Below are 72089 nucleotides of genomic sequence, written 5' to 3' on the forward strand. Positions count from 1 at the left end.
TAGAATGAAAATGTGCAACTATGTGGATTACAGTGTGTAAATATGCTCAAAAAAGTTAATAATCAATATTTTATTGCTCAAAATATAAAAAAATAAACTAAAAAGTTGAAAAAAAAAATAAATAAAATTAAAAAAAAAGTGAAAAAAATTTAAGAAATTTGAAAAAAAAAGTTCAAAAAAATTGAAAAAAAAAATTAAAAAAGTTAAATAAAATTCGAAAAATAAAAAGCGGAAATAAAAATTAAAAAAAATCATCAAAAAATTAAATTTCAAAAATGAAAAAATTTAAATTTTAAAAACCTAACCTCAAAAAAAAAATTCAAAAAATTGAATTTCCTCATCGCATCAACCACAAAAAAAGCTCCAAAATCCATCAAAAAAATGCATCAATCAAGTCCACAAAGCAATCCAATCAGAACATCATTCAGCCTAAGTTTATATCTGTTCATAAATTTCCTCATGACAACCATCCAGTCACTCGATGCCAATGACTACAATGGAAATGGTAAATTAATTCGCACAAGCGGTGACATTATACTCGGCGGTATATTTCCAATGCATGAAATTTTATCATCAAATCGCGAATATCCGTGCGGTGCAATAAAGGAAGAGAAAGGAATACAGCGACTCGAGGCGATGCTTTATGCTATAGATCAAGTCAATCGTGATCAAAATTTATTGGCAAATGTCACACTTGGTACGGTTGTGATTGATTCATGCAGTAGTGATACATATGCGCTGGAACAGAGTATGGAGTTTGTCAGATACTACATGAATAAGGTAAGCAGACAGCAGCAGATGGACATTTATGGACTGACTTTGAATGCGTTTTGTGGATATTAAGGAATGAGGAATTGACGCTCGATTTCAGACTTCCGCTCGACTTTAGATTGTCGCTCGACTTCAGATTGTCGCTCGACTGTCTATTCTCGCTCGACTTTGGATTGTCGCTCGACTTTGGATTGTCGCTCGGCTTTAGATTATCGCTCGACTTTAGAATGTCGCTCGACTTTAGAATGTCGCTCGACTTTAGAATGTCGCTCGACTTTAGAGTATCGCTCGACTTTACATTGTCGCTCGACTTTCGATTGCCGCTCGACTTTGGATTGTCGCTCGACTTTGGATTGTCGCTCGACTTTCGAATATCGCTCAACTTTTGATTGCCGCTCGACTTTGGATTGTCGCTCGACTTTCGATTCTTGCTCGACTTTCGAATCTCGCTCGACTTAAGAATTTCGCTCGACTTTAGATTGCCGCTCGACTTTCGATTACCGCTCGACTTTAGATTGTCGCTCGACTTTCGATTGTCGCTCGACTTCAGAATTACGCTCAGCATGTGTCGATGCCTGAATTCTTCATCCCTTAAATTCCACACGAATGAATGATAATCCTTATGTATGAACATAAACTAGCCATAAACACAGCATCCATGAGCTTCATATACACAAAACCTTCTCATAATCCACTTCATTATCCCCTTGTGGTTTCGTAAGTGCTGCGGTTTTTGCATCCTTTTGTTGCTCACCTTAACTGAGCTTATGATTAGCATACACGTATTGTGTATCAAAATAACCACAACAGCCGCAAGTGCCCCAAAAAAAAATCATGTAGATTGACCTAATTCAAATACAAAAATAACGTAAATATATTCAAGCTCATCTTGAGCCCACTCAACCCAATCCATAAACAACAAAATTTCACATCCGTGCTGCTTCCACAAGTAAGAATCTCCATGGATCATGTCAATAGCAAAGATATAACATTGTCAAGTGGATGACTTCTAAATTTATGTTTTTTTCTTATTCTCATTCTTGTAAAATGTCGACATTGTTTGAGGGGAAAACATGCACAAAAACTTGGCTAAAAACATTCTTTTTACTTTTTAGATTTATTTTTATCCTTGCGAGAAGCACAAAAAGATGTAAATAAGAAAAAAGGAAAAAGTTTTGAGATCTATGTGACGGAAAATGTTAAATAAAATATTTTAAATATAATAACAAGTTGGAAAGTCACTTCTTAATTGACATAAGGCGCATTTGAGATTTTCATGCTCGGCTCATACTCGGCTTTCGCTCATAACTCAGCTCATTGCTCAGCTCATTGCTCAGCTCATTGCTCAGCTCATTGCTCAGCTCATTGCTCAGCTCATTGCTCAGCTCATTGCTCAGCTCATTGCTCAGCTCATTGCTCAGCTCATTGCTCAGCTCATTGCTCAGCTCATTGCTCAGCTCATTGCTCAGCTCATTGCTCAGCTCATTGCTCAGCTCATTGCTCAGCTCATTGCTCAGCTCATTGCTCAGCTCATTGCTCAGCTCATTGCTCAGCTCATTGCTCAGCTCATTGCTCAGCTCATTGCTCAGCTCATTGCTCAGCTCATTGCTCAGCTCATTGCTCAGCTCATTGCTCAGCTCATTGCTCAGCTCATTGCTCAGCTCATTGCTCAGCTCATTGCTCAGCTCATTGCTCAGCTCATTGCTCAGCTCATTGCTCAGCTCATTGCTCAGCTCATTGCTCAGCTCATTGCTCAGCTCATTGCTCAGCTCATTGCTCAGCTCATTGCTCAGCTCATTGCTCGGTCAAATTATGTTCGACGTCAGAAACGCTTGGCCTAAATGATGCTCAGCTTTAGAAACGCTCAGCGGAAATGACGCTCAGCGGAAATGACGCTCAGCCGGAATGACGCTCAGCCGGAATGACGCTCAGCCTTAAAAATCGCCAACAGACCCAAATTGACTTCCCATAAATCCCCTCAAAATCCAGCATTTTAAAAGACTTAATGTAACAATTGAAGACGATGACTCTCGAGAATTTTTTCATCTTTTATTCCAATTTCTCATCCGTCGTCTTTCCTTCACAGAAGGTTCAAGTGCTCTCCTTCCTCTGTAGTCATAAAAACCCCTTTCCTTATCGTAAATACAAATTTTATTGACTTACGACTTGAAATAGTCAGTAAAATACAGTCAAGTTGGATTTTTTTATAGTTTATGCAGTTATTCATCAATTTTGTTGGAACTTTTTAGTGCCGTTCAATGCTTTACATCCACAATTTGACACGAAGTTTTTTAAAAGACTGTAAAATTCGCACATTTTTTGGGATTTCCGTAAAGGAATGGATTGATGGGGTTGTAAAATGGATTGTTAGTTTTTTTTTGTGTGATTTGTGACTGAATTGGAAGTTTGTGACAAATTGATTTGGTTGTAAAAAACTTTATTTGAGGTACTTATGGATTGGTAGTAAAATTGAAGTAAGGTACTTTGTTGGGAATTGAATGAGTTTTTTATTGTTTAAAGCACAGCTTGATTGTTGCTTAGCTTGAATATTCGTCAACTTTACTGACAACTTGAGTTGACAACGCTTAGTCTGACTGACGCTCAGCTTGACTAAAAAAGCCTCAGTTAAGAAACGCTCAGCTTGAGAGACGCTCAGCTGGAGTGACGCTCAGATTGAGTATTGCTCAGCCTGACTGACGCTCAGCTTAAGGAACGCTCAGATCTAGAAACCCACAGCTTTGAGAAACGCTCAGCATAAGGAACGCTCCACTTCAATAAAGCTCAGCTTAAAAAACGCTCAGCTTAGCTCAAGCTTAGCTTGACTGACTCTCAGCTAGACTTGTGCTCAGCTTTAGTAACGCCCAAGTTGGGGAAACGCTCAGCTCGAATAATCCTCAGCTTGAGAAATGCTCAGCTTGAGAAACGCTCAGCTCGAGAATAGCTCAACTTTAGTAATGCTCAGCTTGAGTAACGCTCAGCTTGACTGTCGCTCAGCCTGAAAGACGCTCAGCTTTACAAAAATTCAATTTAACTGAATCTCATCTCTAGCTTGACTGACGCTCTGAATTCTCAGAAATTGACTTAATTTCAATTTTATTTTTAAAAAATTCTATCGTAATTCAAAACCCGCTCACTCGTTTGGCTTTCTTAATTCCACTTCAGCCCTTTTTGTATATCTTCAAATATACCAAAATATTCCAAAAAAAAAGAAGCTTTTATTTCTTTGACAAGAGAGGCACCAAAAATATAAAATTGTAATTTTTTGTCGAGCTCTTCAGATTATTTTTTGTGCTTGATTTGAGAATTATGAAAGAAAATTGCTTAATATTGCGTTAAATTTTGTTTTTTTTTTCGATTACGTTTGTAAATTTTTACATTTTTTTTATTTGTGCCATTTTCTATTTTAAGAACATCCAAAAAAAAAATATGAGAAATTTTAGCAATTATTTCCAACAGTTTTTCATTTATTTTTATATCGTATGCGAAGGCATGGCAATCATTGTGGGATGAAATTAGCTGATAAATTAGATATAGAGCTTCACTAGATGAATATTTGTCATGGGGATTAATTAGGTAAATTTGGCAATTAATGATTTAAATGTCAGAAGATTCTTTTTATGATTTGATTTGATTTGATTGCTTTTCATTTCAGTGGGTAAATATTTTCATTTAATTTGATGATATTGATGCTGATGATGATGATGGTGATTGAGGTATAATTTGGTTCTTGCGGATCATTAGGCTTCTTACCTTAGTTTGGCAAGCTGAGCGTCATTCAAATTTGAACTCAATTCAAGCTGAGCGTCAAAAAATCTGAGCTTCAGTCAAGCTGAACGTCAAACAAACCAAGCGTCACTCAAGCTCAGCTTTTTTCGAGCTGAGCGTTTCTGAAGCTGAGCGCTTCTCTAGCTGAGCGTTAATCTAGCTGAGCATTACTTAAGCTGAGCATTAATCAAACTGAACATTTTTTAAAGCTAAGCGTTTTTGAAGCTGAGCGTTTTTGAAGCTGAGCGTTTTTGAAGCTGAGAGTTTTTCGAGCTGAGCGTTTCCTAAGCTGAGTGTTTCTCGAACTTAGCAACAATCAACCTGATCTTCACTCAACTTAAGTGTCAGACAACTTGAACGTCAGTCAAGCTGAGCGTCAGTCAATATGTGCGCTAGTAAAGCTGAGCATCATTTGACATCTTAACTCTCAGCTAATATCGTTAAAACCTCCATTCACTTCCTCTAATTTACCTCAATTTTCCTCTCTCGAATCAATTAAAAAACTTTTCCTACTTATTTCTGATCCTAATTTCCCACCCATCCTCTTGTCATAATTACACTCATCCAAAATATCATCAAGAACTTCTTATTGTAATAAATTTTCAAGGCACACATCCAACTTCAAGCCTCTAAAAATTTATTCCATCATTAAAACAACTTACATATTTCGTCTAATTAATGAAAATTAAAACAGAAAATTTTTGATGAGCGCTGAAAAACTTTTTTGCACTTTTTTTTTAACATGCTGCGAACCCTTTTTCGTCATTTCCAGCATATTCAGCACGACGGTGGGGATTAAAAAAAATTTCAACATTGCCTTCCATTTTTGGGTCCCTTTTAATTGCTGAGCATCCCCAAAGTCGACAATAATAATTTTTTCCCTTAGTTTTGAAGCTTTTAAGTCGAATCCAGGGGTGCGCAACCTTTTTATGTCACGGCACACCTTGGTGGAAAGCCTCGACTTAAACAGCACTCGACATATGGTTCATGACACATCTAAGCATGTTGCGTCACACAGATTATCCACCACAATGTCGCGTGACACTTGTTGTCCACCACTTTGTTGTGTCACACAGGTTTTACGCCACTATTTTGTGTCACTCAGACTGTCACAATTGTGTCATGTCACACATGTTGTCCACCATTGTGTCACGTCAAACATGTTGTCTACCAATGTGTCGTGTCTTACATGTTGTCCCCCAAAGTGTCATGTCTCTCATGTCGTCCGCAACAGTGTCGCTTCAAACATGTTGCCCAACACTATGTTGCGTCACTCAGGTTGTTGTGTCGCATCACATATGTTGTCCACCTCTGCCTCAAACTTCTTAGGAATAAATTTTTTCCCAGTTCTTGCTCTTTTCATGCTCGGATAAATCCTCAAATGAAGCTCAAAAAATTCTTAACTTTTTCTGTAAATATTTTGATTTCCAGCAGTGCTGTGCTGCTTCTTTTCTCTTTACGCACGCAATTTTTATGCTTTGTTGAATTCGTAAAGGAAAAAATTTTGGAATTTTTTTTCGGAGAATTTTCTTGTTTATTTTTGATATATGTTGGATGTTCCTAAGGCTTCTGTTTATTTGGATGATGTTTTATGGATGTCATGACTGGATATTGATGGATTGAGGAAGAAGGTGCCTGAATGTTGAAACTCTGATGTGAAGGCACCTGAACCTCAAAATTTAAATGTAAATGCAATTGAACCTCAAAAACTCAATTCATCCCCAATTCCTTACTTAATTCCTCTATTCCAGCTCCATCTGCAATTCCATTCAATTCTTTAATGCATTATTAATGGATTCACAATGAACATCGAGCATATTCAGTCACTGAAATATTCACAGAATTGCAAATACATCTTCCTGCATGCTTCTTGTCTCTATGTCACTTTCCATTAATTTTATTCGACTGAATGAGCATGTAATTGAATGTAAACGGAAACATTATGTGACATTTATTTTATCATCAATTTTTTGGGGCTTGTTCTCGGTTCCTATAGACGTAGTTGTAGCTTTAAGTCAAAATTTGAAGGGAAAATTCAGGATCTTGCCTGGTTCTTACTAAAAATTGTGAATCTGGGTCACCTACCCAACTCAACCCCCATCCAACCCCACAAACTCAACTAAACACATTCACAAGCTATGCAGTACAAATTGACAATAAAATGTGCACAATTTGTGTCACATTAAGGATATAAATGAATGTGAACGGATGTACGATGCAGAACACAAAGAAAGACATGAGAAAAATTGTTGAATTGAGTCACAAAAGGAACTAGAAATGCACAAAGTGGCTATAAAATGCAGCATACAACTTAGACATAATGAGCATGATAATTGTCATTAAATGCAGTGCCTTGAGATTCAGGTGTCTTCACATTTGAGTTTTTAAGGTTCAGGTGCCTTCACACTAGTAATTCTAAAGTTCAGGTGCCTTCACATCAATTTTTTTCAAATTCAGGTGCCTTCACACTTTACTTGCAATGCTTTATGCTACAATATTCCAACCAAAATTCCCTCAATTAAAGCTCCCATCCGAAAATACCCAAAATTTGCTGACTCATCGTCAACATCAGCAACAAAATTAAAATATTTTTCATTAAAAAACTCAAAATAAATCTCAATTTACAGTTTATCATCACTCAAATTGCTGTCCAAAGAGTAAAGTTTCATTTCATTTATCCATGCATGCAGTCTCTCTCCCATCCACTGATGACGATGCCTGCAGCGCTTCATTAATGTAACATATTCAACAAAATTAAATTTTACATCATTTTATTTGGGACAGATATTAAATTTCATTGAAACAGGGCTCTTTTTTGTGATGAAAAGGATTTTCATTGGAATTAACTTTGATGAATTTGTATACAAAAAAGAGTCAAAGGAAATGACTGTAGGTGGGATGGAGGACGTGGGGGGAGGCTTAATAGAGAATTTTGTCATTTTACAGCTTTAATTTTGAGAATTTTGAGTAAATTTGCATTGAACTCTTCCAATTCGAGTTCTTTGTTATCCCTCTTTGTCCTAACTCTTCCAATTTGAGTTCTGAGTTGTTCCAGTTTGTCCTAACTCTTCCAATTTGAGTTCTGAGTTGTTCCTGTTTGTCCTAACTCTTCCAATTTGAGTTCTGAGTTGTTCCTGTTTGTCCTAACTCTTCCAATTTGAGTTCTGAGTTGTTCCTGTTTGTCCTAACTCTTCCAATTTGAGTTCTGAGTTGTTCCTGTTTGTCCTAACTCTTCCAATTTGAGTTCTGAGTTGTTCCTGTTTGTCCTAACTCTTCCAATTTGAGTTCTGAGTTGTTCCTGTTTGTCCTAACTCTTCCAATTTGAGTTCTGAGTTGTTCCTGTTTGTCCTAACTCTTCCAATTTGAGTTCTGAGTTGTTCCTGTTTGTCCTAACTCTTCCAATTTGAGTTCTGAGTTGTTCCTGTTTGTCCTAACTCTTCCAATTTGAGTTCTGAGTTGTTCCTGTTTGTCCTAACTCTTCCAATTTGAGTTCTGAGGTGTTTCTAACCTCAAAATTCATCAATAACGAAACCCATCAACTAATTAAATCTCACAAAAAAGCAAAATTATCCGAAAAATCTCTTTGATCCTTAAACAAAAGAACCGAAAAAAAGAAGGAAAATTTCATTAAGGAAAAATCAATTTTTTCTTGCCAATAATAAAAGTTTAAACACGTGCGTGATAATGAAATCAGTGAAGCACAAGGTGGCTGAAAATTTGTTGATAATAAAAACTTTTTTTTCGCACATTTTTTCCTCCATCTGCTTTTCTTAATTAATGCTAAAAATTAATTCTTATCGATAGAAAATTCGAGAAAAAAAAAAGTTTTTCATGAAAATTGCAAAAAAAAAGATGAAAAAAGTTTGTTTTCTTTTTTCGTTCACATTTACAGCGAAAAGGGAATTTTTTTTTATTTCCCATAAATAAACATTTCGCTTCTATCGACGTCTTCGGTTTCAGTTTTTTTTCCTTGTTTGCTTTCGCTTCTATTTGACATACAGACAAACTCCCTCGAGATATTTTTTGCAATTTTTATTTTATTTTCTTATTTTTTTCTCTCCTTTTTCTTATTTGTTGGGCTTTTCTCTTTTGCTGATCAGCGGGTGGTTACTTTGGTAGTTTAAAATTCAGAATTATAACCTCAAAAATTTGGAAATTCAACCTCAAAATTAAAATTCTAACCTCAAAATTCAGCAACATAACCTCAAAATTCAGAGTTATAACCTTAAAAATCTGCAAAATAACCTGAAAATTCAACACAATACTTCAAAATTGAACAATTTGACCTACATTGGAATTTTAGAACTAAAGTTTTAGAACTAATATTTTAGAACTTAATTTTTAGAACTAAAGTTTTAGAACTAAAGTTGCTTTTTAGAATTAAGCTTGCTCTTTAGAATTAAGGAACCTTTAGAACTAAGGATTCTTTAGTACTCAAGTTACTCTTTAGAACTAAAGTTTTTTTAGAACTAAAGTAATTGACCTTAATTTTGCTATAAAAATCTTCATTTTCATCACCATACAATCTCCATTCTGTTACAAATTCCTCTTTCCTTTAAAATTCATTCCTGTATTTTTCTATATTTATCATCTCTTAAGTCCTTCCCCATTCCTCCTCCCCCCACCATCACTTTCCACATTCCTACTTAATTTTCTTCCATTCAATCTTCCTCATTCATTTTTCAACAATATTTCATCTTATCCGTCTTTTAAACATTAAATTGATAGGTCTCGGGTATTGAAAGATAGACGGGAAAACTTTAATTGGAAATAAGAAGAGAAAAATTAAAGAAAATTGCTTTCGGAAAAGTGATTTTCAATAAATGAATGAAATTAAAGGAATTGATGCGCCTTGGGGATTAGTTTAAGTGATAAGTTATGGATATTTTGTGATAATTGAGGAAATTAACCTAAAAATTTGAATTGTAACCTCAAAATTGAAGAACTTAACCTCAAAATTCAGAATTCTAACCTCAAAATTGAGGATTATAACCTCAAAATTCAGGATTCTAACCTCAAAATTGAGAATTCTAACTTCAAAATTGAGGATTTTAACCTCAAAATTGAGAATTCTAACCTCAAAATTGAGAATTCTAACCTCAAAATTCAGAATTTTAACCTCAAAATTCAGGATTCTAACCTCAAAATTCAGGATTCTAACCTCAAAATTCAGGATTTTAACCTCAAAATTCAGGATTTTAACCTCAAAATTAAGGCTAATAACCTCAAAAATTAGGCTTATAACCTCAAAATTCAAGAATCTAACCTCAAAATTCTGAATCCTTGCCTAGTGTCCTTCCCAAAATTGCTAAGCATGTTTATCACAACAAATTCAGCATTTCAAGCACAAAATCATAAAAACGTAAACATTACATCACAAACAATAACCTCCTGTGGATTATAAGACACATGTCAATCATGTAATCCCATCGGATGACCAAAATTTTTCTCGGAAAAATCTTGTTTTTATGTCCACAATGTAGCCTTCCTAGAATGTAGATGAGTCTAATGAGATGTTCTTAAACCGGCATGAAAATCATCTAAAAATATTCAGGCTGTCATTTACATTTTTGTGAATTACTTCAATCGGAATCCCCGCAGATTTTCACATAATCATCAATATTCTCATTGAATATTATTGCCAATAGACATTTCCACAACGCATTTTTCATGTCAAATAATTTATGCATTAAAAAGTTTGCTTTTTATCTCAATTTTCTTTTTGTTTTGCTGGTCTTCTTTGTGGCTTGGATTTATTTTCATATTTTCTTGTCGTTCTTACTTCGTTAGCTGGATTATTGGAACATAACCTCAAAATTGAGCAACTTAACCTCAAAATTGAGCAACTTAACCTCAAAATTGAGCAACTTAACCTCAAAATTGAGCAACTTAACCTCAAAATTGAGCAACCTAGCCTCAAAATTGAGCAACATAACCTCAAAATTGAGCAACTTAACCTCAAAATTGAGCAACTTAACCTCAAAATTGAGCAACCTAACCTCAAAAATGAGCAACTTAACCTCAAAATTGAGCAACTTAACCTCAAAATTGGGAAACTTAACCTCAAAAATGAGCAACTTAACCTCAAAATTGAGCAATATAACCTCAAAATTGAGCAACCTAACCTCAAAATTGAACAACTTAACCTCAAAATTGAGCAACCTAACCTCAAATTTCCCAATCTAACCTCAAAATTCCAAAATTGCGCTTCATTCTCCCCATCCAAGTGACCTTTTCTACTTGCCGATATGCTCAGCTACCATAAAATACGTTCCATTCTTCATGATAATTTACACCAAAACCAAAATAAAAGAACAAAAAATTCCATCGATATATTTTATATTGAGCACATCCGATGAGGATTTTTTCTTAACACGAATGTGAATCTGTGCCTTAATGCCAGATGGTGGAATTGGAAACAATTCATTAATAATTTTTTTTAGTTCCTCCATGCCATGCCAAGCCATGCTGTCTGTTCAGATTCATTATTTATAAAAAAACTTTCATTCAAAATTGGACTTAGTCGTTTTGTATTTGGAATTTAATTTAACCACTATTTTGTGTACAGGATAAAGTTTATTGGACATAGACTCCAATCCGGTAATTGATTTATATTTTTGCTGGGGATTCATAACAAAAAAAAGAAAATTTGAATGAAAAATTGGAAAAAGTTTTTCCGAAGTTTTTGACATTAATTGTTGTTTAAAATTGGATTATGGAGGTAGAGGGTGATATTGGTGGATTGTTGGGTGGATGATGTAATTGGATATGGGTGGGATGGAGGGTGGGTAGCTGTTATGTAGATAAATACACCTGTGAGTTGATATTGGACAATTTAAAAGGATTATTTGAATGATTTTGGAGTTTTTTGAGGGTTTTTGACTTTTTACCCTCTCAAACCCCATCTGTTTCCACTCTAGACCCTCTGAACCCTCTCTAGACCCTCTGAACCCTCTCTAGACCCTCTGAACCTTCTCTAGACCCTCTGAACCCTCTTTATACCCTTCTGTGCCTTCTTTGGACCCTCTGAACCCTCAATAGACCATTCTATACCCCCTCTAGACCCTCTGTACCCTCTCTAGAGGGGGTGAACCCTCTTAAATCCCCTCTATCATCATCTAATGATCCTAATCTTAATGTATGAATGAAGACTGACTGAATATGCTCCACATTTTAATATAAATTACATAAATTTTAATAGAATTTGAACTAATTTTCAATTTTTTATTACTTTTTTCTTTCATGTGACAACCTTAACTCCATTGCCAACGATAAATCTCATGGATATCATCAACAAAACTCTGCAAATCTATCAACAAATCCTCAATAACCTTCAAATGTGTTAACAAATTCAAATATTCCACGTAAATCCACTGAAAATGTGTCTATAAAATTATATCAATTTACATACTAAAATGATGAAACTTAAAATGGAAATTCCAACATAACCTCAAAATAATTTTAATAAAATTTGCTAATTTTTGTGACATTGGAACTGCTAATATGGGGAATTTATGCGATATAACCTCAAAAATCTAATTAATTTTCATCAAATTATCATAATTCTTGGCAAAATCCTCAATTTTTTGGCATAATTTACAATTTCCCGCCAAAAACTCATATTTTCCCGCCAAAATCTGTAATTTTTCCGCCAAAAACACATAATTCGCGCCAAAATTTTAAACTTTCCCACCAAATTTTCATATTTTTTTGCTACAATCTCAAACATTTTATTCAAAATTTCCATTTTTCTCCAAAAAAAACATTTTTCCGCCAAAAATACAAAATTTCCGCCAAATTTTCACATTTATCCTTCACAACCTCAATTTTCCCGCCAAAATCTCAAATTTTCCCACCAAAAAATCAATTTAACCTCAATTTTCCCACCAAATTTTCACATTTTCCCACCATAACCTCAATTTTCCCGATATATTCTCAATTTTCCCTCCAAAAACTCAAATTTTCTCATCAAAATATCAAATTTCCCGCCAAAATTTCACATTTCCCTGCCATTACCTCAATTTTTCCGTCAAAAACTCAATTTTTCCACCATAACATCACTTTTCCGGCGATAACCTCAATTTTCTGACCATAACTTCAATTTTCCCGCCATATTCTTAATCATTCCCGCCAAAATTTCAATCATTTCCTCCAAAAACACATAATTCCCGCCAAAATTCAAAATTTTCCCGTTCAAATATCACATTTTTTCATCAAAATCTCCGAATTCCCGCCAAAATCCACACCAACCACCGTTGATGTCCAAAAAATACAAAAACATCAACAAAAATCTCCACAGGATGTGTCAGAATACACATGCCAGGATGGCACAGCTCCAATCTATAAACCACATAAGCCAGTTGTTGGTGTTGTCGGTGCATCATTTAGTGTCGTATCCGTTATGGTTGCCAATATATTGCGTCTATTTAAAATACCCCAAATAAGTTATGCCTCAACATCTGTTGAATTATCCGATAAGTCACGATTTGAGTATTTTAATCGTGTCGTACCGAGTGATATTGAGCAAGGTCAAGCCTTAGCTGAGATTGTATCGACATTAAAGCTCACATATGCGAGTACGGTGTGTGTTGAAGGTGAATATGGTGAAAAAGGCATAGCAAGTTTCCTTAAAGCTGCATCGGAACTTGACATTTGTGTTGCAATCAATGAGAAAATTCTTAGAAATTCAAAAGAAGAAGATTTTGATCGAATTATTGAGCGACTTTATAGTAAGAAGCAGGCACGTGCTGTTGTGATGTTTGTCGATGAGGATAATGTTAAGCGGCTGTTGCGTGCATCTATACGTGCTAATAAGACGGGACATTTTTATTGGATTGCAAGTGATTCGTGGGGTGCAAAGTCATATCCTGTACGTGATCAGGAGTATGCAGCTATAAATGCAATAACTGTGCTTCCACATCGGGTTGAGTCGCAAGGTAAGTTGAACATTCTGGGGGTTTAAGGGGTGTGAAACTATGAAACAAAAATCAACAAGGGGTGCAAAACTATGAGGAAAAAAAATCAGAAAGGGGTTTGAAACTACATTTTAAAAATCATAGGGGTGTGAAATTATTCAAAAATCAGAAAGGGATGTGAAATTACGAAAAAGTCAAAAAGGGTGTGAAAATATGAAAGAAATCAAAAGGGTGTGAAATTATGAAGCAGAATCAGAAGGGTTGTGGAACTATGAAGCAAATCAGCAAGAGGTATGAAGCTATTAAACAAAAAGGGGTGTAAAACTAATTACAAAATCAGAAAGGATGTGAAATTATTATAAAAAAATTCAGATGGGGTGTGAAACTATGAAACAAATCAGAAAGGGGTTTGAAACTATGAAACAAATCAGAAAGGGGTGTGAAAATATCGAACAAATCAGAGAGAGGTGTGAAACTATGAAATAACAAATCAGAAAGGGGTGTAAATCTATAAAATAAATCAGAATAGGGTGTGAAACTATGGAAAAAAAAAATCAAAAAAAAGGGTGTGAAACTATGAAACAAATTAGAAAAGGGTGTGAATATATAAAACAAATCAGAAAGGGACGTAAAATAATGAAGAAAAAAAATCAAAAAGGGATGTGAAACTATGGGGAAAAAATTGAAAAGGGTGTGAAACTACGGTACAAAATCAGAAGGGGTGTGAAATTTAGAGACAACTCAAAAGGGGGTGTAAAATTATGAATCAAATTAGCAAGAGATGTGAAACTATGAAGTTAAACCAGAAGGGGTGTGAAAATATGAAGTAAAATCAAAAAAGGGTGTCAAACTAATCAAAAAGTCCAAAAATGCGCTTCATACCCTCACTTTAATTGACATTTCTTACTTGATATAGACTCTAATTCTCTAATTATCACATTACAGGTTTCAACAACTACTTTTTATCCCTCAAACCCCAACTAAATCCAAATGATTGCAGCAATACAAATCAATCAAATGTCAATTGCCGTAATTTATGGTTCAATGAGTTTTGGGAGCAACGACACAAATGTAAATTCGATCCAAAGGTCATGAACGTGACAAAATGTACAGGTGATGAGAATCTACTTAATGGATATGAACAAGAAGGTCTCGTGCCATTTGTGATTGATGCTGTCTATGCATTTGCCCATTCAGTCGATGATATAATTCGATCAAAATGTGGTGATGAGAATCGTGGTAATCGTGACTGTATTATGTCATTGCTGCCAATACCCGGACCGGAAATGTTGCGATTTATAAGGAATAGTACATTTAGGAGTCCACAAGGAACTGAAATACGATTTAATGAGGATGGTGATGTATTTGGATATTATAATATATATCAGTATCAGAATCATGGTGCAAAGTATGATTATGTGCCAGTTGGCACGTGGAAGGAGAGGTAAAGTAGGGTTGTTAGTCAAGGGGTGGGCAACCTGTGTGTCACGGTCTAACCTGGTGCACCTAGGTGTGCCGCAGTGCTACATCATATGCCGCGATGCTCTTAAGTTTCCCAAAGTGCACCAAGGTGTACCTTAGTGCACCATAGTATACCCCAGTGCACCAAAGTATACTCCAGTGTACGAAAGTATACTCCATTGTACCAAAGTATACTCCAGTGTACGAAAGTATACTCCATTGTACCAAAGTATACCCCAGTGCACCAAAGTATACTCCAGTGCACCAAAGTATACCTCAGTGCACTAAAGTATACTCCAGTGTACGAAAGTATACTCCAGTGTACCAAAGTATACCCCAGTGTGCCAAAGTATACCCCAGTGCACCAAAGTGTGCCCCGGTGCACTCAAGGTCTACCCCAGTGCACCAAAGTCTACCCCAGTGCACCAAGGTCTGTCCCAGTGGGCCAAGGGGTGTGCTACAGTGTACCAAGGTGTACCCCAGTGCACCAAGGTTGCCCAAAACTGTCTCAATCCCTAAAATCCAATTAATCAACCCTCCCTAATCAATTCCAGCCTCAACCTCAATTCCAACGCCCTTAGCTGGGTCGGCGGTGAACCAAAGTCTGTCTGCAGTGAACCATGTCCAGCCGGTCATATCAGAAACTTTCAAGATCAATGTTGTTGGGTGTGTGTTAAGTGTAATATCGATGCGTACGTGCTGAACGATACCTGTAAGACATGTGATCCAGGTTGGCGACCAAATGTAAATATAACTGGATGTGATAAGATACCGGGTGAGATAATTGACTGGTTGTCACCATGGGCACTTGTACCACTTGTGTTCTCGTCAATTGGAATTTTCTTTGCATTTTTTACCACATGTGTATTTATAAGGTGAGCATTAAGGCATGACTAGTCGAGTGCTATGCTGACTTACTTTATGTCCATTTACAGATACAATAAAACTCCAGTGATAAAAGCAAGCGGTCGTGAATTATGTTATATGCTACTCATAGGCATTCTATTGTGTTATTGTATGACTTTTGTTATATTAGCACCGCCAAATATATGGTCGTGTGCATCACTCAGAGTTGGTATTGGTTTATGTTTAAGTATTTGTTATAGTGCTATTTTTATTAAGACAAATAGAATATCAAGGATATTCAATCAAGGTGTTAAGAGCATACAGAGGCCACTTTATACGTCGCCAATTAGTCAGGTTGCTATATCGAGTGGTGAGTATTGTAGTTGTATACCCCTTGACTCTTACTTACTTACTTACTTACTGACTCTTAGTAGTTTTGTACTATTGACAGTTAGTAGCTGTGTACCCCTGACAACTCTTGGTAGAGCTGTGTACCCTTGACTATTAGTAGTTGTGTACCCCTAACTCTTAGTAACTAAGTACCCCTGACACTTATTAGCTGTGTACCCCTGACAACTCTTAGTTACTGAGTACCCCTGATTTTTAGTAGTTGTGTACCCCTGACTCTTAGTAGCTGTATACCCATTGACTCTTAATAGCTGTGTACCCCTTGACTCCTAGTAGCTGTGTACCCCTGAATTCATAGTAGTTGTGTACCCCTGACTGCTAGCTTGTAGCTGTGTACCACTTGGCTATAGGTAGCTGTGAACCCCTTACAATTCTTAGTAGCTGTGTACCCCTGAATTCTTAGTAGCTGTGTACCCTTGATAACTTTTGGTAGTTGTGTACCCCTGATAACTCTTAGTAGCTGTGTACCCCTGACAACTTTTGATAGTTGTGTACCCTTGAAAACTCTTAGTAGCTATGTACCCTTTGATTATTAGAAGCTTTACAACCCTTCTACTTAGAAACTGTGTATCCCTCAATTCCAGAAGCTGTGTACCCCTAAATTCTCAAAAGTTGCGTACCCCTCAATATTAAAACCTGTGTACCCCTTTGAACCTAATCTAACTAAAAATTTCTCATTTATCTCCACAGGCATCGTCGCCATTCAACTAGCAGTATCAATTGCATGGCTAATCTACGATCCACCAGATATACGTGAAATATATCCACATCCATTAACAGCTGTATTAACATGTAAAGGCTCAGGCTATAGTCTAATGATATCACTCATCCTTATCATCTTCCTTGTGCCATTATGCACACTTTATGCATTTAAAACACGTAAAATTCCTGAAAATTTTAATGAAGCTAAATATATAGGCTTTACAATGTATTCAACATGTATTGTGTTCCTTGCATCTATTGCAATATATTTTGGTACATCAAATGACTACAAGATTCAGTCATCAAGTTTATGCATGTGTCTCAATATTAGTGCAACGGTTGTGCTTGCGTGCCTGTTCACGCCAAAAGTCTATTTGGTGCTTTTTCAGCCATACAAGAATGTCCGTCCGAGAGGCAATGGTGGACGTAGTGCAGCACCAAGTGGCAGTTCCGTTGGTGTTACCGGTAGTGGATGCGATATGGTGAGTAGCATATGGGTATGAACTATTGTTGTTGTTGTAAATTCAAAAAAAGTTCGTTAAAAAATAAAATAAATTGTTGAAAAAATTTTAATTTTTAATTTTTTGTTGCTTATTTGACGACCTAAAAATCGATAATCTTTGAGAATTCATTGTCTTGTGGATAATTGTCAGCATCGCCTTGACCCAAATATATATATCGTCATTGTTCATGGTTGTGTGAATGCTTTTTATTTTGTTGCTGTTGAGATTGTGCTCCATAAAATGGTGAATCAGTCGAGGATACTTGAGGATGTGTCGTAAATATTAGTGCGGGTACTTCATTGTTCAATAAAGGATAAGTTAGGAAGTTGACTTGAGGATTGTAGGGAGTTAAAGACGCATTTGAGAGCTGTGTTCCCCTTCTAATGGAAGCTGTGTACAAATTATTATGTAAGCTGTGTACCCATTCTCATAGAGGCTTTGCATCTCTTTTAGAAGCTCTGTACCCCTCATAGGAGCTCTGTACCCCTCAGAGAAGCTCTGTACCCCTCAGAAAAGCTCTGTACCCCTCATAGAAGCTCTGCACCCCTCATAAAAGCATTATACCCCTTATAGAAGCTCTGTACCCCACATAGAAGCTCTGTACCCCTCGTAAAAGCATTGTACCCCTCAGAAAAGCTCTGTACCCCTCATAGAAGCTCTGTACCCCTCATAAAAGCATTGTACCCCTCAGAAAAGCTCTGTACCCCTCATAGAAGCTCTGTACCCCTCAGAAAAGCTCTGTACCCCTCAGAGAAGCTCTGTACCCCTTACAATAGCTGTGTACCCCTTCTAACTCCCAACCTGACCACTTTTCAGCTCATTTTCTTGTCTAAAAGCTCCTAAAAGACCAGAAAAAAATCTCAGCAAACAATTTTTCCCGAACGGAATAAAGAAAAACTTTTGCCATAAAAAACAATTTCCATAAATTCTTTTTTCTCTTTCCATTTTTTGCGTGCTTCTTCTTTAGCCTTTCATTCATCAAATAAAAAAATTACCACAAAGAAACTCATTTTATGGAGCAGACAGTATGCATATATACTTGTGTATGAGCTTTGAATAACTTGTGATGTTGTTTTATTGGATATAAATTTAACAATTTTAAGTATTAAAAAAAAAATCAGTGGAAATAATGGATCAGGGGATGGAGAGGATGTGCTTGTTGAGTGAATGCTTTGGTGGGATTTGATTGGCTGGAAAGGATCAAAAAAAGAGTTTGGATCGAGTTAGACTTGAAGTTGAACCCCATTAGGGGTTGGTGGATGGATGGTTTGCACTTCTGGAGCTCCAATTCACCCTTGGCGGTTAGCCTCGATCAAAACCGCACACGACAAACGGTTTAAGGCATTTCGAAAACTTCCAGGTGTAAACAGGTGTGGCTGAACTAAATTTGAACAAAACTGCTATAGTTTCAATCAAATCTTGGTAGTACGGCTCACAACCGCACAAGACATGCGATTCAAAAAAATTCTGAAAACTTCCAGGTGGAAATGGGTCTTGCGTTTTTCAATTTCAACAGAGCTGTTCTAGTATGAACCCAAGTTGAAAATTTAGAACTACAAACCTAACCTCTAAATTTTTCTCAAAAACTTCCAGGTGTAAATGGGTCATGCTTTTCCCAAGTTGCCTATAATTGCTCTAATTTTCACCATAATTGACTAAACTACATCCCATAATTGCTAACCTAACCTCTGCAATTCCTCAAAATCATACTTGCATACCACTCAAACCTCCAAGTTGCATACCCCTATAAAATTCTCTATAATCCTACTTGCACAGCCCTCAACCAACTTAGTTGCACACCCCTTTTTTAATCCTCAACCACTTAACAACTCTTCCAAACTTTTTCCATACCTTTTTTCCTTAATTTATTCTTACATAAAATTCCACTTTTCCAACTAAAAAAACTAAAAAAAAATTACAATGTAAAATAAAACTCCACTCAAGCACTAAAAACACATCACACAGCACAAAAGAGAATTAAGTTTTTAATTAAAAAGAACTTTTACTGTAAAAAAAATAAAAAAAAAAAGTTTCAATTTCTCATTTTTCACATCGCAAGCATATTATGCAGCATGAAATGCAGGAGCACATCTCAGATTATTCGAATGAGTGAATAAACATGAAATGATAGAGCTTGTCGATGGTAGTAGAGCTTTCAGTCGTGTGTTGTTTGTTTTATGGAAATGGAACGAGAAGATGAGTTGGGAATGTGCTGATGTTGTGAGAATTGAGGGGAATTAAGGCGCTGTTTTGGTGGAATTTTAGGAAATGATAATTAAAAGCTGCGTAACCCTAACTGCGTAAAAGCTGCATACCCCTGCTTTCATATTGAAGCTGCGTACCTCTGAATTCATGAAGAGCTGCCTATCCCTGATTTCATGAAGAACTGTGTACCCCTGATTTTATGATGAGCTGCGTACCCCTGATTTTTATGAAGAGTTGTATACCCCTGATTTCATGAAGAGCTTTGTAGCCATGACTTCATCAAGAGCTGTGTACCCCTGATTTTTATGAAGAGCTGTGTACCCCTGATTTTCATGAAAAAGCTGTGTACCCCTGATTTTTATGAAGAGCTGTGCACCAAGATTTTCATGAAGAGCTGTGTACCCTTAATTTTCATGAAGAGCTGCGTACCCCTGACTTCATTAAGAGCTGTGTACCCCTGATTTTCATGAAAAGCTGTGTACTCCTGACTTCATGAAGAGCTGCGTACCCCTGACTTCATGAAGAGCTGCGTACCCCTTTGACTCCAAACAAAACCTCCAAATTCCTATTTATAACAACCATATCAACCCTCATACCTGCTCAAAATTCAATTAAATCCTCAAAACTTCAACAATTTAAATCCTTTTTCTATTAAATCACTAATTCAGCATTCCATACCAAAACCCAGCATACCTCCACACATACAGCATCAATATGTTGAAAGAAATCCTCTCATAATCTCATAAATCAACAGTCAGACAAGATAAAAGTGTACAAGGAACAAAAACAAGCACCTTTCAACAGCTTAACTTTCCAACCGTACCGGAAACAGACATAAAAATTCCATCCTCATCGCTTAATTCCTTGTTTGTCGTCCCAAATCATTTTCAAGTTAAAGTCCAGCACGAAGAATATTTAAATGTTAAGGAACGAGAGGAATAAAAAAAAGGCTTGCATAATTCTACGTGCTCTCCTTTTATCGTACGCTCATTTACATGCGATATAAAACATTTCATCAGTAAGAGAACCACCCTCGAGACACTTACAAACACGTAGAATGAATGATAAAGTAAAAGAAAAAAATAAATTCTTTTTTTTGATGCTTTACTTTGGGGTGTTTTGTAGATGACGTCATGTTTGAGATGAAAGACCGAAGACTGACGAAGATCGACGAACAATGACGAACAATGACGAAGATTGACGATGACTAACGAAGGCAGACCGAAGACAAACCGAAGAAAGACCGAAGACAAACCAAAGACAAAACGAAGACAAACCGAAGATAAACCGATGACAAACCGAAGACAAACCAAAGATAAACCGAAGATAAACCGATGACAAACTGAAGACAGACCGGAGACAGGCCGAAGACAACCCGAAGACAAACCGAAGACAAAACGAAGACAAAACGAAGACAAAACGAAGACAAACCGAAGATAAACCGATGACAAACTGAAGACAGACCGAAGACAAACCAAAGAAAGACCGAAGACAAACCGAAGACAAACCGAAGACAAACCGAATATTGACGAAGAATGACGAAGACTAACGAAAGTTGACTAAGACAGGCGAAGACAAACGAAGATCAACGAGGACCAACAAAGACAAACCGAAGACAAACCGAGAACAAATCGAAGATTGACGAATATTAACGAAGACTGCCGAAGACTGACCAAAGTTGGCGAAGATTGACGATGATCAACGAAAATCAACGAAAATCAACGAAAGTTAAACGAAGCAATCGAAAACAAACGAAGACGAAAGACCTCCCCAGAGCTTTTTTACAATTCTCAATTCCATTCAAAACTCTTCTTTTGTTCCCAAAAAATCCCAAACATCACACACAGATGCACCACAAATCCCCACCTCCGTACCACATTTCACTCTATTTTTCTTGTTACAGAGCCCATGATTGTCATGTAGAGAACATTAATCATTTGAAAAACTTTTTTTTTTACTTAATTCTTCTTGTTCTTTAAGTTTTTAATAGAATGTCTCACGAGAAGCTCATTTTTCTCGGTGCTGATGAACAAAGAAGAACTTTTTTCCTCTTTTTTTGTTGTTTTCTTTTCGGACCGTCGTTTTATCAAGATTTTTTATTCTCCATAATGTAGAATTGAGATGCTGTGCTGTATGGAATAGAATGTGGAATTTGGCAGTGGAATTTGATGAGGAAATGGGTAATTTGTTGTTGTATTGTCGATGGGGTTGATGACGCTGGTTGGCTTAGTTCAATGGACTGTTGTTGATATTATTTTGGATGTATTTTGAGTCTATGGAGTTTGTTGTTTATTGAAGTTGAATGGAATTTAGGGAATTTTTCACTTAAAATTGGAATTTTAATGGTTTAAGTGAAAGTGTAAGGCATACGACGTAGGAATGACCGAGAATCTGACCTCTGGTTTGCGTGAATCTAGCTTCAGAGTAGCGTGGCTCTTGCCTCAGGGAAGCGTGTTCCATGCCCCAAAGCAGCGTGACTTCTACCCCAGACAAGAGTTGCTCAAACCCTTGACCAGCGTGACTCTGACCCGAGGCTAGTATGACTCTGACTCCATATCAAATTCTATGAAATACACTATCAAGCCAGAGTCAATTCGGCCTGTCACCGCCGGTGGATTGCTAGATTGACTACTCAGATTTATGTCTATTAATCAAATCAATTCTGTCAAAATTCCTGCAAATTTTCGCACTTTTACATTGCAGAGTTCTAAAGACAATCAACATCAGAAACTAATTTACTCCAATTAAGCTCCAAAGCTCTAAGCTTCATCTCTCCAGTTTCTTTTCTCAATTTTGCTGTTAAATTCTCAATACTGCACATGTTTGACTTCACTTCTTGTGAGATTTATTTCAATTGTTTCACCAGAATTTTTAACATTTTAATTTGACAATTTCATGACATTTATGTATTTTAGTATGTATGCACCATTTGTGAGTGAATTTTTGTGAGTTTTTACTAGTCAAATAGTCAAATAATTGTAGACGATTTTGAGATTTTTATTTGCACATACACAAAGAATAATCCACAAATAATTCTTATCAATAAAAGCGGAAATTAATTAAGTGATCCAAAATCCGGCCTCATGACAGAGTCGCAGACTTAATGTCAGATTAAAATTAAATTGACATCAAGTCGGAGTCACTCCGGTTTGAGACAGATTTTTGATCACTTAATGGATTTGTGTTGATCAGGTATAATTTCTAGCATAAATATTGTTCATTAGATGACCCGTTTCCGAGTGGAACAGGCTGCGATTAGTAAACTCGACATTTGTGGAACTTGCCATAGAATGTCAAGTTAATAACTAATCATCCTGTTGCCTAATCGCAGTCTTCTCCACTCGAGATGATCATTAGTTTAGTCCAAGGGATCATCCACTAATTACGTTATCTAATTTTTAGAATAAGCACGTCTGTAATTAACCACACCTTAACTTATTCATCTTTTCATCTTTTTTATTTTTCTAATTACATGTAATGTCCATCGCCTGTCTATTTCTATGTCCACAAAATCACCTCAACTATAATCATATCTTGTAAATAACTCATCATCCACCGTGATCATCAACAAATCCTGCACGTATGACTTTAAATGCACCTTAACCACGACCATCAACTAAATTTTGTCACAAATTCATGTAAAAAATCATTAAAAAAATGTCAAAAAAATTGGAAAATTGTCAAAAAATCTGGAAAATTGTCAAAAAATTGGAAAATTGTCAAAAAAATCGGAAAATTGTCAAAAAAAAATCGGAAAATTTGTCAAAAAAACTTGGAAAATTCTCAAAAAAATTGGAAAATTTGACAAAATTTCTCAAAATAAACCGTTAAAAAATTCAAAATCTTCAAAAAACCGTTAAAAAAATTCAAAAATGTCCAAAAAAATTCATAAATTCCAAAAAACCGTTAAAAATGTCAAAAAATTCAAAAAAACGTTAAAAAAACTCAAAAAAATTTCAAAAAAATCCAAAAAAACCGTAAAAAAAAATTCAAAAACTTCAAAAACCGTTAAAAAATTTTCAAAAAAACCGATAAAAAAATCTCAGCGCCTGACAAATCGTCATCCACAACATAGCATGCGATTCTCATCAAATGCACCCACAACACCAACGACAACGACATCAATCGATGTAATTGAGGCCAATTTAAGCGGTAAACGTGGATCAACGACAGTAGCGTCACACGATCAACCCATCCAAGTCGTAGACCTCGACTCAGTCCAACATCTTAACGGCTCAACACCCATACCACATCCAAATCAGCACATCGACACCAAATCATCATCAGTTGATAAAATGCATGAAATTATGACTTCAAATAGTGACTACAATGAGTCACCGCCACTGCATGATGATGATGGAAATGTGTAAATCGAGGCTAATTGCTCACAATTGAGCGGATATATGTGGTGTCGATGGAATGATGATTCTAATGGATTTCTATAATATTAAGCACATACATACACTGAGTGAGTACCTTTTTGATTAGAAATGTTTTTTAAATTCGTGTAAATTGCAATATTGGAACTAAAAAGCTGGTCATGACTTAATATATATGCGGGTTTATTAATAGATACATTTTTATTTATATGACTAACTTGTTGTTGTTGGTGTCGGACAACGGATGTTCGTCATTAGAGATTCGGTTTAGTTTGATTTTATGATTCAAATCATTGTCATCTGTTGGATACACTTTTTGATGCTGTTTTAGATGATTTTTAGGTGATTTTAAAGTAATTCTATGGCAATTGATGCATATTATGGTCCAGTCTGTCCTGTAGAGTCGGGTATACTCGCATAGAGTCGGATAGAGTCGTGTAGAGTCGGGTAGAGTCGTGTAGAGTCGGGTAGAGTCGGGCAGAGTCGGGTAGAGTCGGGAAGAGTCGGGTAAAGTCGGGTAGATTCGTATTGAGTCGGGTAAAGTCGGGTAGAGTCGGGAAGTGTCGGGTAGAGTCGGTTTAAGTCGGGTAGAGTCGGGTAGCATCGGGTAGAGTCGGGTAGAGTCGGGTAGAGTCGGGTAGAGTCGGGTAGAGTCGGGTAGAGTCGGGTAAAGTCGGGTAGAGTCGGGTAGAGTCGGGTAGAGTCGGGTAGAGTCGGGTAGAGTCGGGTAGAGTCGGGTAAAGTCGGGTAGAGTCGGGTAGAGTCGGGTAGAGTCGGGTAAAGTCGGGTAGAGTCGGGTAGAGTCGGGTAGCATCGGGTAGAGTCGGGTAGCATCGGGTAGAGTCGGGTAGAGTCGGGTAGAGTCGGGTAGAGTCGGGTAGAGTCGGGTAGAGTCGGGTAGAGTCGGGTAGAGTCGGGTAAAGTCGGGTAGAGTCGGGTAGAGTCGGGTAGAGTCGGGTAGTGTCGGGTAGACTCGGATAGAGTCTGATATTCCGGTTTCTTTGAACCATCCTCGATTCCCATGATGACCCAGCACTTCCTTCAACATCCAAAATAAATACACAAAATCTAAAAACTATTAAATCCCCAAAATAAGAACATCAAGAACTGAACATACAAAAAAACAGACATTAATAAGTATTTCTTATCACTTTACGAGTTACAATGGACATTTTTTGTTAGTTCTGATGTCATCATAAGCTATATCTTTTCAATGGTCATTAAATCACAATTTTATTACCACATGCGATGAGAAATGGGATGTTGAGAAATTGAGTTGGAAAGGCTTAATGGGGGTGAATAGAGCGCATTTTTGGGAAATGAGAACATTTTGATTGTCATCACTGTTATCAGCATCACTGTTATTGAGTATGACAATTTAGGTATCGTATTACACAGGTTTTGCACAACTGGCTTATGAATGGTCAATTTAAGGACCACGTTAGACAGGTTTGGCACAACTGATCCAGAAAGTTCATCATTTTCGGACCGCGTTGCATAGGTTCGGCACTACTGGTCTAGGTTATGAAAATTTGGAACCGCGATACATAGGTTTTGCACTCCAGGGCTAATAAGAGACTAAATTAAGCTATTTAACCCAAATACCCTCATAGTACCTTCATATCCACCATCAAATAGCAATCATCCATCCATCCAAGACAATATGCCTCACAACATCCACAATTCCTCTCCCGTATTCATTCAAACAAGAACAAATCAAATAAAGAATCAAAAAAAGAACAAGAACATTATTGACATAACAATTGTATATCTATGCTGTGTGCCTTTATATGTGTGACGATATTATCCTGTTATCAATATCAGTCTTCATTGTCGCATCGACATTATTATGACAACAAGACAGAGAAATTGGATTTAATGACACAAGACGGAGGGTTGGGGAGAGGGGGAGGGGGTAGGACATATAAAAATAATGACGATATATCGGTTCCGATAAGGAAAAAGGAAGAAAAAAAGAATTCATGACGCACAACATTGAGAATGTTAAGGCATGAGGAGTTATATGGATGCAGGGGTGTAGCTAGGGAGGGTACATTTGGGGGGCACGGACCCCACCTTCGAAGGGTTGGAAAATTCATTTTTTTTTGTAACGGTTTTTTTAAATTCAAATTTTTTTTTTATTTTTTTTTTTAATTCAAAAAATAACGGTCATTTCTGGCTACACCTCTGCATGTATGGCATAGACTTCTTTGTGCCTTGCCTTTTCCATAAACAAAGCAATCATTGCCGGAATCTGAATTGAGAATTTCCCTTTTTTTCCGGCTGCTGCTGCTGTTGGGTTTGATTGGATATAAAGGATATACTAAAAAGATGGTCATGGATATGATAAGGAATTGGATGTCAGTTAATAAAAATGGAAAATTTGGGTTTCGTGTTTTAGTTCCGATGGGAATTTGCCTTCGGTTCCGATTATATCAAGTATAAAATTATCAAATAATATAGAAATTATGAACAAATTTTGGGGAATTGAAGCTGGAGTTGGGGGAGGCAGTTGATAGATTAAGATTGGATTTAGAAATGGAATATGAGAATTGCAAGGAGTGGGCACTTGAAATTGAAGAATATCAAGGGTTGGGCACTTTAAATTAAAAATTTCAAGGGTTGAGTACCCAAAACTTGGAATTTCAAGGAATAAACTCTCAAAATTCCAAGGGTTGGACACCCAAAAAAGTTGAGAATCTCAAGGGTTGGACACCCAAAAATTGACAATTTCAAGGGCGGATTTCCAAAAGTTAAGAATTCCTAGGGATGAGTAACCAAAATTGACAATTCCAAGGAATGGACACTTAAAACTGATAAATGTCAAGGGATGGACATCCAAAACTCGAAATTACAAGGGTTGGTCACCCAAAACTTACAATTCTAAGGCCTGCACACCAAACAGCTCAACAACATCTCCAACAATTCCTCCTACCTCAATCAATATCCATAACAGTCCCTCAGATAATTCCACAACAATCCCACCAAGCATCATAAACCAGCATACAGCATAAAAATAGATTTTCCATAAAAAAATTCAGTTCCTTCTTCCCCTTCAATTTCCACATCTTCTTTGCCTCCTTTATCATTCACATAAAAACGTGTGATAACTTTGTAATAACTTTTCGGCCGGATATTGGCAATAAAAGTGAGAGTCAAAAAGGTACAAAACTTCATGTGGAACTGACAACAAAAGAAGGAAAAGTTGATTGTATAAAAATAGATGTTATATGATTATTGGTCGGTTTGGGGATATTAAGTATATCGTGCTGTGTTATTTATATACAGGAACTCTGGACAGTGACTGATAATGAGATCATGAAGTGTTGCGGATTATTCCCATATGACATACAGTTGTTGTTGTTTTGAATGCTTTATGGTGAATGTTGAAACGGATGGAAGGGATTTTAAATGAAATTGGGGTAATTTGAGAGCTATCAACCCTTGGAATTGTTAATTTTCTGGGTGTCCATCCCTTGGAATTCTCAATTTTTGGGTGTCCAACCCTTGAAATTCTCAATTTTTATGAGTGACTAACCCCTGGATTCCTTTTGATTACTCAACACTTGGAATTCCTAATTTAATGTGTCCTACCCTTGGAATTCTTGATTTTGTGCTGGATTTTACCAATTTGGGGTTATATGTAGGAATAGAGGAAGAGCGTCCCCCAATTCTACCCCACCACATCACCAACCCCTCCAATCCACCCAATCCAACACCCCAACCATCCTCACATCCATCCATAAAAATCACAAAAGACAGCACAAAGGCACGCAATTTTTAAGCAGCAAGTCAAATCAAATTTGAGAACGAATGGATCCAATTGTGAATTCCTTTCCGTGCACATTCTTTCATGTGTCACATTTCATTGAGTTGTTTATGTTTGCATGACATAACAAGCAGTTCAGTTGAGTGTGTGCCTCGCTCAGGTGTTCCTTTATATTCAGCAAGTCTTTTGTTGTGAATCTTTTTTTGGATGTGATTGAAAAAATCAAATCAATTGGAAATGTGGATGGGGTTTGTTGTGCATGAATTGTGTGGATGTGGATGTGATGATATTTTGGCATGGATTTGGCATGGATTGTCGATCAAAGTTTAATCAATCAAATGACGTGATTTATCATCTTTTGTGTGCTTTTATTGGAATTTGAGGCTGCAGATGAGCAATTGGGGATGGGTAGAGGGAATTTGAGGAGTAGAAGGAGCAGCTGAAATGATTTAGGGACTATAATTCAAGGCTAGGCATCTTGAGCGCAGGATTCCAAGGGATGGAAATCCAAAACTGCATATTCCAAGGGTTGAATACCCAAAACTAAGAATTTGAAGAGATGGGCACAAACAAAATATTAAAAAATTCCAAGGGTTGGACAATCAAAATTTTAAAATTTCAAGGGATGATCACTCAAAAGCTGAGAATTTCAAGGGTTGGACACTCAAAAACCAAGAATCTATGCCACGATACAGCACACAGGTTGTCCACAACTGCCTTTACCATATGAATTTGAGGTTATGTCAACAATTCCTAGCTATAAATCACCACAGAAAATCAATCCACCACCAATTATATCCACACAATTTCCTCCTGCCTTATTTCATCCACAAGCACTATAAATAATTATGTTAAACGCTGTTATTTTGTGTAATTTTAGCACTTATTGTTAAAGCTTAATGGCAGTGAGTGCTAAATTATGCAATTTTCATGAATTATTTATAGTGCTTGTGGATGAAATAAGGCAGAAGGAAATTGTGTGGATATAATTGGTGGAGGATTGATTTTCTGTGTTGATTTATAGCAAAGGAACTTGTTGACATAACCTCAATTTAATATTTGTAAAAATTCCTCATTTTTTTGGCCAACCCCACAAAATTTTTTTAAAAATTCCTTAAATTTTCTATAAAACTTTTCAATTTTGATGCTGAATTCTTCAATTTTAGGTCTAGCCATATCAAATTAGAATAAAATTCCTTATTTTTGTGGCCAACCCCACGAAATTTTGGCAACATTTTTCATAACTTTTACAAATTTTCAAAAAATTTTGGAAAAAATTACTCAAGCTTTTGAGTAAAACCCATTCCAAATCTGGTGAATTTCCTCGTTTTTACGGCCAACCCCAATGAAAAATTCATCACTTTTCCGGCCAGTCCCTTTAATTTTACGAAAAATTTCTCATTTTCTTAGTCTAAAATCTTCAAATTCTGATAAATTTCCCAATTTTTTCGGCCAAACCCTCCCAATATCCATCCAGCATCCCCACAATGCTCACAAGTAGGAACACAAGCAGGAAATCACAACAAAAAATCACTTTTTTGTCATGGAAATCCTCAACTTCGTCATTTTTCATCTCATGATTGTAACCAAGGCTTTTCCGATGTCTTCAGCCTACAGCTGTTGTTCAGTCACCATGGATATGATACACAAATATAACGTAAATATCTCTCGACTCGTGTCTTGTTAGGCAACAACATTGTTTTTCCATTTTCCATTTTCCTTCTAATTTTCCTGCTAAATTAATAAATTCAATTTAAAAAAAATTATTAAAATTTAATGAAAAAATTTCACTTTTTTTTCAATTTGAGATTTTTTTGAGTATTTTGCCACTCGGAATTTTCCTTTTTGAGACTTTTTCCTTTTTCGCTGAGTTTGATTAAAAAAAAGAGAAAATTTTCTTCTTTTGAAGGGATTTGGAGGAAAATTGTCTGTGAAAATGAGATTGAAATAGATTGAATTGTGAGGAAGTGGAGTGGAGTTGGGCTGTTGACAATATAACCTCAAAATTGTCCAATTTAACCTCAAAATTCACCAAACTCACCAATTTAACCACAAAATTCACCAAATTCACCTCAATATTGTCTAATTTAACCTCAAAATTCTCCGAGTTGACTTCAAAACTCACCAAACTCACCTCAAAACTCACCAAATTCACCAAACTCACCTCGAAATTCACCAAACTCACCAACTTAACCTCAAAATTCTCTATCATAACCTCAAAACGTAAATCCACCCACAACATTGTAAATTGAATTTAAAGTTAAAATTCTTCGAAAAAAGCTAATTAAGATTTGTTAAATCAAGAATTAAATCCATTTGAATGAACAAAAAGCTCCTCAACAACATCCACAAATAGTCGTTAATTTACAACAAGCAAACAAAAAAGTTTCAATTTTGCCACAATTTTCACTGGAATTAATTTAAAATTTTCCAATGTTCCTCGTTTTTTTTTTTTTTTTTGTTCAAGCTTGAAAACATTGTTGGAAATTTTAATCAGATTTTCAGTCACAAAAATAAATAATTTTAAAATTCTTGTTAAATATTTTTGCGATGCAAATAAGGCTTCGATGAGCAATTTAGGGGTGGGGGTAAAATGTGTTTGATCATGTTTTGTAAGGTTTTTTTGGGATGTTTTTAATTAAATTTTGTTGTTGTTGTTTTTAATGATTTTTGAGGTTATGTTGAGAATTTTTGCGATATTACTTGAAATTTTGAGGTTAATATGTTGAATGTTGAGGTGAATTTGATGAATTATGAGGTGAATTTGGTGAATTTTGAGGTTAATATGGTGACTTTGGTAACTTTAAGGTGAATTTGGTGATATTTTTATAATTTTGAGGTAAAACTGGTGAGTTTTTGATGTAATTTGGTGAACTTGGTGAATATTGAGGTGACTTTGGTGAGTTTTGAGGTTAAGTTCGAAATTTGAAGGTTAGAATAACCAATTTTACTCCTGAGAGTCCAATCATCCTAAAATAGTCAAACACATGTCCATGTCATATGGCGCCAATCCAAAGTAACATCATTATTCCATCCATTCCATCCACAACCTCATAAATTGCCTTCCAAACTCCCTCAAAAGGCACAAAATTAAATAAATAAATTTTACTTTTTCTTAATTTTTTCCAACCACATCTGCCTTTCTACCTGCTCAACTCAGGAACAACAGACACAGACTCGACTTAATAGAATTAAATCTATAAAAGTTGAAGCTTATTGTCTCCAATATTGGAAATGAAAATGAAAGAAAATTTTGTGTCCATAAATAAATTTGTTTATCTGGTCATGTGTGGATTGTTGTCATAGGAACCAGCTTTGCATGATAAAAAGGAAGGGATTTTGCATACTTTTATGAATAGGATTTGTGGATGTTTTGTGAAAAATCTCATTAAGGAAAAGTTGTTGAGTTGTTTGTTTGAGTCATTATGGGTTGTTGATGTAATTTGGTTATTGGAGGTGAGGTTGGGGTGAGTTGGGATGGATATAACCTCAAAATTTAGAAGTTTAACCCCAAAATTCACCAAATTCACCTCAAATTTGGCCAAATTCACCAAATTAACCTCAAAATTTTCCTCAACATTGACCAAATTGACCTCAAAATTCAACAAATTCACCAAACTAACCTCAAAATTCATCAACTTAACCTCAAAAATTCACCAATGTAACCTCAAAAAATTCCAATAATTCTCACTTTCCACTCATAAATCATCACAATTGAGCTCAACTCCCCAAGTGAATCTCATACATGTAAAATAGTCCCAGCCATCCTCTCCCCGTCCCCTATCAGCTCAAGGCATCTCCACGTCTCCATATTCTATTATCAAGAGCACAAAAAAAAGAATTGAATATTCATGAAATGTGTTATGAATAAATCATTTTATCAGCACACACATCATAGAATATTTCAGGGATGGACAACCTGTGTGTCGCGGGACAGTCTCACATCTTCCAATGAAGTTAGACCAAAACCGCACATCGGACACGATTCATGGCAGTTTCTGAGAATTTTAAACTAGAGTGCCGCATCCCAAAGGTTGTTTACCACTGAATCACATATTGTGATGTGCTTGCTGTGCAGTATTTTCATTCATAACCAATGTAAGTGAGCTTGCCGAGGATTTTTTTTTGTCAAGTAGATTGAAAAATGAAATTCAAAATTAAAAAAACAGAAATGTGAGCTTGGCAGTCAGGCAGGCAGGCATGAGATTCTTATTAAATTTCTAAGGTGAATGTATAGTTATAAAGCATATCCATATATATGTGTGACATGTGTCCTGAATAATAAATTTTGATGAAAAAAAAAGAAGTAAATGAATATGATGAAAATCTGGTACATGACATACTTTTTTTGAGAATTGTAAAATAAATTGGGGTAGCTTTTTTGGAAGGTGGGGTAGTAGAGGGGTAAATTGTTATGAAGGTCAAATTTACAGCTATGCTTTAAAGCAGTGGTAAGCAAGCTGTGTACAATAAGCTGAGTGACCCTTAAGCCTGTTGGTTAAGCTGAGCTTTTTTGAAGCTGAGCATTAGTCCGGCTGAGCGTCACTCAAAGCTGTGCGTCAGTCCGGCTGAGCGTCAATTCATCTAAGCATCATTTCAGCTGAGTTTCTCTCAAATTGAGCATTTCAAAATTCATATTCAGGGAGAAACATTAAAGTCTTCCTAAAATATACCGCACGTGTCCTATTTTCTTTCAATTTTTCATGAAGCACAGCCTCTTAAATACTACAAATCGTCCATCTAAAAGCCATCATTATTCAATATATTCACATGATGATAAATTTTCCACTTAATAAAGCTCAATTTACCTTAATATCATCTAAATTATCTGTGGTTTCTTCTTATGCTTCATGTTTCATCCATTCCATCCATAATAATGACTATAATGTCCAATTTAATAGCTCTAAATCCATCTTATCATCCCCACAACCTTTTGATCTCTAAGCCAGGTCTCTTTATTCATTCACTTCCAAATCTAATACAAATTTTTCATATAAAAAATGAACAAAACGTGCCAAAATATACAGCACAAGTACAGCACAAAAAAGATAATCGTGTTCAGTTCAAGTTTTTTGTGTTCATTCATGAAAAACCTTTTTGTTTCCTATTTTTTTACTTCTTTAAACGTAAAAATCCATAAACTCTCATATTGTAAATTGAAAGCACACGAAGCATGAAGATGCTGATAATGAGAATTGTTCTTGGATTTTACACTGTTGTTGTTCCTCTTTTGAATGAGGAAGTGTGAAGATGTTTTGGAATATTTATTGATGATGAACGCTCAGCTTTAAATACGCTCAGCTAGAGTGACGCATAGCTTTAGTGACGCTCAGCTCGAGTAAAGCAATGGTAAATCAACACAATTGAACAGACGCTCAGCTTGAAGACGCTCATCATCAGAGACGCTCAACGTATTTTATTATTTTGAGGTTAAATAGGGAAATTTTAGTGTTAAGTTGCTCAATTTAAGCTTAAATTTTTCAATTTTAAGGTTATGATCTCAAAAATGTCCCAAAACTTTGCCAACCCCGTCAAAAGTACCCAAAAAAAGTCGAGTTTCTCATCACTTTTCCGCATCAAAAATCCGACTGAAAATTCCAATTCCTTCCAATAAGTAGGAACAACAACAACAACAGCAAAAATGTTAAACAAAGAAACTTTTGATGAAGAATTTTCTTGACAGCAACAAAAAAAGAGAACTTTGAAGGAACACAAAAAAACGACCCCAAAGGCAAAAAAGAGTCGCGAAAAAAAGGCTGAAAAAATTCTTTTTTTTTAAGAATCTTTGACAATTTTTAATGATCGTTGATGACATTTTGGGATTCTTCCTTTAAGCTTTAAGTATCTTGTTCCTTCCGTTGTACCTTATTTTGCTTATGTATAATTTTGGGACATATTCTGAAATGTTTTGGGGTTGAATTGGTGACTTAACATAAAAATTTGGGAACATAACCTCAAAATTTCCAATTTTAGGTCAAAACTGAGCAACTTAACCTACAAACTGAGCAAATTAGCCTTAAAATTTCCATTTTAACCTCAAAATCAGCTTCATATTCTCAAAATCTCAAAGATAACCTCAAAAAAATCCAATTCTAACCTCAAAATCTTCATTGAATCTGATTCAATTCCACCGTAAACATCTCAATTTCTTCCACATCCTCGCATCTTCCGGCACTTTTTGTTCCACATTTCTGATCATTTTCTTCTTATTTTGTTAAAAATTCCTCAATTTTCCTCTCTTTATTTCCATCGTTTCCTTTTTTCTTATTTTTCTCCAATTTTCCTCTGTTTTTCTCAACTTTTTCTTTGTCAATTTTCGACATTTTTTTGCTCTTTTTTTTATTGTCATTATTTCCTCGACTTCCGCAGCTTTTTTCTTCTATTGACTGAATGAAAAGTTAGAGTTTAATGTCAAAAATTAAGGATGGGGCGGGGCTGTAATGTCACTTTTATTGTGGACTATTAAACTTTGATCGACGTCGAATATTGTGTGCGTCATCTGGGCAATTTGGGGACATAACTTTAAAAATCAGGAACATAACCTTAAAATTGAGCAACTTTACCTCAAAATTAAGCAACTTAACCTCAAAAGTGAGCAACTTAACCTCAAAATTGAGCAACTTAACCTCAAAAATGAGCAATTTAACCTCAAAATTGAGCAACTTAACCTTAAAATTGAGCAACCTAACCTTAAAATTGAGCAGCATAACCTCAAAACTGAGCACCATAACCTCAAAATTGAGCAACTTAACCTCAAAATTGAGCGACTTAACCTCAAAATTGAGCAACTTAACCTCAAAAGTGAGCAACTTAACTTCAATATTGAGCAACATAACCTCAAAACTGAGCAACTTAACCTCAAAATTCAATTTTTTTAACCCCTAAAATCATCCAGCCACCCAACCTTCCTACACATCAATACTCCTTCGAACCTTTCTTGTCGTTCCTTCTTACTTATCTGTCAACATTCCAAACCATCCATAAAAAAAATTTCCCCAACATCACTTTTCCTTTCCAATTCAACAAATTCATTCACGTTTTACTGCTCACTGTTTACCGATACAGCACAAAGAAAATGTGTCCCAAAATTCCTCATTATCATCATCTTATCCACGATGGGTTAGTTGTTGTTGTTGCCTTTATTCTGTATTTCGTTACGTCATTTGCAGTGATACGGGAAAAAAAGGAACACATTTAATTTGAGTCATGACAATGAACTAGAAAAAATTAAAGAAAATGAGAATTTGGGAAATTTGCTCAATTTTGAGGTTGAGTTGCTCAATTTTGAGGATAAGTTGCTGAGTTTTGAGGTTAAGTTGCTCAATTTTGAGGTTAAGTTGCTCAATTTTGAGGTTTAGTTGCTCAATTTTGAGGGTGAGTTGCTGAATTTTGAGGGTGAGTTGCTGAATTTTGAGGTTATGTTGCTCAAATTTGAGGTTATGTTGCTCAAATTTGAGGTTATGTTGCTCAATTTTGAGGTTAAGTTGCTCAATTTTGAGGTTATGTTGCTCAATTTTGAGGTTAAGTTGCTCAATTTTGAGGTTATGTTGCTCAATTTTGAGGTTAAGTTGCTCAATTTTGAGGTTAAGTTGTTCAATTTTGAGGTTAAGTTGCTCAATTTTGAGGTTAAGTTGCTCAATTTTGAGGTTAAGTTCAGTTCAATTTTGAGGTTATGTTCCCGAATTTTGAGGTTATGTTCCCGAATTTTGAGGTTATATTTCCCCTGAATGCGCTCCATATTCGTCTCTCCCTCAGTCCATCACCCACGCCAATCCAATTTACCATCCAATTTCTGGATCACTCAAATTATATTTGACCTAAAAAACAAACTTTATCCTTAACATATTTCTGTCCCAACCAATCATATCAGTCAAGCAAAATTCTTACAAAAAAATCTAACAATCTCAGCAACTAATCCAAATTAATCTCCGAGAACACAGCAGCAACAACAAAAAAAACTGCTTAATATCCGGAAAGATATAAAAAAAAAACTTTTACAGCATGAAAGCTCAGTGAATGTCATGGTTGACAAAAAAGAGGGAAGGAAGAGACATGAACAGCAAGTATGCCTTTTTTTGGACAATTTGTTCAATTTTCTAGAGTTTTTGGGATAAAAAATCAAAAAAATTCTCAGTCGTGCGTCATATTTTGGGTAAACATTAATTGTTAAACTATTTCAAGGTAAAGCTCTATTTTACAGCCTTGCTTTCAAAATCCACGCTTTATTTTGTTATCTTAGTGTCAAGAGTCACGATTTATTTGAAGTCAATGCTTTTAAGGCGATAATTTATGTTTAAATCAATGCTTCAAAATGGAGGCGTTACTTTCAAAAGTCATGCTTTGTTTTAAATATTATTTTAAAAGCTTCGCTTTATTTTAAGTCAATTTTACAACAACGCTTTACTTTTCCGACCGCCAACCTCTTAAAGATAGCGTCTGAAGCTCTATTCTTGACTATTGATGCCTGAACTTGGCTTAAAAGTCCAGCATCATTAGAATCTGACCTTATTGTAGACATGAACAGTTAAATCAACGCTTTAAAAAGCGACAACTTTAAATAGCAATTAAAAAAATACCGCGGCAAGCTGCTAAAAAGCAAGCAAATTTAAATAAAAATTCACAAGATTCAATTGACTTTGCAGCACAAGGCACAAAAAAGCCAAAACTTTCTCATTTATCTGAGCAATTAATTCCATTAATTTGGCATGTATAATGTACACACATATAATTAAGTCAATTGACGTCGACACAAAGTGGAACTGCTGCTTATTTTTTGATATTTGAGTGCTGCAAACAGAGCTGAACATGAAAAAAGTTGAGAAAAATTTAATTTGCAGCCAGGCAAGCAAAGGTTTGTTGACGACACACGAGAGATTCATATGAAGCAGTTGACAATGTCTCCCTGCGGACATGACTTGCTAAATTGACTTTTTATGAAAATTTTCTTTTTTTTTTTGCTTTTCTTTTCAATTTTTTTACTCATTTTGTTGACTTGCTTTACATGCTGCTTGCTGTTGCTGTTTTACTTTACTTTGCATATGTTGACTCTTTCGCTTTTTATTTGGAATGGAATGGAAGTTAAATTTTAAGTTTTTTGAATGTAAATATTATTTGAGAATTTTATTTTATTTTATTTCCTTTTGACTTGACGTTGATGAGTTGTGTTGGATGCGACTGTGATACTTAAAACTGTTGATTTTTAATTTTTTGACTCATTTAATTTTTTTATGGAAAAATTTTGCAATTTTTGATGAAATAAAAAAATTAAATGATGACTTGATGAAGCTTTGATTTAATAATAAATCGTTGATTTAAAAGCTTTGCCTTAAACGTCACTCAACAAGCATTGCCTCACAAATTAAGTCATCACTTTCAGTTAATGCTTGAGAAGCTTTGCCTTAATGACAAATCGTTGCTTTAGAAGTAAAAAGAATCTTCAAAATTGATATCGTTGAAGTCTTGCCTTAAAATAAATCGACGCTTTAGATACTTTGCTTTAATAATAAATCATCGCCTAAAAAATAAATCAATGCTTAAAAAGCTGTGCTGTGAAGACAAATCGTTGCATTAAATGCTGTGATTTATAAAATAAATCGCTGATTTATAAGCTTTACCTCAAAAATAAAGTAGGAACTTTTTAAAGTTTTGTCTTAAAAATTATCAAATAATTCATTTAGGAGCTTTTCTGATAAATAAGTCAAATTTTGCGAATCTTTGCTTTAAAATTATTTCATTACTTAAAAAGCTTTGCTTCATAAAATAAATCATCGGTATTAGTCACTCTAAGTCGTTGCTTAAAATGCTTCAAAATCGACATAGTTGAAGCTTTGCTTTACAAATGAACCGGCACTTCAAAAGCTTTGCCTTAAAAAAAAAACTAAAGAAAGTTTACCATGAAATTAAATTGTCCGTTTGGAAGCTATACTTAAAAATTGAATCAGCGCTTTAGAAGCTTTACTTCAGAATTAAGTCGTGACTTACAAAAACCTTGCTTCAAAATTAAGTCGTTACTTTTAAAGCATGAGCTCAAAATTAACAGTCAATTTAGAAGCATTACCTCTCAAAATAAGTCATTGTATTCGAAGCATTGCTTTAAAACTAGTAAACCACATTCAAATAGTAAACCAGACACATGCCCCAACAGATTTCAATTACAAGCCACGATATTCACAATCAATCTTTACAGGATTAGCAATTTAAAGTCAAAAATAATTACAGCATTTAAATCAAATTGCCACATCCAAAAAACAAGCACAAAATTGAGTCAGTGTTAGTCATGACTTTATCATGTAAATGTGTCGTGTCCATATGTCTATCAATTCTATTCCTACAAACCAGCACAGCCAAAAAGAACGGAACTGCCAAACAAGAATATGGCACAAGATTCAAGTCAATAAGCTGTGAATCGGACAATAAGACAATAATTATCAAATTTTGCTATTTAAAGCCATTCTCAAGAAAAGTCGTCGCTGCAAATATTGGATTTAAATTTTTAGTTCCATTTGATAAGTTTTACATCCATTTTGTCTTTAATTATCGATACGGAAATATTTTTAGGCCTGTTTTGGACACAAAGCCACAAGAATGGTGTGGATTGATGCACAGCACAAGCATGAATCCGCTGATTAAGTTTATGTTTGATGGAATTCGATCGTCAGTTCCGACACTGTTTCATGAATGTCCATACTTTGGGGATTTGGACTTGATTAATATTACGACAGACTTTAGTAAAAGTGGAGATCATCAAATGTTTCCGGAAGGAACTTACAGGATTGTTACAATGATTATTAAGGATGATGTTCAGCGAGCTAAAATTACTGCTGATGATGAGATAAAGTCACCGAGGAGGGAGAGCTTTGGGTGAATTTTGGAGTTGACTTTGGAATGACTGGGTTGACTACATAGAACTGAGCATATCCGGACAATCCGGATTGCTGTATAATAAATAGCTTTTAAATTGAAAAATGTTATCATTGTTGCGAAAATTTGTCATCTTGGGAAAATTTAGCCAATTCAAGAAAATTTAGTAATCTTGGAAAAATACGGTCATCTTGGAAAAATTCTGTCATCTTGGTGAAATTTTGCCATCTTGTAAAAACCGGATGATCTAGAAAAAAAATTTGTTGTCTTGGGAAAATTTGATCATCTTGAGAAAATTTAGTCATCTTGGGAGAATTGTATCATATTGGAAAAATTTTGTCACCTTGGGAAAATTTGATTCTCTTAGGAAAATTGTGTGATCTTGGGAAAATTTTCTCATTTTGGAATATTTTGTTATTTTGAAATTTTTTGTCATCTTGGGAAAATTAAGTCATCTTGGAAATATTTTGTCATCTTGGAAAAATAATCATTTTGGTAAAATTGCATCCACTGGGAATAATTGAGTGATTTTATAACAACTCTGTCATCTTTGCAAAGTTTAGTCATGTTGGGAAAATTGGGTAATCTAGGAAGTATTTTGTCGACATGGGATAATTTCATGTTCCTGGAAAAATTATTTCACCCTGATCAAATTATGCCATTTTGTGAATATTTTGAATTGTTCAAAAAATTTATCATCTTGAGAAAATTTAATTATCTTGGAAAAATATTGTCATTTAGGGAAAAAATAGTCATCTTGGAAATTTTTTTATCAAGTTGAGTAAATTTTGTTATCTGATCTGTTATCTTGTTTTCTTAAATTTCTGTTAACTTGGAAAAATTCAGTCATCTAGGGAAAATTTTGTCCTCTCGGGAATGTTTTAAATTTTTAGGAAAATTCTTAGTAACATTTAGTAATTTTGTACATTAAATTATGTAATCTCGATAGAATAAAATGTATCATCTCATAAGAAAAAGTTGCATCATCTCAGGAATAATTTTGTCATCTCGGGAAAAGTTTGGTCATCTTGTGAAATATTCGATTATCTTAGAAAATTTTGTCATTTCAAGAACATTTTGTTATATCAGAAAAATTTGTCATCTCGGACAAAAAAATTAAAATAATAAATAATTAATGTCCAATCAAAAATGTAAAAATAAGCAAAATGAAGTCGGAAATATTTTATTATAAATTATCATATTTTTATTATTTTGACATTCAATTCACCATGAGCCGTGCATCAGTTGTGATGTTTTGCTGTTTATTTTCACTTTTATACCTGCGACTTGTCACGTCAGCAAAGCCTCGAACCACAGAACCGCCAAAAATCCGTTCAAGATTCAAATCCATCCGTTGTCGTGCTGACAATGTCACTGTGGTCATCAAGTATTGCTACTTAAAGGCATACTCAAAGTATGTCGTGACTGGAAATATTGGAGTTACAATTCTGGTTCCGCTGAATAAGGTCTACACTCAGTTCATATTAAGCTACAGATATGGACTCATATTCCGTCCTGTTATTGACACTAAGCCACAAGACTTTTGTGCTATTATGAAAGGTGCTGAGACTAATCCGTACATTAAGCTACTGTTGGATACGCTAAAGGATACAGCCACAACTGCTATGCATCAATGTCCATATGATGGGGAATTTGAGGCTAATAATGTGACTTTAAATTACGATAGAGTCGATCCAACTGCAATATTTCCGGAAGGAACTTATCGAATCACTATTTTAGTGCTTAGAGCTAATAACATTGAAGCTTGGCGGATGGAAGCTGATGAGGAGGTCAAGTCACCAATAAGGGAAACGTTTGGATAGATTGTCGTCGTTTTGAGTGTTGATTTGGTCAGTTTGTGAGGAAATTTGGTCATCTGGGAAGGAAATTGTGTCATCTTGGAAAATAATTGTGTCATCTTGGAATAATTCAGTCATTTTTGAATAATTTGGTCATTTTGGAATATTTCAGACAACTTGGAAATAATTCGGTCATCTTGGAATAATTTGGTCATCTTGAAATAGTTCAGTCTACTTGGAATAATTGAATTTTTTCCTTGTGATAATTCAGTGAAGAATTTCTCATCTCAGAAAAAAATTTAGTCATCTTGGGAAGAAAGTTTTATCATTTTTGTTGATCAATTGGAGAATTTTAGAGAAAAATTGGTCATCTTGGCAGGACATTTAGTTAGTCATCTTGGAAAAAATTTGTTCATCTTAGAAATTGTTTGGTCATCTCAGGAGGAAATTTGGACATATTGGATTAAAACTTGGTTAAATTAGTCAAAAATTTGTCATCTTGGTTGAAAATTTGGTCTTCTCAGAATAAAATAGGTCATCTTGGAAACGTGTTGTCATCTCGGTACCCAATTCAGTCGTATTAAATATTAAATTATTTCTAATAATCGGAAATAATTAAAAATAATAATTTTATACCATCTAAAAACCTAAATAAAATTACAAAAATTATCCACAATTATTTATTCAAAATTCACAAAATATTCAGTCATTTGACACTTTATATCACCATGAGTCGTGGCTTGATCTTGCTGTTCTTCATTTTCTCATCGATATATCCACAAGATGTGACGTCAGCCAAGCCCAGAACCACAGAAGCTCCAAAAGTTCGATCAAGATTCAAGTCCGTCCGCTGCCTGGCTGACAATGTGACTGCTGTGGTCAAGTATTGCTACTTAAAGGCATACTCAAAGTACATCGTGACTGTAAATGCCGGAGTTACAATTCTGGTTCCGCTGCACAGAATCAACATCCGATTTATACTTAATTACCGTTATGGACTCATATTCCGTCCTGTAATCGACACTAAGCCACAAGATTGGTGCGCAATTATGAAAGGAAGCGAAACAAGTCCGTACATTAAGCTACTGTTGGACACACTTAAGGATACAGCCACAACTGCTTTACATCCATGTCCATATGAAGGTGACTTTGAAGCCAAAAATATCACATTTAACTACGATAGAGTCGATCCAACTGCAATATTTCCGGAAGGAACTTACAGAATTGTTATTATTGTGTTTAGAGCTAAGGATGAAGTTTGGAGGATTGAACTGGATGAGGAAGTAAAGTCACCAATTAGAGAGAGTTTTGGATAAATTGTGGAAAGTTTTGAGGGAATAAAATTGGTCATCTTGGGGAAGAATGGCTTATCTAGGAACAAATTTAGTGATTTTTTAGGGACAATTTAGTGTTTTAATGAGAAAATTTGGTCATCTTGGGAGAAAATTTTGTCATCTTGGGAGCAAACTGTGTCATCTTGGGTGAAGAACTGGTCATCTGGGGAAAAAATTGGTCATCTTGGGGAAGAATTGGTCATCTTGGAGAAGAATTGGTCATCTTAAGATAAGAATCTGTCATCTTGGGAGAATAATTTTGTTATCTCGGGAAGAAAAATGTTAAAGATTCAAAGAGTTAACCATACAAAATTTAATAAACCAAACTGATTGATTAAATTATTGGATAATCCGAACAAATCGGATAAGTGTTCGAACTGTTGTTCGGATTAGTGTTCGAATAATTGTTCGGATTGAATAAATTATCTAAAATATATTAAAATTAGACAAATTAGATTAATTTGGAATAATGTTCGAACAATTATTCGGACTGTTGATCAAATTAATGTTTGGATTAGTCAAAATGTTCGGATTAGTGATCGGATTACTGTTCGGATTATCCACCCAAAACCTTTAAAAAATGTTTCCCAAAGTCAACAAGTTCTATTGCCCTGTCAATGAGCTAATCACCCAATAAACTCCGTAACAAATCCATTCCTACACATCTAATTTCTCCCCATTCTAAATCTAACCTAAAAAAAAGTAAAAAGTAAAGCATGACAGAAATTATTCCAGTTGACTAATCCAAACACGTCAAAGCCTGAACACAAAAATTTATTTTATTTTTCCCCTCTAATAATCTTTCCACTCGGCTAATTGATTTAATATCACATTAAAAATTATCTTTAATGCCATCAATTTAACATTTTTTTTTATCCGGCAATGCCTGTAAGCTGAAAATGATAATGTGGAATGTCTTAAGTCAGGCACAGCACAGAATTTATGTTTGGGGTTATAACTCAATTCAGCGTAGCTATTTATGCCTTCATATGTTAAATAAACACACCAGACGACTCAATAATTTACATTTTTATCGCATCCGGAATTGAGCTTTAAGCTTATTTTAATGTTTGTTCCTGCTTTTCTGTGCTGTTTGCTTTCCCATTTTTGAATTTTTATTGCCTAGATTACTTTGCTTGCTGTGCTGCTTTTGAACATTTTTGAATAAAAAAATGCTTGAGCAACTGGAAATTTTGTCATCTCGGAACTACGACTCTGTCATCTCGAAAGTCAAATTTGATCAATTTAGTCATCTTGGAAGATGATCATCTTAGAAGTTAAAATTAGTCATCTCGGAAAAATAATTTGGTCATCTCAGAAAGAGAATTTTGTCATCTTGGAAAAGGAATTAGGTCATCTTAGTAGTTGAATTCTCATCATCTTAGTAATATAATTTAGTCATCTTGGAAATTGAATTTGGTCATCTTGAAAGTTGAATTTGGGTCATCTTGGAAGTTGAATTTGGGCATTTTGGAATTTAAATTGGATCATCTCAGAAATTAAATTTGGCCATATTGGTAATTGAATTGAGTTATCTTGGAAGTTGATTTTGATCATCTCGGAAATTAAATTTTGTCATCTCGGAATTCAATTTAATTATCTTGAAATTCAAGTTCTACAGACTGATTTTTCTATCTCAGAAATTCAATTTCGTCATCTCAGAAATTCTCATTATGTCATCTCAGTCAGATCAAAATTCACCCATCTCGGTATCAAAAAGCTCTCTAATTAAAGACAGTCTAATCAACATATTAATGACAGGTGAAAGAACACAAAATGAAGCATTAAAATTTTCTCTTTTTTTGCCTTCTTTTGTCTTCATCACTTCCGCATTCATCGTCTTCCATTGTTTGCCCTTTTGTTCATTTCATTCTCTCACATCACTTGACCTAAAATGAAAAATTGCAAAATGAGCTCTCATGATGTGAAGGAATTATTACGATGATGGATAATAAAACAAAAAGGAGAAGGAGGAGTGAAAATTGGGAAATAAAGGCAGGCAGAAAGATTTTTTTTATGTTAGATGTGGGTGGCTTGTTGAGCTTAGGAATGGGAGGAAGTTGAATGGCAGAAATGATGGAAATGAATGAGCAGCACAAGGGGAATTATTAGAAGAAATGTGGAAATGATGATGAATTTAAGAGCAAAAAATTAAATTTAAGTAAAAAAAATCGTGCACTTTGGCTATTTAAAAAGAAATTTGGTCATCTCGGTAGCAAATTTGGTCATCTCGGTAGCAATATGGTCAACTCGGTAGCAATGTGGTCATCTCGGCAATAAATTTTGTCATCAAGGCACAAATTTTGGTCACATTAGTAGTAAATTTATTAATTTTTGTCACCAATTCAGTCATCTCGGTAATAAACTTAATCTCGAAAGTTGATTTAATCATCTTGGAAGAAAATTTAGTCATTTTAGGTATCAAATTTGGTCTGTTCAGCATAAAATTCAATCATTTTTAGCAAACAATTCAGTTATTTCAGCCTTAACTTTTGTCATCTCGGTAACAAATTAAGTCATCTCGGTAGGAAACTCTGTTATCTTGGTACTAAATTACATCATTTCAGTCATTTGAGAAGAAATTTTTGTCATTTTGGTGTTTAATATTGTCATCTTGGTAGCAAAATTCAGTCATCTCGGTACAAATTTTCTAATTTTTCCCAATACTAAACCTCACACTTTACGATCATGTAATTTCCCCCAAAGCCCAACAGCCCAATTCCAATTTATTACCCCACTAATTTCTCTCATTTCATTATTGCTGTGCCTTAATTCTTATTTATTCATTACAAATGCTGTTCATACCCCATAAACTGACTGTTTATTTCCTTTACTGTTCTGCTCAATATTTAAGAATATTCTACACTAACTTGAATTGTGCTTTATGCTCTCTCTCTCGAGTTAAATTGAAATTACGAAAAAATATGCGAAATTAAAGCAAATTGAAATACAAAAAAAAATGAAAATTGAAGAGCTTTGAGATGGAAAAATGATTAATTTTCCTTTTTTTTGTTGAGAAATGAAATTTAATTTTAGCTTTGATGGAATTAGAGTTCAGTCAGTGATGATATTTTTTTTTTTGTGTGCCTTTGAGGAGATTGCAGTAATTTATCAAAAAGATTTTGCTCAAATTCAATTACTTTTGGAGAATTTTTTAAACTTTTTTTACTGCAGTTAATTTGAGTTTGTTGCTCAGTTTTGGATCTTGATTCTGTTCTGCAGTCAATCAAATTTCAATTTTCGAGTCAGTTAATTCCTCAGCATTTAATTAAGTTAATTCTTAATTTTTTGTCAAGTTGTTGCTCAATTTTCAGTCAAGTTGTTGCTCAATTTTAAGTCAAGTTGTTGCTCAATTTTCAGTCATGTTGTTGCTCAGTTTTCAAAAAAAATTGCTTAATTTCTAGTCAAGTTGTTCTTCAATTTTCAGTCAAGTTGAAGCTCAATTTTTTAGTCAAGTAGTTGCTCAGTTTCTAGTCAAGTAGTTGCTCAATTTTCAGTCAAGTTTTTGCTCAATTTTTAGTCAAGTATTTGTTCAGTTTTTAGTCAATTAGTTGCTCAGTTTTCAGTCAAATTGGTCTTTAGTTTTCTTCAAATGTTGCTCATTTTTAATCAAGTGTTGCTCAGTTTTGCTCAGTTCAGTGCAAGTGTTGCTCAATTTTTTGATGTCTAAATGAGTTTTAAATCCGAATATCTTCTTTGTCAGTAAAAGTTCCCCCCAAACAAAAAACTTGTCAATAAGCTTAGTTAATTATAAAAATCAACTTAAAAAATTCCTAACGTCTTTTCCGCTCGAAAAGCTTAAACAAGAATTACAAAATAAGCAGCACCGAGAGTAAAATCACTGAATTCATTATCGCAGCATTTCCACATTCCCAAAAAGTAAAAATTTAATCCTCTTTTGCACACTTACTGAATTTACAAGAGAGTACGAGGAAGTGAGGAAGTGAGATGGAAAGAGTAGGCCAGGTTGTGTTGTCTCAAAGATAAAAATGTGCGTGTAAACATGCGAAACAGGAGAAGCAAGAACAAAAAATTGAAATAAAACAAGAAATTTCCATAAAGGTACAAAAATAAAAGTTCGAGTAGATAAAAAGTGAGCAACAAAAAAGGTAAAAATGGCACAAAAGACAATAAAAATAAAAATAAACAATCCATTGTTATGTGTCGAGTAACAAGCAGCTGGGGGAGAGGGTGTGGGAAGTGAATAAATGAATTGTAATGTGAGGAACCGACACACGAACTTGATAGCTCTCAAAAACTGTCGAGAAAATAAGAATAGATGATGATAATGGTCACGATGGTGAGGATTGTAAATGAGCAATTGGGAATTAGGAGCTATTTTGGAAGTGCTTAATTAGATAACTTAATAAAATAAAACTGAGCAACACTTGAATGAAAACTGAGCAACATCTTGACAACTTGACTAGAAACTAAGCAACCATTTAACAAGAAATTGAGTAACTACTTGACCAGAAACTGAGTAAAAACTTGAGTGAAACTGAGCAACAACTTGACGCGAAACTGGGCAACACTTGACGCGAAACTGAGCAACAACTTGAATGGAAACTACAAATTTCAATGTTCCAAAATGTTCCACCAACATAACTTCCAATTTAGATAATAATCGAGACACACACACACACACACACACACACACACACACACACACACACACACACACACACACACACACACACACACACACATTGTAATATTAATATCAATGACTGGCTGAAATAATTAACTCGACCATAAACAAAATCTGATTACCATAAATAATTATCCGCAGATAATTGACTTACAGGCTTGATTATTTACAATAAATTTGCCTTTGTACTCGTTTAATTTAGTCTAATTAATGCAATGACATAATTAGGTAATGAATTATTACTAATTGAGTGAGCAATTCGTGGATTAAATTCATTTTGGTTGACCGGAAGTTGGGTGGGGATTGTTGAGGGGTAATGAGGTGGATTTGGAGGTAATTATGAAGATTTGACTGAAATTAAAAGTTAATGTAAAGCTTCAAATCATGTTGTTGCTCAGTTTCTAGTCAAGATGTCGCACAGTTTCGCTCAAGTGTTGCTCAGTTTTGCTCAAGTTTTGCTCAGTTTCGCTCAAGTGCTGCTTAATTTTTGGTCAAACTACTGCTCATTTTTACTCAAGTGGTGCTTGGTTCTATGCAAGTGTTGCTAAATTCTGTGCAAGTGTTGCTCAGTTCTATGAAAGTGTTGCTCAGTTCCGCTCAAGTGTTGCTCTATTTCCCACAATTTTAATCAAATTTTATCAAATCTTAACCACATCAAAATTCGATTATTCGTTGATCCCATTCTCATCATATTCAGATTACTAACACAACAATGAGCAGTAAGCAATTGCTTAAACATTCAATAGACTTTCATCTCCTTACACTCACACACACACACACAATAATAACCTTTTTATGGTATCCGCACTCGACAGCATCTTCCTCAATTCCTTTATTTTGCATTTTTTTTTTTTGACCTTTTTTCGCTTCTTTTAAGGAAGGAAATTTGTATCCAATATCCTTACTCAAGTGCCTTAGTCATTCAATTCTAATCACACAAGCAACTGAATGGCATTGACGAACAAAATGTGCCCATATGGAATTACTTGAACTTAATGCATATCTGCGAGATTTTCCTTTATTTTTTGATACTTTTTGCCTTATTTTTAAGATCCATTGAGTGACTAAGAGGCGGAAATGATGGCAAAAAGCTTTAATTTCTTTAAGGTCTGATGATTGCGGACAATAGCCACGATGATGATGATGAGAGACTTTAATGAAGATTATTTTGTTGTTGGGTGGAAATTGAGAGGATGTGAGGATGGAAATTTGTTGTTGTTGTGTAATGAAATTCAGGGGAGAAATTAAATTGAAATGGATGTGCTTTAAAGATTTGGTGGATTAAATTGAGTGAAAACTGAGCAAAAATCTGAGCAACACTTGACTGAAACTGAGCAACACTTGACTGAAACTGAGCAACACTGAGCAAGCAACATTTAGGTTACATTGAGCAAAACTGAGCAACACTTGCACAAGACTGAGCAAAACTTTCACAAAACTGAGCAACAACTTGAGTGAAATCTACAACATAATCCTTTACTAACCCTAACATCACAAATTCCAATTCATATCACATTAATAATTTCCTGTAAATATTCATATATCCATTCATTTCATCAACAAATCCGTGAAAAGGTAAAACTTTTGAAGTTAACCAAGGAATTGAGAACCGGAAGGAATTTGTGGACATTAAAAAAAATTCAAATTAAAAATAAAAAAGATGCTGAGTTTAAAAGAAAAGGAAGAAAAAGGCTGTAAAGGATGTTAAAAAGACAAGATTTTTTGTTAATTTTTAATGGAAAATATATTGAGAATATAGATTGAATTTTTCCTTTGTAGATTTTGGGGACGGAATGTTGGTGAAAAAATTATTATTAAAAGGGACATTTTTGGGTCAAAGACTAAGAAAATATTGAAATTATTTGAATAAATTATGAGAAAATATTTAAAAAAATTGATAATGAAAATTCGCTCAAGTTGTTGCTCAGTTCCTTTCAAGTTTTGCTCAGTTATGTGCAAGTTTTGCTCAGTTCTGTGCAAGTTTTGCTCAGTTCTGTGCAAGTTTTGCTCAAATTCACTCAAATGTTGCTTAGTTTTAGTCAAGTTTTTCTCAATTTCACTAAAGTGTTGCTCAGTTTCACTCAAGTGTTGCTTAGTTTTGCTCAGTTTCACTCAAGTGTTGCTTAGTTTTGCTCAGTTTTGTTCATATTGTTGCTTAGTTTTCAGTTAATTTGTTGCTCAGTTTCTCTCAAGTTGTTGCTCAGTTTTCACTCAAGTTGTTGCTCAGTTTCATGCAAGTGTTGTTCAGTTTCTGATCATAATTCTAATCATTTCATTGTTTTCCAACCAAATTTAGACCAAATACACATTCCTGCCTTATCTCAATCAGTCCATAATCACAATTTCACACCAAAAATGTTCCCCACTTTAAATCCATCACAGCATGCTAATCAGCCATCATCCCCATGTCATCTCCTTAACCTTTTTTCGTTCAACATTATCACATAAAATTCTTCATTCTTGAAGCTGTTTTCCCTTCTTTTCTTGACTTGTCAGCTCATATATTGTATCACTTTATAGCTATACTAACATCCTCATTATATGAGCACTGTCCCCCCCTCCCCCACAAACTCAGTATGGGGACTCATCTCAATGTTTATCAAACTCTATAAATATAAATAAATAAGTAAACATTGAGCAGCACTAGAAGCGAAAAAATGGCAAGTAATGTCTGTCAGGAAGCTTTGCCTTCCTCTCACTTGACTCTCAACGTTCATTCTGTGTATAATGGAAGTGTAAATAAAAGATTAAGTAGAATAATGGCAGCAGTTTCTGGAATATTTCATTCCGTTTATCATGCTTCCACGCTATATGCTGTAAAGTCAAGGCAATTGAGGATATTTATCATGTGATGCTTCGTTCTTGAGTGGTTGTGCCTGGGGGAATGGATATTGGGAGTTGGGTGTGGATGTTGGTTTGGGCGCTGACTTAGATAATTTTGAGGTTAGGAAAATTGAGGTTAAAAAATTTTGAGGTTATGAAAATTTTGAGGTTAGAAAATTTTGAGGTTGGGAAATTTTGAGGTTAGGAAAATTTTAAGGTTAGGAAATTTTGAGGTTAGGAAAATTTGAGGTTAGGAAATTTTGAGGTTAGGAAAATTTTCAAGGTTAGGGAATTTTGAGGTTAGGCAAATTTTGAGGTTAGGGAAATTTTGAGGTTGGGAAATTTTAAGGTTAGAAAATTTTGAGGTTAAGGAATTTTGAGGTTAGGAAACTTTTGAGGTTAGGGAAATTTTGAGGTTAAGGAAATTTTGAGGTTAGGAAATTTTGAGGTTAAGGAAATTTTGAGGTTAGGAAATTTTCAGTTTAGGTAAATTTTGAGGTCAGGGAAATTTTGAGGTTAAGGAAATTTTGAGGTTAGGATATTTTGAGGTTATAAAAATTTTGAGGTTAGGAAATTTTGAGGTTAAGAAGTTTTGAGGTTAGGAATTTTTTAGGTTGGGGAATTTTGAGTTTAGAAAAATTTTGAGGTTAGGCAAATTTTGAGGTTAGAAAAATTTAAAGGTTGGAAAATTTTAATTTCAGGAAATTTTTAACTTCAGGAAATTTTTTTGAGGTTAGAATCTCAAATGCGCCTTATTACCGTCAACCCAAAAGCATTTCTTACTTGCTAAATTTTCTTTTTTAATGCTTGAAAATTGTCTGTAAATTATGATGATCTGCTTTTATGGCTGTATTTATAATTGTGCTCTACTTTAAAGGCAGGATATGATGAGATGTTATCTTAGGGCGGATATCCATGCTGAAAATCGGAAGAAAAATACTGAAAATTTACACGAATTTTAATAATTTTTATTATCTCATTTTTCATAATTTTTAATTGAAAATTCTCAAATTTATTTACAGATAATTTCCTATAACGAAGACATACTCTAGGATACTCAATACTAGTCAATCAATCACTCAATGTACATCATCTCTAGGCACTAAGTTAGCAACAAGCAAACTCAAAATTTATCACAAATATTTAATTTACTTTTTCTGTAGTTTGTAAGTAGAATTTAACAAATTTAAACGACTTTTTTTTGCTCAAAATTAGGAATTTAAAATAAAAAATTTGGAATTTTTAACTTTTTTAGGTTATTTTTTAAGGTTAAAAAAATAAAAATTTGCTGGGAAATTTAATTAATAAAATATATTAAATTTGCGGCATTATTTCAAATAAGAAAATGAAAAATGAGACTGAAATTGATGGAAAATAATTGATATTTTATTAAATTTCAAAAATACCAAAAATTAAGATAATTTTTTAAATATTTGAAATTTTAATTTTTAATTTTTTTAATATTTTAAATTTTTTTATTTTTTTATTTTTTTCTATTTTTTAAAATTTTAAAAATTTAAAACTTTTTTAAATTTTTTTGAATAATTTTTTGAAATTTTCAAATTTTGCTTTAATTTTTTTTTCTAATTTTTCAACATTTTTCAATTTGTTTTAATTTTTTGCTTTTTTTTTCGATTTTTTAAATTATTTTAAATTTTTTCAATTTTTAATTTTTTTTTTAAACATTTTAAATTTTTAAAATTATTTACTTTTAGTTTTTCAATTTTTTAATTTTGAAATTATTGAATTTTGAATTTTTTAAAATTTTATTTTTATTTTACATTTTTAAAATTTTTTTAATTTTTTTAATTTTTTCAATCTTTAAAACTTTTGTCAACTTTTAGAATTTTTTAAGTTTTTATTTTTTATTAATTTAAATTTTTTGAAACTTTTTTTTAATATTTTTTCAATATTTTTTAATTTGTAAAACATTGAAAATAAATTACAAAAAAAAACCTTTAAATTCAATCTCATTTTTCCGTCAAGAATGCGAAAATAATTTGCTAAAAAACTTAAAAAAGTCAAAAAAGCAAAAAAACCAAAAATGAGCCCCGAAAATTTTTTGAAAGTAGCAAAAATTTGAAAAAATGTCGCAAAAAAAACAATTTTTAAATTTATTTCCTCAAAAATCGTTACTGCCAAAATTGTCGACTGGACATGATTCTTCCTATTATCTAATGTAACTAAATAAATGTGAAATAATTTTAAATAAATTTGTAGAAAAATCTTGTAGAAAAAAAATTGTTTTTATTAAAAAATATGAGACTGTAAAATTAGAATTTTTAAATATTTAAATAAATATATTGTAAATATTGACAGAGTTGGTCGACGACGGCATTGGTGATGGGGAAATAAAATTTGAAAAAAAAATGTTAATTTTCCAGCAAATTTTTTTAATTTTTTTTAATTTTTTGAATTTAAATTTGAAATTTTAAATAAAAAAATTTAAAATTAAATTTTTAAAATCAATTTAAATTTGAAAGTTTGAAATTTAAATTTAAAAATTTGAAACTTTAATTTAAAAATTAGAATTTAAGTTTTAAAATTTGTAAAAATTTCATAATTTTTAATTTAATTTATTATTTAAAACTTTTTTTTCCAATTTTTTTAAAATTATTTATAAAAAATTTAAAAAATTGCTTTATTTTAAAAATAAGCTCAATGTAAATTATAAAACTGTTTAGAAAAGTTAAAAAAAGAAAAATTTAGAATAAAAAATTGAAAACATTAAAAACAAATTTAAAACTTTATTAAATAAGACTTTACTGAACTGTTGTTTAGCTAAAATATTTAAAAAAACAATTGTTAATTTTTCTCAAAAAAAAATTAAATTTTTTAATTTAATTCAAATTTTAACAAATTTTTTTACTTGTCAATTTTTGCTCAAATTTTCAACAATGATTGTGATAATTTTTAAGTGAGATTTTAAATATTTAAAATGTTTATAAAAAAATCGTTAATAATGTGAAAAAGTATTATTTAAAATTTATTAAAATTTATCATTTAAAAATCTTTATCAATTTATTTAAAATATTTAAAAATGTTTTTAAACATTTTTGAAAATTTTGAAAATGTTTAAAAATTATTAAAAATTTAAAAAATAAAATTTTAATAATTTTTAAAAATTTAAAAATATTTATAAATTTATTGAAAATTAATTTAAATTTTACTTTAAATTTTCAAAATTTTATTTAAAAAAAAACTTAAAAAATCCATCAAAAATGTAATAAAATTCAAAAAAAAATTGAAATATTTAAAAAAATAATCAAAAAAATTTAGAAAAAAAATTACAAAAAAAGCAAATTTAACTCAAATTTTCAGTCACAATTAGGCTGAAAAATAGCAAAACTACTGAAAAGGAATCGAAAAATGTAATGAAAAATCTTCCATTTAACATAAAATTTTAATGTAAAATTTCTAAATGTCTAAAAAAATCAATTAAGATTTTAGAACAAAAAAAAAGTCAAAAAATGAAAAATTTTATTAGAAAAAAAAAATGATTGTTAAATAAAAAAACATGAATGTGGTTTGGTCTTTTGGGGATTAGAGGATACTGGACATTAGGATATGCAGTACAGCATCAATTGTCTATGCTCAAAATTGCTCAAAATACTCAAAATTTGCAACTTTTGTCTCAAAAATGACAATTTGAATGTTTAATCCAGTTGTGGGTAATCTTTTGTCGTTTGTGGCACATCTTGATGGTTGGCCTTGACGAAACCACACACTGCGCACGGTTCATGGCATTTCGACCAGTGTCACGTCACACAGGTTGCCCACCACTGTCTTAAATCATCAAAATCTTAATAAAATTCACTAAATTTTATCAAAAATTGACAAAAAAAGTACCTAAAAATGTCATTAGAATTGCAATAATCTAATACAGGCTGATGCAAGTCAGTAATCATGCAAGTAGTGGCCACTCAAGTCATATTTCCCAAAAGACAAACCAAAAAATTTCAATATCACAAAACAAGAATCTTTATAATAATAAAAAAGTAAAATGCGTAGAATGCCAAAGTTCTAAACTTAAATTTAAGGTGGAAAGCAAATTTGTTGGAGTTTTTAAGCTTATTAATCATGTCAAAAATGCTCAATTTTAGTTCAGTATATCCTAGTTACCTTTCTGGAAGGCATATGAGCTACTAATTGACGGAAATCCAGCCTCAAGTCGACTTAACACAAGCCAGATTCTGGAGTTAAGTCGACCTGGGTCTAAATTTTTGACCATTTATACGATATGTGCTTTCTGGGCTCAGTTTAACTTAGCTAAGCTTAGTCAAATCTAATTTTTCCTAGTCAATTCTAATCTATTCTAATCATTCTTTGTTCCTTTATTTACCCTACTTTTACCCAAGGGTCAGAGACTCCAAAGCATCTGTTGTATTACAGTTAGTACAGCATGTATTTTTTCCTAAGCGGCATAATGGTTATGAATCACATTTTCGCCTCAAAAATGAGTCAAAATACGTCGCTTAGTTGCAGTTAGTATAATTTCATGATTTTACCGATAATAATGCGACGCAAGAGTGCATCAGCAAACACGTCTTGCTGTTTGGGTACTGTAATTTTGGAGTGTCTGACTCTTGGCCTAACCAAATATATCTAAATCTTCCTTATTTAGCTTATCAATCTACAATCTGAGGTGAATATTTAAAAGATACTATACCAGAATTGTCAGGACTTTTAAAGTCGGACTTTATTGGACTTCAAATGGAACTAATCATTTTAGTAATTTATGTAAAATCATCTCCAACAATCTGCTTTTATCTTGCTTAAATCAGATACATTTTTGTGATTATTGATGCCATTTTCAGCACAATGCAGTGAATCTTCATAATAAATGCTCAAATTTTAGAGTTTTTAAAGACGATTGAAGTTGTAGTTAAGACTAAACAAAGTACACAAACTCGAAAAGAACACCGGCCTCGGTCTCATAACAGATTCAATGAAATCCAACTTCATTCCAGAGTCAAATCTGCCGAAGGATCTACTTTTGAATATTACATTAATAGACACAGAAATGTTGCTGATTAAAAAACTATTACAGAAATAAAAAATCTCATTGTTTGTATTAGAAAACAGAAAAAAAAGGAAAAATTGCAAATAAAATTTAAAAATTTTAACAAATGTTTGCTGAGTTTTTTTTTTGAAATTTTCAGTAATTTTCAGGCAATTTTTGTGGATTTTGTTGCAGCACTCACAATTATTACAGTCCAGCAACCGATAGGTCCACTTTTAGACGTCCAAAGAATCCATGGACCACAGCTGACCTGTCCGACCACCAAAATAAGTAAGTCAGATAATTCCCAGCATTACATCACAAAAGTCCCATCTGCTCTGAATATTAAGTCAATAACAAGACACAAAATATAAAAGTATTAAGCATCTATTCTTGGCTACCAAAACAAGATGATCGATAGTCAATTTAGATATAATTAGATTTGATAATCAGCCATTCTCTCTTTTCCTTCATCTTCATCTTATTCCTTCATTAATTAACAAAAATTTTCTTTTGTTCTTACTTATATCCCGAGAAGCACTTAGAACAGAATTACAGAGTTGATTGTTTCAATGTTAAGCATTTCAACTGATTCTGAGGTTGTGTCTGCTATCTTACTTATTTAATGGACTTTTAGTCGTACACAGTTCTGCCAACTGACTCTGAAGTCCGGACTCCAGTGGAGGCGCCTCCACATTGGAGTCCTGGCAACTCTGGTCATACACATTAATTGTCATCCATGATATCCCACTAGGTCAACGCACCATGATGACCAGATCGCAACATGAAAATCAGAGCCTAGTTTGACTCCTTGGGTCACATTATGTGGCTTGGATTGAAGGTATTCACTGTGAGGAGGTAGGGTTGATGTTGAGCTTGGTGCGACTTAAGCTACATAAATTCAGGACATCAAGGAAACCGGCAGGGACGTATTATTATACTGGCTTTAAACTCAACAGCTTATATCTGAATACTGAATTCTGGTTCCACGAACGACTTGACTCAGACTTAACCACTTGGCATGCCAGAATCAGACCGGCTTAATGCCGGAATTCAGATCGACTTGTGCTTTTTGGTCTATTGTCTTGTTCTAGACCATAGTAGGATTGGACGGATTATCTCGGGTAGGGTAGGGTATCATGGGTTAGTAGAACTCTATTTCGGAGTCAGATTACGTTGAAGTCCGACTTTGAATTCCAGTTAGACTCCAGGAAAGTTCAAGTCTCTTGGAATCCTGCCACATCTGACCATCTCTGACCAATACACCCCACAAAACCCCAACCTCATCCCACAACCCATCAACCTAATTTTACTATTCCGATTACCTCCTTCCAATTCTCATATCCACTTCCAAAATATTCAACAACAAACAAATATCCATAAAAATAGAGCGCAACATCGATTCCACTCATCCTACGCACATCCACATCCACAGCAGCAGCACCAACAACTTCATATTCACATTTTTCATCTCCCTTCCATTTTTATTGCCACAACATACTGAATTTACTATTGTTAGACTCTCGACTCTCGATTCAGCCTTATCAATAGATCCATAATGATTGTATTTAATGAAAAATTCAATTTATTGAACAAGTCGGCAATAAAAGGAAGGAAAATGAAGGAAGAAGAAGAAATAAATGAGGAAAATTCAATTAACACAAAAATAAAAGAAAAATTTCATCAATTTTTTATGAGCTGTGCTTAGTTTGGGATGTTGTTGGATGCTGAAGAGAAAGTTTTAGTTTGGTATGGAATGTTGGATATAATTATGGATGCAGTAGGTGATGCTACGAGAGTGCTATGTCTAGGGTGGCCTGAGGATTTCACAAAATATCGAGACACTCCCAAGTTTGGCACTATTAAGGCATTAATATGCACTAACTACGACATAAGTATGAATTGCCTGAAATGTACGAGTTTTTAAGGCTAAGTAGACAATTATTAGGTATAGCCTGAAATGCACACGGTACATAAGTAGCCTAGAACTCAGCTACAGGATCACATGACTCAGAGGTCCGGATTCCATCAAAGTTCGAGTCCATTCGAGCTATTGCCAAACCCTAGGGTCAGACATTCTAAAAATACAATAATGTACTTGCTGTACATACTGTATAGGGGTCCGAATGACGGATATCCGGACCGTCCGTTACCGTCAAATCCCGATTACCGGTAATTTTCAGACATCTAATACTGTACTTATATGAAAGTACAAGTTACAGTAAGTACAGCACTGTACTAGCTATCACTACGTCGTATACTTTCCGGGTAAGCAAAAGCACTATTGCGGGTACACAGAATCACTTTTGGATAATTTCTTGATGCTTAATTAATACCAATTAATAACCAAAATATAACTATGATATACATAGATCTTGGGTACGGTCATCAAACATGTGATGTTGAGAATGATATTCACGAATTTTTATAGAAAATCCTTGAACTTTTTTGAAGATCATAAACATTCCCATTCCTATGTCTCGTTTCATAACGGTTTGTTTTCTATTGACACTGTCGATTTATGTCAGTGATGGACAACCTGTGTTAGGGAAAGGTCAAAGAACTCAAAGAAGGAAGCTGTCGATAGAGACAGCTTTAAGTGTCATCTGAGGAAGGTTGTGGATCACAATTGATCTTTACGGCCAGCAAGGAAAGTAAGTAAGAGCAACCTGTGTGTCACGGAACAAAAAATCATAGAAAATCCCAAGAATCGCATGTCGTGTGCAGATTCACTTGAAGCTCATCACCAAGGTGGACCACGAAAAATAAAAGGTTGTCCATCACTGCCTTATGGCAATAAACACAAAATATATGGATTGAATTTCCATGAGTTTATTGTCAAACGTCACAAAACCAGTTCAATAAACACAAAAAATCATCTTTTATCGGTTTTCTCTTCGGCTATAGCTGTATTTTGGACTTTTTCGCAGTATAACTATTGTTTTTTGTTGTTAGGGAACGTTTGGAAATTACGTAACGTTAAGGAAGGGTGGAGAATATTACAATTTTGTTGCAAAGCGTTGAATGGGGAGGCAGACGTGTTTTGACTTGTTCGGCAAAATGGTAGAAACAACAACAAATCTCAACAACGAGGAAAGTAACCAAAAACTTTCGGAAAAACAACTTGAATCTCAACAACAAGATTCAGCACCCGTGACAACTCTCATCACCGAGGATATAAACAACGAAAAGCAACATGACATTGAGATGGAAAATCTCAAAACAAAACAGACAACAATGGATCAATTCGTCCAACCATTAAGGGCAGAAAAACGTCGCAGCCAACTTGAAATCTTCAGTGCGCCAGCCAAAAAGATATCTAGTGCTAGCAAAAAGAAAGATGACAACAAAAAACAATTTGACTTCTCAAATGCCAGGACGAATCTGTACGATGACAGATTGTTCAACTTCAGCGGAGATAACAGCAAAGCACCAGAACAACCAAAACAAAGTGAAATATCATCATCATCGAAAGACAACAACGTAACATCACAGCAGAAACCAAAACCACCACCGATCCATATAACTAGTGGTGGAGGACAGGAGATCAGAAGGTTGATGAACCAGATCAACAACCAACCCAGGAGTTTTATGATCAACGTCAAAAAGGATAAACTCAAAACAAAAGTTGTATCAACGGAGAGTTGGGACGACTACGACAGATTCATCAAACTCCTCAGAGAAAAACAACACCACTTTCACACCTATGCAAACCAGGAACCACAGATGAAATTCGTGCTCTACGGACTTCCAATGATGGAGATCGTAGACTTGGAAAAGGAGTTGAAAACGGAAAACATATCACCAGTTAAAATTGTCAAAATGACAATGAAACAAAGGAGACACGAAAACGACGACGACCAGAACTACCTTCTGTATTTTTATAAAGTACAGGAAGGTAACATTTTGGAAAACCTTCGAAAGGTTAACTGTGTCTACGGCTTCAAAGTAAAATGGGCTAAATACAACAACAGGCGTAACGGACCTTCTTTCTGTTCGAAATGTTTGCAGTTTGGTCATGGACAACGTGGTTGTAACAAACCACTAATCTGTTTCAGATGCTCTGAACAGCATGATTCAAAAACCTGTCCTTACATTTCGATTGAAACCAACAAGGTCCCAATCGAAAAACTAAAGTGTCACTTCTGCGGCGAGAAACATACAGCAATCTCACAAGAATGCAACATCAGGAAACAAATAATCGAGAAGTGGAAAGCTAAATCAACGAACGACAACAACCGAAATCAAAACAGACCATCAGGTGAACAACAAAGGATTCCACGAAATCCTGCTGGACAAAGGAATGCTCCACCAACATCAAAAGCAGGTGAACGATCAGGCGGATCTGATCAATTTACATCACAAAGACCAGCTAGGAGTATCCCAGAACCGGTACCAACAACATCTAGAAAACCAGCTTCTGAAACCTCCGCACCAGTCACCATAAAATCGCAAAATAATCATCCACAACAGAAACCCTCAAATCAGGGAAATCAAAACAAAACACGAAGAAACAGGAGAAGGGGAAGGAATGGAAATAACAACAGGTCAAAGCCAAAGACCAATAACAATCATCAACAGAACTCAACGCAGGTTGTAGAAATTATGGACCTAGACTTCAATTCACTAACCTTGGAAACAAACAAGGTCGATCCTGAACCTTCATCCAGTGGTAATACAAAGGAACAAATTTCACCAGCCCAAGGCACAATCGATGAATGCATGTTCTTCATCAACTCATTCATCGAAATCATCACCAAAAAGCCAGAGTACCTAAAAGAGGAACAGGTACAACAAGCCATCGGCCAAAAAGTTGCCAAAATCTACATGAGTCAACATGGATTGTAGTCACCAAAGAATCAACGTAATTTACTGGAATGCTAACAGCCTTGCAGATAAGTTGTTAGCATTTCTCGACTACCTCAGCATGCAAAACGTTGATGTTGCGTGCATATCGGAAACATTCCTAAAACCAAACTCCAAAGTAGACTCGCATCCTGACTACGTAATTCATCGATTTGATCGCATTGATAGACCAAAAGGTGGTGTTGCGACCATTGTCAAAAGAAATCTAAAACATCAGCTTCAACCAAGTTACAACACAAAGCTAATAGAATGCATCGGAATAAAAGTCTTCATCAACGAATCAATAAGCTGCCACATCCTCTCCGTCTATCTTCCAGGAGGAAGCAAAGGAAGGAAATAGACGATCATCTAAGAGATGACATCAACAAAATAACAAACATCAGAGGAAACTACTACATCTGCGGAGACTTCAATGCAAAACATCGAGAGTGGAATTGCAACGTAGCAAACAAAGCCGGGACAATACTACAGGATATGTCCGGGGAGTTCATGATCTACTACCCCGATTCACCAACGTATTATCCAGAAGATCCGACGAAATCTGTATCAACAATCGACCTGATGCTCTCAAATTCCAGTCTGAACACTACAGAACTAAAATGCACAGAGGCAATGAGTGACCATTGCGCTGTGTATTTTCAAATCAGGACATCCAAAGTTGACAGAACAGACAACACAGTTTACAGATATGACTACAGAAATGCCAACTGGAAAAAATTCAAATCGTATATAACTCGTCGCATCGAAGACAGCACTCTGGAAAACCCATGCAACACAGTAGAGGAGATAGAACATCATATCAAAGTATTCTCAGAACTCATCATGGATTCCAGAAACAAAACTGTGAAGAAGAAAAGATCAACTTTGAATCGACAAAGCTCACACCAGAAATCAAAGACTTAATCAGGACGAAAAGAAGTCTTCGACGAAGATGGCAACGTAGCAGAGATAATCAAATCAAAACTGAATTAAACATCCTACAGAAAGTCATCAAAGACAAAATTAAGGAACTCAAAAATACAAACTGGAATAAGCGGCTTTCAGAAATCCAACCATCAAACCAAACAGTCTGGAGGATTGCAAAGCATTGCAAGAAAGGTTCAAAATCGATGCCACCGTTGATTGATGCAGATAGAACGTTCATCACTAATAAGGAAAAAGCCAGCGTTCTCAGTGACTATTTTCGTAAAGCACACGAAAATCCACTTGAGGACAACAACCCAGTACATACCCAGGAAGTAGACAACGCAGTGAAGGAAACATTGGAAGGAGAAAATAGTGACTGCACAGAACTTACAAATGTAGAGGAAATCTCATACATTGTAAGAAATCTGAAAAATCCTAAAGCACCAGGATTAGACGATGTCAACAACATACTCCTCAAAAATCTTCCACCAAAAGGCTTCGAATATTTGAAGTTCATCATCAACACGTGTCTCAAACTTAACTATTTTCCGAAAGTTTGGAAAAAAGCTAAAGTAATCCCGATCCCAAAACCTGGCAAACCAGCAAACGAAGTGAGCAGCTATAGGCCAATAAGCTTGCTTAGTTCCCTAAGCAAAATATTGGAGAGAGTATTGCTGAATAGAATAAACGAGCATCTGGAGGATAACAACATCATTCCGACTCAACAGTGTGGCTTTCGCACAGGACGATCAACATCTCACCAACTCATCAAAGTAATCAAAACAGCAAAGGAAAACATAAGCAGGAAGAAATCAACAGGAATGATCTTCCTAGATGTGGAGAAAGCATTTGACAGAGTCTGGCATAACGGACTCTTGTTTAAAATGATCAAATTAGGGTTTCCACTACCACTTATAAAAACTGTAAGATCTTTCCTAAGTGAAAGAACTTTCTCAGTTTTTATTAAAGGTCAGTTCTCAGAAACCAATGAAATCAAATTCGGAGTACCACAAGGAGCAGTGCTTTCACCAACTCTCTACAACATCTACACATATGATATTGTAAGAGAAACAACCAACAATATCGCACTCTTCGCAGATGATACTGCATTGTATCATTCTGCAGAAAACTCAGCCGATATTGTAACACATCTACAACACACTGGAAGAAAAGTACAACAATACATGAACAAATGGAAAATAAATCTCAACAAACAGAAGACTCAAGCCTTATTCATCACAAATAGGTACTCCAGGCAACTTCCAAGAGACAACATCAAATTCCTCAACGAAAACATCAAATGGGAAACCGAAGCTAAATATCTGGGAATGATAATCGACAAGAGAGTGACATTAAAGCAGCATGTAGAATATGTGACCAACAGAGCTCACACTGCACTAAGACTACTTTATCCCCTCATCAGCAGGAACTCACATCTCGACGTTCGAAACAAACTTCTCATCTACAAGCTAGCCGTGAGACCCATCTTCACATACGGCTGTCCAGCATTTGAACGGATGGCAAAAACACATCTACAAAAACTACAAGTACTACAAAACAAATTCTTGAGAATTGTTCTCAACAAAACAAGATATGAAAGGATATCAGATCTACATACTGAAGCAAAAATACCCTCTATTGAGGACTACGTCGGAAAGTTGCAAGCGAATTTCAACACTCGTCTTGCGTCGCGAAACACCGAATAAACCATAACATAAATTAAAGCAAAACAATTTCAAAATAAAATCAAAAACTAAGTGATGAATGCGATAAGCCAGAATCCTTTAAAAATTTAAATACAAATAAAATGTATCCAAACTTTGTACATAATTAAGTTAAAAATTTAATGAATAAAAAGTTTATTTAAAAAAAAAAAAAAAAAAAAGTTGAATGGGGAGGTGAGATTAGGCAGCGGAAAAGTGGAAATTGTCATATTGATTTGGAAGTCGGGCATTCGACCCAAAGGTCCCGGGTTCGATCCCAGGTCTAGTTGAATTCCGATGCTTTTTCGCTGTTCTAGCCACACCAACTTGATTTGTGTGATTCGCGATACACAAATTGTGGCTTATCTTTCATTTTTAACGTTACGTAACCTCTGAATAATCCCTCAAATCACTTATGCATACCAAAAAAACTTGACATCATAGAAAAAATTCCTAACAGGCAATCAGCAAGCTTTAAAGACCTTGAAGTAATAAAAATTTAGATAAACTAGTTTATGAACTAGTTGTGGATGCTTAAGAGCTTGCATTTTGTCTCATGTCAAACTATATGGCTTGTTACTTGATGCTTGTTTCTTGATTGCGGTAGGCCAATGAACGCATGGCAAGAAGCTGTCGAAAGAGACAGTATTACAATTAGTATTGGCAATTGGGAAGCGGTAGCCAGCAGTAGAGTTAGTTTCAAGTGCCAACTGAGGGAATCAGTGGATTAAAGCTGATTTGTACGGTCTACAAAGTAAGGAAGTTGATTGACTTCATGTACATGAGACACAGTTGACAGGACTCGCAGAGTAGAGTCGGAATTCATTGGAATCCAAAAATTCTGACTCCAGTTGAGACCTGCGACTCTGAATCATATACATCTTGCCAACTCTTATATTACAATTAAGGCTTCTTAAGACCTGAAATGCCGGTGACTTTGATGAATTCGAACCCTTGTAGTTATGCTTTCCCGTAATCCCGGTTCCGCAAGATTTTCGGGACTCGCGACGGGACTGAGACGGGACTATCCCGGGATTTTCCGGTTCCGACATCGCAAAAGTATGCTTGTGGTGTCGGTGTCGGTCAGAGTTGGGAGCTGTTTAAGAGTTCGGACTCAAAAAACGGACGGTGAAGTCCAAACTCCAGTTCAGTCCAGTGGAACCACCTTTACATTAGAGTCTTACCAACTGTAGTGTCGGTATCGGTCTTGATCTTGGTCACGACCTCGTAGATTCATGTTATCGATCGTATAACAAGTTATTGAATCAAATGCGCTTAATACCAATCATCCCATGTTTACTACTTACTTAATTCAGTGATGGACAACCTGTGTGCTGTGACACATTAGTGTGTTGACGAAATGTCATGAATCGTGTGTCATATGTGGTTTCTATCGACTTGAAAGCGCGTCGATCAAGGAGCCACGAAAGCTAAAAGGTTGTCCACCACTGACTTTATAATTAGGCACTAAAAAATCATTTTTGCCTCGCCTTGTTTTTAGATATCGTGTTGTAATCTACGTAAAGACTTCAAATATCAAAAATAGAGTTAGTTACTGAAAATTTTTGGTTTTGGAAGGTTCAATTAAATTCTTGAGTCATTTAAACTAGTCCTGGACTAAGGTTGACTATTAATAAGCTTCAATCATCATGTCAGGCGTATATCGCAGCAGGGTCTGGTCTAATTCTAACATCAGTAAGAATAATCTATCGTGGAACATCTTGACTAATCATCATGGCATCAATATTGCTGAAAAATACATCCTCAAGTCAACAGGCAGCATAAATGTCAACAGTGAGCTGAGAAAGTCATGTAAAGTCTTTCATCTCTCGATCGAGTGGAATTTTAAGAAGAAAATAGAAATTCTTGAGAAACTAAACAGCCGTGACTACTTTAATCTCTTCATATTCGTCATTGATGTCACAAATTTTAGATTTCGTAGTGGATATACCGCAGAAATTGAGGATTTAAGATGCATCACCACAGCCTTACTCAAATTTGATCCAAATCGTCCACTCATCCTTCAAATAACATCAAAAAGTGAAAATATTACAAATATTTACTGCAAAGAAGGCACAGCGACTCAATTCAGCATCATTGAGCAGCAGCCAAGTCAGCATGCCGAGATGACAACAATTTCATCATTTTTTCAATTTTATTTGACTAAAAAATTCAAAAATATTAATGAAATAATTGATGCCGTGCCGGATATCCATAAATCATCACTGATACTACGCTTTATAAGGTCATTGAACTTTGAGGAACGACTTGAAAAGCTTATTTTAAAAATAGCTGAAAATGGAACCAAAGACAACTTTGAAGCTATTTTAAATGGTCCATTTGAAGGAACTGGACGTATCTTGAGCAATCAAACTTATGACTATGTATTGGATCTGCTGAATGATGATCAGGAAGATGACGAGGATCCAACAGACAACAATCCTGATTTATCAGCCTTATTAACAGCCATTGAGCATAGAAATACAGCCATAACTAATTATTTAATAATTTTTTGGACACACATGATACAACAGCTTCCAAAAGAGCATCAAATTGACATATCTACAGCTGCATATAATACAGGACAACTTGACATTCTCTGTGACTTGATAGACATCGCTGACTTTCCATTTCCTAAATATGCTGGACAACCCAGACAGTCAGATCCATCAATGAATAAGCTTAATAAAATAATAGACAGCAGGACAGCATTAGAAAAGACAATCAATGACGAGAATCTTGATGGAATTAATCAATTTGCAGACAGCAATTCAGCACTTAAAACAGCATTTACTACATCAAATTCATCAGCCATGCTGCATGCTGCTAGAGCTAAAAAATTTACAGCATATTTCCACTTACAATCGCTTGGATTTAAAGCACCAGAATTCAACAGCCTTGAGGATCTTCTCCTCGGTGATGATGACTTAGAGAAGGCCAAAAATTGTCGGATCCTACAGCGACGTGACAACATGATTGATGGCTTAATGGATGAAAAAAATTCAGTCAACTTGTTATGTGCCAGATCTATGATTCATAATAAGAAGATCACCAAGGAACAAGAGACTGAATATCGTAAAAAAATAAGAAATTGGTATGAGTGCATCTACAAGGTCAAATCTGGTTCCGTGTTCTTGCGTGTTGCGGCATCATGTGACAGGCTGAAAATACTATACGATTTTGATAGTGAGACGGTATGTATAGAGTGTCTAGTCTGATTAATGTGGAATAATGAGGATTTTATGGTACCTTGTGAGGATGGGTAAGGGATGAGGGTAGTAAGCGTAGTGTCTCAGTGGTTGGCAACATTTTTAATGTCACGGGATACTTTGGTTGGAAGCCATGACTGAAGACTGCACGTGACATGTATTTCATGGCAATTTTAAAGCAATTTGGTATTGGGTTTATGTAACCAAAGCTTACCGATGCCGTGAACTAGATCGAGACTTTCCGGGCAGTGTCCGTCACGGTCTCGAGAATATGTCAAGACTGAGGCTTTGGGAAGCCTCATAACTGCTGTAAACTGCACAAAATGCTGTTTTTCTTCCAAATCAAGCATTTTCTTGTATTATGATTGTCTTATGTGCTTGAGAACCTTGAGTACCTACACCATAAGTGCCTCACTCATTCTGCACATCCTTACTAGACACCATAAGATCCTCATTGACTCATATCCTCCCATATTACCCAAATAAATTGCATAAAATAATATTAATTAAAAATTTCACTCTTCATAGGTTGAAAGCTCAAGTTTGGCAAATCCACAATCATCAGGTACAACATATTCAGCTAGAAAATGGATCTTTATGGGTGCTAAATTATCAACCGGTGACAAAAGTGACCGTAAGAAGCGTGAACAAGAGATTAAAGGTGTTTTAGCACACGAACTATGTCATTATGTTATGAATATTGTTTATTCCAATGATGACAGTCCATACTATGAAGATCGACAGGATGTAAAGGATGCATTTGAGGATGTTGTTAAGGTGATTAACAAATGGACACCAGGAGGGAATAATGAGCCTAATGATGAGTGTAACGGCATCATTTCATCCGTATTTACATTGTATGGACAGGATGTCTATCATATTGAGTTGATCGTCAGAGTCATGCATCTACTGCTGGAATTCGACAATGACAAAAAAAAGTTAAAACAACTTAAATTAAAGTATAAAATTTTATTTAAATTTTGGCATCGACAAGTTGTTCCGGACCTTAATTTGTACCTGCAGGACAATCCGGATGTTAAAATGCTGAATCAGCTAATTGGACTGCTGAAGACGATCCAAGAGAAGAAATTGGTGCTTACAAGTCAGGATAAGGTCAAGAGCATATTCCAAAATAGCTCAGTCAGTGTGTGCACTAATCATCCGGTTTTATTGCTGATTAATGTCTGCAATTATCTTCAGGATAAGCTCAAAAAAGCTATAGATTCACAATATCTCTTTGTGGATCCCGAGAAGCTTAAAAATTCACAAATTATGGAATATTTTACACAAATTTGTTCCTGTAAAAGTGAAATTCGTGTATTTTTTGACTGTACAACGGACATCCCGGAATCAGTCATAGTCAGCAAAAAAATAAAGTTCATATTTATCGTGCCTAACAAGACAGTTAGTGATATAGTCAGTAAAATGTATAAAAATGTCACAAAAATCACCATCGACTATGGCTGGAGTGACTTAACCGCCGACAGTCAACGACTTTTGCTTAATTCAAAAATTAATTTTCAAAAAAATTTCAAGCATTCCTTAATGGACTTAATACCGTCAATCAGCTACTGTGGTGTGCTTGATAATAATCTACTCAATTCCCTTATTAATCAGGCACAAATTAATGTTAACGTCAATAATGATCATGGCAAGGACTTGGAACTACTATACCAAGCACGTGGCTTTTATAAGAACAGAAAGTCACAGACCAAAAACTTTAAAAATGCTGACGATGATGGCGAGTCGTCAGACAATGAGGATGACAATATTATCGATGGTAATCAGGAAGACAGTCAGGAATTATCGGAAGTGGAACTTTTATCAGAAGTAAAACATACCGAGTATGTCCTCATATCAGACATAGCTGGAAATGGCAAGAGTTGGACAATGAAAAGATTAACGAATGTCCTGCGCGAATTGAATCCAACATATTGGGTGAGTTATGTGGATCTAAAGCAGTACATTCAGGAATTTAAGGATCTTATAAAATTACAAAAGCATGAACAGCAAGATCCAAATACAGCACTCAACTTCCTCAACATAATGATTGAAAATATCCTTAAAATTGACAGCATTGAGGCATTAATCTTTGAAAAAATGTATCTAGCCGGTAAGGTCTACCTGCTGTTTGATGGATTTGATGAAATAGCACCAAATTATGCAAAATTTGTGATGAATTTAACATACTCATTTCAATTTATGAATGGTAATCAGCTATGGATAGCAACACGTGACTATTTTGAGGTTGATTTAAAGCACAAGCTTAATCTTGATGTGGTCTATAATATTGGACGGTTCACAAGTGAGGATGGAATTATTTTTATAGCTAAAAGTTGGATATTGGTGGATAAGAAGGATGAGGTGTTGAGGATGTCAAGGCATGAATATGATGAATATATTAAGGAATTAGAGCTGTATAAGGAGTATAAGATTAAAGCAACAGCATTTGTTAAAAAGACAGTTTTATCACAGAATCGTGCTGTTGGATTGCCGCAGATATTTTATATGATTGCTGAGGGATTTAAGGATGACACTGGGTCGCTGGATGACATTACAGGTTTGAAGATTTATAAGAATTTTATTAATATTCATATTATAAGATGGTCAAAGTATAAGGGTTTTCTTAGGGGTGATGATTGTATCAGAAGTTATAGATATGAACTAGGCTTTATTAAAATTCATCAATATCATGCAATTTTGAGTCTATTTCCAAAATATGTTAAGCTACTATTTCCGGGATATGACGGTAAGGAATGGGAAATAACGGATATTATTGCTTGTGGCTTAATGGGTTTTAAAAATGGTAAATTATACTTTTTTCATGAGACATATCGTGAGTATTTTGCTGCTGAATTTATAATTGATTCATTTATTAAATTAAAATTAACGGAAAAATCATTTTTGAAAAAATTATTTACAAAAAAAGTCCGAGATGATTACATTTTTGAGCTGTTCCTTAATGTCCTTAAGATTCAAAAATTTGGCATAATTCGAGTTTTTATTAATGACGCCATTTATGAACGACAGAACTTAAAAAAGTCTGATTTTGAGATGAAAATAATTTTTAAACAAATTTTAAAATTTAAAAGTTTATCGGAATTATTTATTTATAATTTAGAAAAATTAGATAATTTAACGGATTTTGTACTTTATTCATTTAAAAATGAAAATTACGTTACAATAAAAAAAATTTTATTTCGTATCACAAAAAAAATAATTTTAAAAACCAGCGATTCCGTTACATTTTTAAAATATCAAACATTTTTAATTGAATTTTTAAATAATAATGATTTAATTAATTTAATTGAGTCACAAAAAATTTTACTTAAAATGATTAATTCAAAATTAAATTTAAAAAATTTTAAAGAATTTTTAAATCAATGTGAATTAAAAATTGGATATGAATTTGTTAAAGATAATTTAATAAGGCACAGTAAGGATGACAATAAAAAAATGGTAAATATTGTCTATTCATTATGTAAATCACAACATATTGATAATTATAAATTAGAATATTTTTTTAAAATTATTTTTAAATATTTAAATAGTTCCGAATTATTTAATTTAATTAATAATGTATGTTGTGAAAATAATAATATTTTAACAATTGGAATTTGTGATAATAATTTAAATAATTTTAAAATTATTTGGAATTATCTTGAAAATGTCCTTTTACCGGACGATTTGGACAAATTTATAAAATTAACGGTCGATTATGTTTCAAAATTTAATCATAATATTGAATTTCATAAATTATTTTATGAATTATTTTTAAAGAAATTTCAATTTGTTGGCTATAAAAATTACATAAATGAGGATTTTTTACACAGCCTTGTCGAGTCCAATGACGACATAAAATTAATTGAATTTAATTTATTAAAATTTCGTGAAAATTTAAATGAAATTGAGTATAAAAATTTATTTTTTTCAAAATCTAAATCCGGTCGGAATTTACTACAATCAGCCTTATTTAATTCTAATTTAACTAAATTTACTTATTTTTGGAATACATTATCATTTTTTCATAATGGTGAATTAAATGATATTTTAAAAAATAAAGACATTTGTGGTGAGAATCTCCTTCATATTGCAATTAAAGTTCAAGTTCCAACACAAGTTTTTGACTTTATACTTTTAAAAATTAACGTCAATATGTCATCACGTGACATTAAGGAGCTTTTAAGTATGAAAAATAATTTAAATTGTAATTTATTACAAATTTCTGCAAAATTTAATGTCTCGGTCGAACTTCATGCTGCTTTATGGGCATTTTTACTTGAAATTTACGGAACTAAGGATCAAATATTTAAAATTTAAATTTATGACGACAGTTTTGAGGAAAAAAATGTTTTATTTATTTGTGTGCAATTTAATACAAAGGAAGTCATTGAATATACATGGAATGCTATCAAGTCATACCTTTCCATAGCCGATCAGGCTGAGACTTTGAAAAGTAAAAGTGTAACTGGTAAAAGCTTATTGCAGACAGCAAAATCAAGAGTCGGTTCCAAATCTGATGTTGTTAATTATATTAATGAACTTTTTAAATTTTATAAAATAAATTAAGGAAATTATTTTCTCAAAAACGACCGTTAATTTTTTTCAAAAAAAAAATTCAAATTTTTTTTGACCGTTATTTTTCGTTTTCTTCGTAACGTAAATTTTTATTTAAAAATACGTCGAGTTCGAATTGTTCGATTTCTTCGGCAATCAAATGTCGAATAATTTCAATTTGAGACGGCCACACTCTGATTATAAATTGATTGATTTGGTGCTGGTTGTGGTCATGACTAGGGCGGGCATCTGCTGCTGTGCCTCGACAAAATCTCAAAATGACCAGATTTTTTAAAAACACTTTTTAAAGTTTAATGAATTTTAATGACCCTATAGTGACCCCCAAGGGATAAGATAAGATTTGACTTAAAATATAATTGTATTTTTTAAAATTTAAATTTAAGTATTTTAATAAAATATAATTTATTTTATAAAATATCAGTATTACTTTAATAACCTATACAGCCATATTCATGTAAATTTTATTTCAGTTGATCTTTCTCAAGTGCAACTTGACATTATAGGCAGTGAAAAAGCAACAATGACGTTGTATTTAGATTTTCCAACCCAGGTTCGAATCCAGCGAAAATTTAATTTTTTGCTGTTTTTAGTCACACCAACTCGATTTGTTTATTCGTGACATAATATTGTAATTGTGGCATTGATACACCCTGTACCATAGACTCTGCTGATCACTTGCCCTCTCCCTATGATGTTCGTGATAGTAAACATTCAGTTACGCTTTCAATTACAGCAGATTAATACCAAACGTCTACCTTATTAGTTGATCGATTTGAATTCAATTTGACAGTCCAATATGTGAACTTTCAGTGATTTTCATAAGAATCCCAAAACATCAGCAACCACCTGAACTCCAACCTTTCCTTGAGTATCCACAAAACGACTTCCTCAACCCCACCCCTCCATCCCCTCCCCAACCTCCCACAAAACAATTTAATAACAATCTATTTATAAGTCTCATTCATGTCACTTTATTCAATGCCATTAAGAAAAAGGTGCTTAAATTTTATGACTTTATCGGCGACAATTTTTCAATGAAATGTGTCGTGTCTTAAGTATCAATAAAAAAAAGAAAGAGAGATTCCGGGTGGATGGTTGGATGGATAGTTGGTGGATGTGATTTAATGAAGAAAAATCTTGAAAATTATTTTATTTGGTGGGAATTAAGAGGAAATGGGGCAAAGTAAAGGTTTGGGATTTTGAGGTGGGGAATGTTTGGGAATTAGGTAAGGGGCATGGGACCCCCCTCAGGGGATTAAGAGAGCAGAGGTTAGGGTACTATTGAGAATTTTACATTTGAATTCATGATTTTGAGGCAAGTTGTTAACAAAATTGGGTCAAAAAATGCTATTTTAGGCGTTACGTAATTTCACCTCAATCAATCTCAACCACATACCTAACCTCAAAAAATCCATCCAGAACACGACTAAAAAGTGTCGACGATGAAAATTACACTCCGGGAGTCACTTTTTTTTAACAAATGCAATTTAAACTTTTTTTTTTTCATTCATCATTTTTCAATTGCTTTTTATGATGTGGAAATTGAGATGAATGAATGGAGTGTATCCACACATCTGTGCATGTATGCTGAACATTTTTACAGTTTTTTTTTATTGTGTTCATTTAAATTTAATTTACTATTTTTATGATTGTTTTCGGTCTGTATGTAGGAACATGATTGTGGTGTGGCTTGGTGGAACTACTTTTTGTGCTGATTGGTCGTTTTATGGATGGTGCATGAGTTGACTTGGGTCTTAAAAGACAGCTATTAATGACATGAAATGAAGTTGTAATTGTTGAGCTTTTTTGAAGATTTTTTTGAGATTTTTTAGAATTATTGAATAATTTTTGAAGTTTTTGGGAGCTTTTTTGAATTTTTGAGAGCTTTTCAGATTTTTTGAAAGCTTTTTGAAATTTTTGTGAGCTTTAAGAAGTTTTAGGGAGCTTTTTTGAATTTTTAAACACTTTTTGAAATTTTGTCAGCTTTTATCATTTTTGAAAGCTTTTGAATCTTTTAAAGAGCTTTATTTGACAATTTTGAAGCTTTTCTGATTTTTGAGGTTATTTTACTAAATTCAATAACAATTTCAAATTTTCAAACATTTTTCTTTATTTTAAATAAATTAATAAACCCCCAAGAAAAGCTCATTTTCCCTCCAAATCCATCTTCTACATCCACAGAATCCTTAATCATCTCATCACATTAAACCCAAAAAAACAAAAAAAAAGTCTATTAAATCCACACAAAATAAAATTAACTCAAAAATGCCTCAAAATTAATCAAAAGCAAAAAAAATTCTATTTTTTATGATGCAAAACGTGATTTTTCCTTTGCCTATGACTTAACTTTTCCAAGAGGAAAAATCAAGAGGAAAAATTTGCATTTTATTGCCTGATTTTTATCAAAAAAAAAAAAATTCTTGAATCTTGTCCAGTTTTTGAAGCTTTTGTGCTTATCGCGTGACTGAATGGAATAAAAATTTTAATTAAATTTTCTGTCCTCATCTCGCTTTCGTCATCGCGCTGTGCTGTCGTTTAATTAATTTTTTTTTATTTTGCGATGTAAATTCTTATTTTATTTTTGTGCATGCTTTTTGGTATAGTGTGGGATGTGAAAAAAGGGGGAAAATTATGTTA

General features: G+C 34.2%; 1 protein-coding gene and 1 pseudogene across 1 annotated transcript; both read left to right on the forward strand.

Moving 5' to 3' along the window:
* Positions 1–258: 258 nt before the first annotated feature.
* LOC139099839 (metabotropic glutamate receptor 8-like) lies at positions 259–50360 on the forward strand. Its single transcript, XM_070652383.1, has 8 exons — positions 259–780; positions 12836–13472; positions 14397–14895; positions 15467–15787; positions 15848–16128; positions 16857–17350; positions 23623–24044; positions 50211–50360. The coding sequence occupies exons 1-7, from the start codon at positions 382–384 to the stop codon at positions 23944–23946; spliced, it is 2955 nt and encodes a 984-aa protein (XP_070508484.1). The 5' UTR covers positions 259–381; the 3' UTR covers positions 23947–24044; positions 50211–50360.
* LOC139099754 (uncharacterized) lies at positions 29780–31307 on the forward strand (annotated as a pseudogene).
* Positions 50361–72089: the final 21729 nt, after the last annotated feature.

The sequence above is a fragment of the Chironomus tepperi genome, unplaced genomic scaffold (assembly GCF_022539635.2).
Source record: "Chironomus tepperi strain 1889 unplaced genomic scaffold, CSIRO-AGI_Ctep_v1 contig_486, whole genome shotgun sequence".
NCBI classification, from domain to species: Eukaryota; Metazoa; Arthropoda; class Insecta; order Diptera; family Chironomidae; genus Chironomus; species Chironomus tepperi.

Coding starts and splice junctions, on each gene's coding strand:
- LOC139099839 (XM_070652383.1), top strand. CDS start 382: ATGCATCAATCAAGTCCACAAAGCAATCCAATCAGAACATCATTCAGC. Junction 13,473..14,396: donor ACATCGGGTTGAGTCGCAAG/GTAAGTTGAACA, acceptor ATCACATTACAG/GTTTCAACAACTACTTTTTA. Junction 14,896..15,466: donor GTTGGCACGTGGAAGGAGAG/GTAAAGTAGGGT, acceptor AATCAATTCCAG/CCTCAACCTCAATTCCAACG.